Genomic DNA, 71,514 nt, shown 5'->3' with positions numbered 1-71,514 from the left:
GCCTATGAATGTTCAGTGAAGGAAGGACGAAATACAGCAGAAGTTCACCAAATCACTGACTACTACATGCACTGCGTGCCACATACGTTATAGTGTCTTACCCTGAGCTGTAGGGGCAGACTGACTACAATTTCCCTCCTCCATTAATATAAAAACCAAATTCAAACAAGAGAGACAGACCAAAACAGGAAAGAAAGGGGGAAGAAATAGAAAAACAAAAGACAAAAATAAAGAACTGGGAAGAGAGGTAAAAGAGAAAGGAGGCGGCGCTGTGACTCAAGTGTGACTCATGCTGATGACTCATTCAGGCAGTGCTTTGCTGTTCTATTGTCACGTTCCGCTAATCTGGGTCCAAGTTTTTTTTTTTGCTTTTACGAGAACGGAGAGCAAACAAATGCTTAGCCAATCGGCTCCCAGACACATACCACAAGACTAATCTGATTCTAGATCTGCCTCGAAACACAGAAGAAAGAATGAAATGTTGTCTGGTTTGTCAATGCCTGCCAGGAAGGTGTTCCTGCCCATTTCTGTTCAGCTACAAAATGGAAGATCAAGGGCAGAACTTTATTACTGTTATTGCTCCTTATGACCTTAGTGTTCCTTGTGACTCAGTCACAAGAGGTACACAGAACACATGCAACACTACACAGGCAGCAACATGGCTTACACCCAACTCAGCCAAACTGCCATTCCTGACTGTCATAATTAGAGCAGCATGGGTGGTCGAGTTTATGGGTTTTGATTACAGTGGTGACATGAAGGGTGAGTCATGTCACCCCCCGTTGAACATCTTACCACTGAGGACATCTGGGCTAATGTAGGCTGGGCTGCCTCTCTGGTCTTTCAGAAAATCCTCTTCACTCACCAAATGCTTGCCCAGGCAGAAATTGGTGATAGTGATCCGATGAGTCCTGCAACACACACACACACACACACACACACACACACACTATTAGCCATATTACTAAACAATTCACTGGCTGAAACTGGCTATAAAAAAAGTTAAAAAAAAAAAAAAAAAAAAGCAAAAAAAAAAAAAGCAAAAGCCCAAAAACCACACTATTCACTGGCCAAACAGCACAATGGGCAGACAAAAGGGGAAGAAACAGTCCATGCACCCCCTGCCATGCTGAAATTTTACCCATTGCTGTTAGGTAACCTGTGTTTGCATCTGTACGAACATGTCTGATATTTTAGTATGTGTAATCACAACTAAACTGTCGTAGGTGGCAGTGATCCATGGAGTGCAGCCGCACTGCCTTCAGAGGTAACAGAACTAAACATGACAGCACACACAGGCCACACTTCGACAAACAAGTGAGTCAACCTGTGGCTTAGCACCAGAGCTCCGATGACTAACTCATCAGAGTGAAGAGGAGTGACGGGAGCTATTTTCACTTCAAGCCATGCACGCACACAAACACCGAGTGCTGCCGAAAGCAGAATGCATGAACTCAGTGCGCTGCTCCACAGGACAAGACGTGCACTGTGGAACAAAAGCCTCGGTAGGGCTGGTTGCCTCCAGTTGGCCTGCTTTCCCTTAGACACATCTTCTCGATCATGTTCTCTTTGCTATGGCTTCTTCCACTCCTTCTTGTTGTCACACCCGGACTGCGAGGCTAGGCACAGGGCCGGGATCAGGGTGGCTCCCCGAGACAAGTGCATGTTCCTGTTGGCAGGTCACGTAGTGCTGTTCTGGTTTGGCTGGGCCCGAATGCAGTCGGGTTTGCTCAGCCTTCTGCAGCAGAGTGGAGGGCCGCTTCCGGTTGCCTTCATGGCACACTGAGGATGCTCAGGCCATACCAGCTACACTAGCATGGAACTCACAAGCGACCAGTTATGGCCACCTCGTCCAACACTCACTCAGCAGCCCCACTTCCTGCTGACGGGAGGAAGCGGGAAGCATCCTCACCTATCCCTGAGGCTAAAAACAGCCCCACTGATGGGAAGAGCAGAGGATTTAAAGTCAAGGGGAAGTGCTGAGGCTGAAATCCTGACACAGCTGTCTCTATTCGAAAGTCAACATGGGACTTTCACATGGTATTTCAGTAAAGGAGTTCCTCATCTTAGGCAACAGGGGCTGAAACAGGAACCAGATTTAGAGCAATACAGAGCATGCAAGAGCTTCACTGGGATGAAATGAGGATGTGTGCTTAGCTGTTGCAAAATTTTACCCCCAAAACAAACAAAAACAAAAACCCCTGAAGTCTGACAAATCGATGAAGCAGAGAGACACATGCACTTTTGCACTACTGTATACAGCAGTGCATGGACAGGTTTCATCATGGGAAGCCACGGCTGTTACATTGCCAAAAACTAGCTTGCCATTTGCAGCAACTACCGATTAGAGATTTACAGGGCTCAAACACCTTGATCTCTTTGTTGCAGCAGCTCTAAACCCCCCAACGTGACAGGGAAAGTGTGTGTGCCTGGCAGGACATGAGTGAGGTGTGAAGGGGAGGCGGCAGCTGTCCTAGAGGTGAGAGCACATCTCCAGCACAGCAGGGAGCTGGCCCTCACACAGGGCAGCTACTGACCCCAAACACCACTTGTTAACCTCTTACTTAATGCTGAGCTGATGGGTAGGTTAGTCCCATTATTACATGGACACTGTAAAAGCTGCATTTGACACCAAATAAGCTTGTTTAATGAAGTGACCCTAAAACATGGCATCATTTCTGTTATGAACGGGATAGATTTTGCAGAGGGTGAATGTAAGCATAACCGTAATCCACTCAATTCAACATACTTAAACGATTGTAATTGATTTCAGGTAAAACTGCCATGTTCTCTATGATGAACTCTAAAATTTCCAATCTGGATGTGAAAACCTACAAAAATCCCATCCAGAGCAAGGGTTTGGTTCCAGTCAGAGCAAGCAATTTACAATCAGCAGAAAGCACAAGCTGAAAAGACACGAGAGTGGGAGAGGTATGTGGAAAAACTGCAGAGGGACAGCCCTGCCAGGGTGACGTCTGTGTATGTGTGTGACTCATCTCTCAGCTATGGATCCTTTGGCAACACTCTGTATTGTCTCCAGCTGGGACAGAGTGTTCTGCTCTCCTGCTCAACTGAGCTCGTCTCACCAGAGCTCTCATTTATCACCACCAGGGACAATATGTGAATGTCTGGATACGAGTGAGTGAGTGAAGGAAGGAGAGAGTCAGTGTCTCCTCACTTTTTTCTTCTCATACTAGAAGTGCTGCTTCTGATTGGCATCTTCCATTTACTCCTGCTAAAAGGACAACTATTCATAACTAGCATTAAAGAACAACTGATGCCTAAGCAAAAAACTACTAAGCAGAAACTGTGCTGCACTATGTCTGAAGTTGGCTTACTCCACACTTTACACATACTTGCATTGTGCAGTCAAAGACAGAGCAGGTTTGGCCACACGCCATACTAACAAGGTCTCCTAAACACGTTATACACGTGTCGTTCAATGGCCCATGCCGTTCAGCTCTAAAGGACTGGCAAGCTGTGTTGGGTTGGAGTTGCTGGGAGACCCACTTGGAGCTCACTCTGCTGCACCATGTGAGAATGCTGTCAAACTCACATGGTGCAGCCGTGTGAGGTCCAGGATTAGACTAATGGAGGACAAACTGCCCAAGAGCAACATGTAGGGAGCTTCAGATTTCAATTATTCAGTATACACCATTATTTATAGCTCTGTCCAACTTGCATGGTGTTAAGATAAAATAGCTAAATGAACTTTCTACATTTTATTTGATCAGACGCACTTATCCAGAGCGACTTACTAAAGTGCTTTGTCATCTACTCATAGAATGCATCCTAGCCAGTACAGTAGGTTAGAGTTCAAGATACCATTGAACTAGAATACTGCTGAAATACAGGAATCAATGCTGATACCTAGAAGTAGTGCAAAATAAGCATAAACTTGATCAGACAATGATAATTGCAATAACAAGCAATACTAAACAATAAGTGCTAGAGTTTCAATTACTCAGCAGTAGTTTCATGAGTGCCAAATGCATCTTTCTTACTTACTTTCTACTCATGGTGCCATTTGCGTCTTACTTAGTAGAGCAGATAAAAAAAACCTACAACAAAAAACACAAACGGCTGTCTCACATGCATACACACACCACACAGAGGGTCTATAGACAGCTTTTAAGTCACGGAGTCTGAAATTCCACAGGGCTGATCCGATTCACTGCACTCGCTGACCTGAAACGGCCCATCCCCCCCCAACCGCCTCCACGTGTGGTTTCCCCCTGTGCTCTCCCTTTTCCAGAAAACAAAGCAGGGCACGTTCCACGCCAAATTATTTTCACTGGAAGCGGCTCCCTCCCGGCTGGCGAGGGCCGACCACAGGGCTGAATCACACACTAACCTGCAGGGCCTGGGCTGAGCCGCGCTGTGTGAGCACGCACCTGCCCTCTCTCTGACTGCAGGGCCAGCATGCACAGCAAGTAGACGGCCAAAGGTAAACAGCAGCGTGAGCCCCTACCTTTTGTTCAGCACCATGTTTCCAAGCTTCAAGTCTCGGTGCACGATGTTCTTCTGCAGAGGGAAACACAGCTGTTGAGGAGCTAGCATGGTGATGCCCTTTGACCTGGTCACATTCTATTGCATTTTTGGGCATAGGTAAGTAAGTAACATTACTTGCTTCTGTAATACCATACCCCATACAAGACCTATGAAAGACTGTGGGAAAGTAGAAGGGGTAAGAAAAAAATTCCTAAACTGTGAGATGGGTGTCCATAAGTCATTGCTCACCTTATGCAGAGCCTCCACCACTCGCACCACATCGTAGAAGATGACGATGGCCTCACGCTCACTGAGTCTCTTCTCCTTGATGACGTAGTGTTGCAGGTTGATGAGGTCCGCTGTCTTGTCGCTGAAGTCGTGAGCGCACAGGCAGTCTAGAACCAGGCAGATCCGCTTCTTCAGCTTGCGCACCTTGTTGGCCTCCGTGTCCTCCACAATCTCATAAGAGCGGTCCTGGCAAACAGAGACGTGATGTATTAAAGACTGCAGAGAAAGGGAATAGTGGTGGCGGTCTAATACTGCTTTCACAGAAAGCCATGCAAAACACAGCAACTCCTCTATCAAAATTTAAAGAGTAACCTTTACAAAGCACCTTTGCCACAATCTAATCACTAAAGTCTTAAGGCTCAGCAAACCAATTACACACCACATCTTGCAGACAACAAACAAGGCATGGATAGACACAAACAATTCAAACAATCAGAGAGCAGAAATGGATTTACATAAATCTTCTGAGACTACGAAACATTTATGGCAGTATCAATGAGAAATACTCTCCAGTCATTAGAAGTGTTCGTGTGCCTGGCCTTTCATCATTAGTTTGGTCAGCATTTGCAAGGGCTGGCTGAGCACACTGTTCACTCTGTGGCTTTACACAGCTGATCCATAGTGACAGGCCCACTGGATTATTAGAGACCTTTCCACAATCAATGGTGCATGCTTGAGCAAATGGCACCCGCAGTAGTGGCGCATTGGTGAGGCTCCGCTGAGAGAAGAGGCGGAACAGAGGCGGCAGCGTCTGTGGCCGTGGGACATGAGTGTGGGAGAAGAACGCCTGGTTCAAACTGAAACTAAACGAACTCGTGAGTCATGTACAGCTTTGCATAGTGAAATGTTCCTGCAGAAGTAATGTTTATAGAAAAAATAAAATTCACACAGGAGGAGCCGAATAACTGAACAACCAACAAGTCGAATCCTGCAGTTGCTACAAAAATTAATGACTATGAGCGACATTACAAGACAAACTTCATGGCACATTAGTATGAGAGATTGGCTTGGAGCATGATCTTTCTAGCAAAACCAGTCACACTGATATTTACATCTTCATGCTAGCTGTGCATCTACTGCTCCTACCTGAAAGAGGCCATGGTGATGCACCACTCCGTCCTGGTTGTGAAGCAGAGACAGCAGTGAGTACTCTGTGTGCAGCAGCATCTTGCCTTGCCTCTCTTCCTGAGTCTCTGTGCCTGTGTCCATGCGCTCCTCTAGGGTCAAGATCTAAAACACAGGCCAAAGCTCAGAGGGCATGACCCCGAGAGATAGGATTTTATAGCATCCTGAGCTATTCAGCATCCTTATCTTCCGATTGGTGACAAAGTAAACTAATGCCTGATCCTTAGACAACACAGTTGACCTGATGAAAGCTTCATTTACTGTGAATAAAACATCCCTCAGCCTTCATACAGAGTGATATTAGAACCTCTGCAGAAGAAAAGGGTTGAAAGTAAGATTCTAGATGCTGAAGCAAGAATTCAGATTCTTTATGTAATAGCACCCCATAAATTAGTGGAATTGCCCGTAGTTGTCAGCTCTAATCTGGATCAGGTGAAGCTTTTGTACAAGGTCATAAATGAACAATATGGACAAGGTCTGTAAAGGAAGGTCAAAGGTTCACTCTGAGTTTAAGAAACACTAGGTCTTTTGCTGTTGTCTGGCCTGGATAATATGCTAGAACACATTTTAATAAAAGAAAAGAGGGAGGAGGGAAAGAGAAAGTTGACTCACTTTCAGCTGGTAGAAATCATCTGTCCCATCTTTTCTGGCCAGACACTGGACTATGCTCGGCACAGGAGAGTTCCCCAGTCGGGGCCCTGGTAAACAGAGAGGTGGTAGGGGTGAACAGCTGTTAATAGGACCAAAAGGTTTGGTTTGTGCAGTAGGTTGCACTTTCCCTCAGACATTTTCCAAAGCAGTCCTTTAACACCTTGCTCTGCTTTTTCCTGTAGCTCCAGGTGCAACCTAAAGGTGCAAAACAGTCCTTGTGCAAAGAAACACCTTGCTAGTGTCAAATCTGAATCACCTAACTGAGAAATACCATATAAAAATTGGGACATTTCAGCTCAGTAACAGAGCACACATTACCTACACTAGCACATATGGATGAAAACAGTCACATCACAATTTGCAGGCAATGCTCTTAGGTCCCTTACCTAAAACAAAAGGACCCGCTCTCTTAGCATTGTTGCCAGATATCCCAGGACAAAGGAGTTTGCTGGCCCTGCCCGAAGACTCCCCTGCCCCTCTCTCTGAAACACGGCGCTTAGACATTCTAGAAATCTGTAAAAATAAGAGAGCCAGGTTAGAATATATTAATAAACAAACCAATTTTGTGAGTATTTGTGGTGACTAGCAGACCTACTCTGCAAATAAAAACACACAACTGAAGGATAAAACAAACAAAAAACAAAACAAAAACAGACACACCAAACACCTCAACAGAACCCTGACAGAGGGAAACTGGCTCACTACATTCCAAATCTGAAAGAAAACATTCAGTCCAGTGCTACTTCCAGTAGACTGGCAGTGAAGGGTGAGTCACAGGGAAGGGAAAAAAAGACATTTATGTGGGGGGATGGGGGCTGGTTTCAGTAAGAGATAGCCTAACCCCTCCCCACCACTTTACGACAAATCAGATGATCTGCCAACAGCACTGGTCCTGAATGAATGGCAGGCCATCATAGATCCATTTGCATCACCAGAGGATTGCTGCTGGTGTCAGTTCTCCTGAGGTGACCTCAGCAACATGATGGGAACACTCGCATAAGTTACAAGGTGGACATCAGCACGTTCTAAAATCAGCAAATGTTGGTACAGCACAGTGTCTAGGCAGAACAGATGGGCCATCATACAAACATGCAAATGCACACACTCAAGGAAGACCGTGTCTACAAAAATTGACCATAGCTTAATACTGAACTCTGCAGTTTCAATTCAACCCTTCCCTCAATTCTTAAACTTCCTAATCTACAAATTTGTGGTACAATTTACATGATTCACAATTTATCTTGTTCTCTTAAAAACAAAGTCCAACAAATTACTCAAGCACTTAAGGTCAAATACATAAGTTTATTTCCAGATATGAGCATCTTAGGATTGAGGTGTCCTTGATTAATGTGTAAATATTTACAGACATCCATAGACAAGTGAATGAAACAATGCCTTTTTGTTATATCAGGAAATTGATTCTCATAATTTGATGAAACTCTCTCTCTGACTCCTGTCAGAAGGAAATAAATGTCCAACACTAAACAATGTGAATCACAGAGGAGTCCCAGGATTCTCACTTGGCTTTGATTAGTCAGAAACAATAAATACTTTTGATAGCAGTACAACCATCATACAGATATATCAAAAATCCTGCCACAATGTGGGAAGTGAGAGAACATTTACGCGAATTTTCAGAGCTTTGGCCAACACTAAATAACAAATTGATTCCAGATTACCCAGGGCAAGTAAAACAAAGCCAAATTTGGTATGTTAAATGTGACTAGCTTCTGATGTAATTTCTAATTAAATAACATGAGGATGAAGGCAGAAAATAGACTTACAGCCATTCCACATTACAAATTTAGATTAGTTTAACATTCACATATAGCATATTCATGTAACTGGGGCATTCAGCATATTGGGCATAGTTGGGATTCATGTTTTGTAGCTACCTCTGAATGACTAGAATAAGCATGAAAAGACTCTTTGATGCCATTCTGAACTGAACGCACAGCTTGTTTAGAGGGAGTAGGAGTTCAGTTGGCTGCTACTGTACATAAATTCTCACTTTCAATGGGGATTCTTTTTCTCCTCTAGCTCCAGACTGTTGACAATGCGACAGACTGGAGTGACAGACATGATCACATGGTCATCACCCTTTGAGATGTATTAACAGATTTTTACTTGACAGCTTTGCAAAGTGACACCATGTTCATGCTTTATCTAGCAAGGTTTGGACACTTTTGTAGATCTCTTCTAAATGGGACCTATAGTTTATATCAAGCACAAACAAGAATAAAATATACAACTAATTAAATCAGGAGACAGACTGTGTTGGTGCATCATTAACTGCAGTCTATGCTTCACGTTAATGTGGCAGAAAAAAGTGCACTTTTTAGTCCACTTGGAGACTGCATTATACAGATTCATCAGATGCTTGGGCAGGATGTTTGTCTTGCTGAGTAAAGGGAGTACCTACTTATTTAATTCGGAAAAATATATGAAACTCCCCATCGCTGTAATCAATAACATTTACACAACATTTTCACGTAAAATGTGAATGTTAAAATTTGCTCCGATACACAAGCTTTCTAATTGAGTTAAATGAGTCAAACGACACTACGAATGCATTTGTAGTTGGACATTGAAATTCATCTAAAATATATTATTTTCATTCATCATTTAAACTTTGAATTTTATCGACAGCAACTCGTGTTTTGTCTGAGGAATTTCTTTTCCAACGCTATCACACAAGGTGAAATGTAATTTATCTGTGTGCAATGGGGTTGTGCAAACATAAGCCCATATTGTCAAGAAAGCTAAATTGAAAGGAAGCAAGTTTCAGCAATACGTATAGTTACTTGGAAATAAGTTACAAGTTAATGTAGACTGATACGTATATTTTAAATGTTAATCAGTTTCCTAGACAAGCATGTAGTTAACACAATGGCATTTTATGTAGGACCTCGGCATAGTACAACTGCACTACCTGCAAACAGATAAAAGCCGGAGCTATTAAAAGGAAAATCGTCCATCTGCACCAAGCCTTTACGCTGGCTAACAGGTCGTTCGTAGTTTCTAATATAACCATCTAACCTAGCTATTGATAGTATAGTTACCTTTGACTATTTTTACACTACATGATAGACGATAATGTCATTCTTACAGCAGGGGAATCGAGACTGTAACCTAAGCATATCAGTCAAGGGGAGCAAGGAACCATCGCTTAAGCTTAAATTGTTAGCTTGCTTGCTTGCTTAGTTGCTCACATTATGGATAGGGTTCGGTTATAAGATTAGGCAGACAAACAGCTATTATTTTAATAATAAATGTAAACTGTTACAATTTGGTGAGAAATGCGCTTTCCCCCCAAACACAGTCTTGGCGTGCTTGGACAACTAAACTAGCCAGCTAATTAACTAGCTACCATTTTAAACTGATACTTTTTAGCTAGCTAGCTTAACTGCAATGATCAATGATGAAGCTAATAACAGTGATGACTCGTTACGTTTGACTCTGGCTGGCTAACATCACTTGAAAAAGGAATGACGTTATCCTTGCAAAGTGAAATAGCATAGCAAGCGACCTGCTTACCGGATATAGTAGACTAGCCAACTCTCTAGCTAGCTAGTCAGCTAGGTTGGCTAGCCTGGTTCTTTAACGGAGGTTCGCAACCTTGGTCTACTGACTGACGTGCCATTTAATAACTTACCTCGAGCTAAAACCGCCGGGGGAATCCTCTGTTGTCTACAAAACTGCCGACATTGTTGTCCAGTTATCTGCTCAGGAGTGATGCATAGAGTGTTACTCCTGACCATAAACCACTCTACCTTTCAAAATGCAAGTTATTTCACAATTACCGAAACGAGCAATCAGGAAAAGCCTTCTTGGGACTACTGATCACATCTTTCCATAGCAGCACCACCTGACAACGGAAATGACGCACGTAAGATGAATGACAGTTTGTCCCAGCCAATAAAACACAAATGTATTTTCAGGCTTTTGTCTCTTGTTAAGAGAAAAGCAATAATGCCCCACCTTATCTCAGATATAGTTTAAATTTGTAGTTACTCCAACATTATTTTAAAAATTGTTTGTAAATAAATTCACCAGCTAAATAACGTATTGTTTTATATTGAAAATTCCTATATTAGGAATAATTGGTTACATTTTCAAAACTGTACATTCGTATAACCGAAATAAATACACAAGCTGATGGCAGGAAATAATAAGTGGTGAGTTATTAAACCGAAGTGCAAAATACAGAGTAAATAATATCATTTCAACTGCTGCACAGCTATTTGGTAGGCCTACTACAGACGCCTATAATTAGAGAGCTACTGTACTGAGCGAAGCATTGTCACCATCGTTTCTCTCTTATGCACAAAACCCTTGAGATCTCCTATATTAGTGTACCACCTCTAAACTCCACCCACACCAGCAACTTCCACTTCACACAAGTGGGCAGGTGAGGAACAGCTTGTCAAACAGAACTCTTCTTTTAAAGGGACACAACTGATTTTCCTGCCTTGACTCAGCACAGCTTTTACCTTCAGCCACATGAGATACTTTATCAGCCTGTGTCTTAACATTGACCAACCCACAGTTTAGTTTTCTGTGTGGAAACTAACTGAATCATACTTTGAGAGTAGGCTACTCAAAGGTGATGTCAGCAAAGAGAAAATGGTAAAAGAATGTATGACAGAAAAACCTTTAGAGTATTTCATAGTGTTATTCAAACTGACTGTGTATCATTTATTTATTTTACTTTTTAGAAACAATTAGCTTAAATAAAATGTTCCACTTTAAAAATGATAAAATAAGTTACATAAAACATGACAAATGGAATCACAATTTAAAGACCATTATTTATTATGGAACTACACAGAAAACATCACCCTACAGTAGCACAGAAAAGAGAAGTACTGAAGTATCTAGCTACATTACCTATTGCCTCAGCATGTTTTGACAGCTTTTTTCCCATGGCTATTATGAGAGTGCGTGACTGGAAGCTGTGCTGTGGGGGTCTGAAACGTGCCCAGACTATTCTTATTTCTCTTTGATGCAGTTGCAGGCTGCCCCCCATGTCACCTAGTTACAGTCACCATGGTGATTTGAATTGCTGGTCTGTACTACCATTGAAAGTGGACACAGAAGAACTGAATGGAAATACTGCAACACTGAGGTTAACAGAAACAGAAATGCTGAGACAGACATTCATGTCATGAAAGTCAAGGATTGCGAGGACTCAGGAACACTAGTTACACATTCCTGGAACATAACTGGTTCTTGGAATATAATTTTTAAGAATAAATGCCATTAGTTGACAGTGATGCTGTGATAAACAGGCAATGACAAGGTAAAGTGTGATCACACTGGGAATGAATGTGACAGCAATTCATTCATTTATGTGTGGGAGCAGGATACCTCTCCCACGACTATACAATTGAATAGAGGGGTTTTCAGAATTGCTTATAAGAATAAGACATCAAAAGACCAACTGTCTGAGCACTGAACAGCGTAGGTGAATGAGAGACTGAGTGGGCAGTAGGACAAGATGACTAGCCTTAGTGGTTAGCCAATGATTTGTGTGCAATGCTACACAAATCAACACAATCAGCAGATTGTGCTGTCTGTTGCTCAAGATGGGAGATGGGAAGAAATGAAAGCAAGCAAAACACATTTCTGTGCTGTAATTCAATTGTTAAATGAAGCTGCTTATCACTGTAACAAGAGTTTATAGATACTAATGCTGAAATGATCACAAATATTCTCTGTAAATTTGCTTACCATATATTAAAATAATATACTATTAACTAGCTGAATGTATGGTTGGTTAAATTAACATATTTCAAATGAATAAGATTTAAGAGGCTGTGTTAGAAATTAAGTTAAAAAAAACCCCAAAACTCTCCAAAAGTGTTTCTAATCCAAATACACTTACAAAAGACAGGTAATTATTATACTGGATTACTATGACTTAAAACCAGGTGCAACAGTATGGTGACATACTAAAAATCTTGAACTCAAAGATACAGACTGAACATCAATAGGAAGTCTGCACATACAGCAGTGAGCAGTCATTAATTAGCCATACAAGATAGTCATCAAATCCTAGCAGGAGCATGTCTTTCATAATAAGATATAATATCTTCATTTCATTTTGCCCTTGGCCAGAAGCTGACCCAACTGTAAATTCTAAAATCAAATTTAGAGCATCAATGAAGTTACTGTCATATATATATATAAGTGTAGTGCAATCAGTGTAGCTGTGACACTATCTTTTAAATACCAATATATAAAGAGAGCCAGGCAAAATACAAAACTTGCTCACAAGTTATGCCAAATCATGGTGAGTAGTTATGAAGTCATTAAAGTTTATTCTATTATGTACACCCAGAACCTATCTGCATGTGGTCCAGTCAAACAATGTAACTCAGTAGTTTATCGAAATATCTGGGGTGATATATATATATATATATATGTTAAAAAAAATCAAACAAACAAAAAAAAACTTGGCTCTGAGAGTATAGCAATAGGGGGGCTTTCTGTTATCAACATTCATCATCAGCCTAATTCATTTGTTTTATGACAGTCTCAGTGTTGGTGTTTGTCTGAAAGTGAAACTATATATTATAAAGGATCATTGTACACTGAGCGTAGCTTTTACTATCCGAGCTATATTAATTAGCTCTTAAAGTGAAATTGCATATAAACTCTCACAAACATTACTATTCCAGGGAAGGGACAGTTCTTCTCCAGTAATTATCCAGTGCCATTGCTCTCTCTAGCCTTCTCTTACATACAACATGCAGTCAAGAATATAATAAAGTTGTGGTAGTTTATTAGAATTAATGTTCTATTTTAATGCTGCACACAAAATACTATAATTCAGTAGCGCCATCTAGTATTAACCAGATGTATTAACAATAAGATCAACAATCTTTATTTCCTACAAAGCACATACTTTAGTTCTAAAGTTTTTATTGGCAAATGAAAATTTCATTTCATATCTAAATACACACTGATATTCAACAAAACAACACAAATGAACCTCTTTTGAAACATTTCCCCTTTCATTAAATAATAAAATATAAGATTTGTTAATGGATTTTTTAGTAAATGCAGTTTTGTCATGTAATAATACCATGCTTTACTCTGTAACACCACAGAACAAAATAGACAAAATAAAAAATCTTTAATATGGCTGGTCTTTTAAATCCTGACAAAACAAACACAAATGCTATAAAATGTAGTGAATTACATAAATCTCAAATATTCTGTTGATTAAATGATTTGCGCTAAACAATCTGGACAAGTGCACTTAGGAATCTGCCATGTGCTTAAATAATTTTTCAAAAATCTTCTCTAAATATGTTTCAGTTGTCATAATGTCATATCCTTTACTAGTGGATCTATTGCAGTTCAGTGAATACCACTTTCATGGGTTTTTCTCTGAGACATCTAAGACACATCAGAAATCACATATCATTGTCTTCAGATCTAATTGTAACTTGTGGCATCTCAAAATCTAATGCAGTCTCAAAATCTAATGCAGACTGCAGGTAGAGAGAACTTGGAAAATTAATTTTAACATTCATTTTTAAATCCCTTGTCTGTACATGTGGAGTTTGATCAATTGGATTCTAATATGAACTGTATTTATAATCTTTCAGCTAGGCATTGCCAGCTAGTTTATCAACAGAAAGCACAGAAATCCAACCAAAATAAAAACAAAATCATCATGATCCATTTTATGCAAGTGCAAATATGTGACAAATTTACTTTACCCTCTTGACTCGTTCTCTGATTTTATAACAGAAACACATCCCATGAAACTCTTGTCTAAAAGGTTACACAACTTTTAGAATTTCTCGGGTGGCATTTTTATGCATTTGCAAGTCTTATACAACATTGTTTTGTTTTTGATATGCACTGATAATTAATCACTAAATGTGATGCACATATTCTACAATGGATTTGATATACATGAGCATCACATCTTGTATGGCACAGCAGATGATATTACAGAAGTGTGAAAAGCCTCAAAATCAAAAGGACATTTTAGACAATTCCCCCTTAATTTTCCTTTAATGTTCACTACAGTCAAACATGCCTAATAAATGCACTGCACATGACCATTAGCACACAGATAAGTCCAAGTTGTGTGGAAAAACATAATGGCAAAACCAATCTCCAAAAATATGATCATCAACAAAATTGAAAGCAGCATTCAGTTGTTTGTGGACAGGTAAGGGGTAGTAGTGTTATCATCTTGATGTTGTGAAATAATGTCCATTTTAACCAAAGACTTCATTCCTATTTTAATAATTCACTAAACCTCACCAGTACTTTAGGTATATTTTGAGGGAAACCATGGCCATTAAGACATTAAAAGGCATTTGTGGATGGAAAAACTGTGAGCTTTGCAAACTTTCTACTCTTGACAAGATTTATAAATTTCCACAGCTACACAACAGGGCTACAGTGCATTCTTGCTCAGAAAAAGAATGTCAAACATTGGGAGGATCCAAACAAGATGGACAATATCTGACTTTGACAGACTCTACCAACATAAACACGTTAGCTTCCATTTTTTTTGCTATTGTGTGAGATGGTAGGTCTCTTGTCACTTTGAGTGAGACACTGCACTCTGAGTGCGAACAGCTTTCAGTATGCTGACCACTTAACAGCAGCCAAATTCACTCCATGTCACAGGCCATCCATCATGGACAACAGGTCATCACCTTTGCTACTGGAGCTTGGGGCAGGCTCTTCCAGCTCACTAAACTCACCCATGATCTTTGCCAACTTTGCATTGGCCTTTTTATCCTAAAACAGAGTGAATGACCAGTGTGATCAATGACATAGTGAGGAAAGTTCATAGCCATCTTGTTCCCTTAGATGCCCTACTGTAAATGTGGCACTTTTAATCCTTAACAGACGGATTCACAGGATGATTCTGAGAAGCTCATTTGAGGGTCATATCGATTCGGGGATTATTTTACTTTGAGCAATTAACAATTAGCTGAAATAGAACACTACAGAAAAATGTGACATTATGTTGACTGTAGACAGTCTAACCTTACCTTGGTTGCTTGTATATTAATAACTTCATAAGAGAGCTCCTCTGGTCTTGATATCAAAGCTTCCCTGTGGGTGAAAATGACCTCTTTAGTAATCCAAAGAACCACTGTGGTTTCAGCATGACTACATATAAATAAGATTTTGCACTTGTGGCTCTATTCTGTTTTACAGCACTAAAGAGCTCATTTAAAAAAAAAACAAAAAAAACACACTCTTCCTCCTCATCAGTAGTGAAAAGGTTAACACGGAATCCAGAGTCAGGGTTGCTTGGATTTTGGACCTCCAGTCCTCCCATCAGTTTAGCAAGAAGATTGAGCTCCTCCTTGGCCAAGGGGTTTGGTATTGTGTTGACCTAAATAAAGATGTGTTCAAAGCAGGATTGCTTAATATTGGGGGTGAAAATAGAAAGAAAAGGCAGGTGCAAAATAATTTTGCTTTATAATAATAAGTTTTAAATATTAGGTCTATATTTTATTCATAGCTTTAACTACCTTACCTTGGTATGCTGTAAAGAATTTTTGGAGGTTCCAGACATGTGTGTCTCCAAAGGACGGCTCACACTATACCTGTTGAAGCAATTCCAGATTTCACATTCCATTGAAATAGTATCTGTCTTGCATAAAACAGAAATTACTTACAGATCAATTATAGATGCTCTCTTGCACCTGGCAAAACTTTACATGACACAAAATTAAAATATTAGTTATCATGCAAGATAATCCTACAAAGCGTAAACTATGAAAAAAAGCTTTGTGGAGAAACTGCATTAAATCATACAGGCAGATTTACACTTGAGTTATGCTCACATGTTTGTTCCAAGTTTAATAACTCTGTCACCAAACAAATCGAAAGATCCCTCACGAAGAGCCGCACTGTAGTTTCCATCATCACGAAACTGTATCCTCTTCACCTCATCACCATTACAACTGAACATCCTGGGAACCACAAACAAGAAAAAAATGAAACCCTCTAAAACAACTTCAAGAAGAAAAAGGACAATAACATCAGCACTCCATAGGCATCAGATAGAATGCCTAGGGAGGCCTTCACTATATTGCTCTTTTTTTAAAGTAATGTAATGTAAGGTGATAGTTTTAGCCATTTCCGTAAAATAATTGACCTCTACTCAATCTTTTAGACAGTTAAAGGGTGGCTAAATTAGTTTATTTCTTCATTGTATTTACACTAACAATCAGAGCAGTACTTGATCCTTCACCAAATTAGGACACGCTTTAAGTTGACCAATTAAATTTAAAAATAATTAGGCTATATATCTGGCAGTAATTACTAATTACAGTATTTACAAAACATTTTATCTAATGTAAGTTCAACAAGAGGATGACTAACAGCAGAGACAGCAATCACAAATGGCAATGAAAATCATCTTCTCACTATGACAATTTACAACCAGCAGCGTTTTTATATATACATTCCTTCCTGTCATTCATTTGTATTATATTCCAGATAGCTACTGCTCAAGTAAGGTGTACAGAGGTAACTAAAAGTCATGACAACAGAACAGAATCTAAAGGTACCGGATAAGTCCTGGAGTGTGAGTCCCATATGGAACGGGTCCTGATGTGGGGAGTACAAAGCGTCCATTGGAGTTTTGCACTTTGTCTTTCAGAAATATGGACACCTATGAAATGTTGTCAATTCAAATGTTTGTTTCATTTAAAATAAGGTTTTTATTTTCTTCATACTTCCTCTATTCCCAGGACTGATCATAACATACTCATATATGAATATTGCAACTAAAAACTAATAATGATAATGTAAATGCAACTTACTCTTATGTGCATATCTTGAAAGAAAATGAGCAGTGTTTGTCTAATTAGTTGAAATTCACCACCAGACATAGGAGTATATATCTGAAAGACACATGTGAATTTTGTATATTATACCACTGATTGTGACTTTTTGATTAATTTGTCTTGAATGGCCTTGTAGCTAAAAACAAACAAGTTAGATCATCTGAACTATAATACCAAAGATTTAGTGATGGAATTGAGTTGCTCTACCTCTATGAGCTGCTTGTATGTCTCCTCCACTTGGCTGAGAATAGTGGGGGTGTCTCTTACAAAGTCCTTGATTGCATCCATGTGGTTGAAGGTCACAAGAAGAATATCTTTTGGTCGAGGGCATAAAAGAACTTGATACTTGAATGCCATGGTCATTAAGTCATAAAGCTGGACAGCAGATAAATACAACGCAAACACATTAACATGAGCACTACCCTTTTCAAGGAAACTTGCACTTCAAAAACATGACCATACAGCAGAGGGTACTATTAAGCACATAATTTGTAGCCAAATTTTCGCAATAAATTAAAGAATAAGCTCAGCAAATGTGAATACAGCAAAAAAGTGTAAAAATATTTGTATTTTAAAACATTTAAGAATATTTCAAACTTATAATAATGTAAAATAATGAGTTTAATACTGTTTCTGAACTTTAGTTATTGGTTATGTGCTACAATAAATATAGTTTCATTAATTTGGAATCACTAATATTTCAAGTCTCTTAAATTAAAATCATTTAAGCACCATTGTTATTTTTGTGTCTAATAAACAAAAGTCTGTTCTTGCCCTTTCTCCAATAAGAACACCCTACAAAGAGAGAAGCAACAACAACAACAACAATAATAATGATAATAATGATATTATTATTATTATTATTATTGAGTAGTAGTAGTAGTAACTGTCGTTAACATCATGATATAAACCAGCAAGCTGTACCTAATATGTTTAGGCTATCTTCAAAAAAAGCTAGCTAGGACAGTAGCTAAGATTAGAGAAAACCATGGTTCGAGTGGGTCAATGTTGGTGTGTGATAAAAAATGTAACTTTTAGGCCAGTCCACATAAGTGTAGACAGAAGTCAGATATTTACGGTGAAAATATCATAGCAAAGCTACAATGAAATAGCAAGATAGAGAAATCGTTCCATTAAAAGAATAAAAAAGGAGTTAATATCAAATTCCTTTACATCTTCCATAACTCCATAACACAAGTTTCATGTTTTTGTTTGATTTGACTAAAGGGTGATTTTGTGGAACTGAGTTGGAATATGTGAAAAGTTGTTACTGCTGTTACCTTGTCCATACTAGCTTGGTTAAGCCTCATAATAGAGGCATGGGCAAGTCGATCAAAGACTGTCCTCAAAGCCTTCTTGGAGTACAGTTCTTGTGGTTTGAACAACTCTTCCAGGAATTTATTGTTGAACATAGTAGTAATGATGTCATTCATGACTGCCACAACAGAAAACATACATACACTGAGAGTCCATAACAACTTGTTATTTATAAAGGTTGGCACCTAAGCAAGCATAACAGAATCTAAAAACTACATAGCTACAACTCTGCTGTGTATTGTCTCAAAGAGATTCTGAGAGCATCATTCTCAAATTCCAGCTTTAACTATCAAACTGAGATAAACTGCTGACTTGGCTCTTCGGTGACCTTGTTCCACACAAACTTTAAAAAGCTCCTAATGCTGAGTTGTACTGAACAATTCCTCATCTCATATTTGTATTCTATCATGATACAAATTAATTAGGCATACCAAAAAGAGATCTTTTGTGATCCATAGCCAGCAGTCGTGCAGACACCCATACTAATGCTACTTTGCCTCATCGTCACCAACAAAGCAAGCAATGTAACAATACCTCTTCTTCTGTCCTCCTCTATCCAGTCTGTTACAATGGCTACAAAGATTGCAAAAGGACAAATTTAAAATGAACTAACTAGCTGTCAACTACGAAAAGCAATTGCATATCTAGCCACACACTGCCGACTGTGGTACGATTCCTATTTCATTGTGCCATTATATATTGTTTGCATTTTTATACCGGCTAGTTTAGAATTCTAAATCATCACAGGTAGTAGTTAAAGAGATTCCAGCTTGTTCAATATATTTCAAAGCATGTGGCTAGCTAAATGTAGTATTTGAAATTGCAGATCAATATCCCAACGTAGGTTTACCCACTGGAAACTGCTAGTAACTTAGCTAGTTATCTGGCGTTAGCTAAGGTCTACGTTTACAGCAAGTGACAAAACGTAGCAAGTTTAAATGGACTGCACAACTAAATGACTATAGGAATTCAATCATAGATGTATTTTGATAATTTCGATTGACAAGTATACCAATGCTAGCTGGCAACGTTTACATAAATCTTGTCGGCTAGTTTGTATGCTAGAATAGCTTGTTAGCTAACTACCTTTCTTAGCTTTGTCTGTTGGAATATTCTGAGCACGCAGTCGTTGATCGAGGATGTAGAGCATTTCTCCACCGAGATTGATGAAAAGAAGAGGTAGAGTTCTCGTCGACATCTTCGCTTTACTTCAATGCACGTATACCTATCTTAAATATTACTCTTTAACAGTGTATTTTAGTAATTACAGCCACCTAACTGGCGTTATCTTAGCTAATAGGATAAGCTTAGAAATGGAACAAGCGTATGTAAACGCTCAGTTGGTTGTCAGGTCACGACGAACAAGCACCAATCAGAAACTCACTGTTCCATGATGAGCACAAATCATCATGTTTTTTTTTTTGTTTTTTTTTAAACTTTATTCATAATTTTTCATGTTTAGTAATATGTTTAGTCATTATCAGAGTACAGGATAAGAATTGATTAATCACATGAAATATGATATATAGATATAAAAAGATAGGGCGCAATGTTTACATTAGACTATCACAGTTTCTTTAGTTTGGATGGGTCATCTTGCTGAGGCTAGGCACATTCCAGCCTCTGCTAAAACTCAGAACCTCTTCCCTATACAGCGCAACCTGCATGATTAAAAAAAAAAAAAAAATTGGACTAGTTATAAAACAAAAAGTACCTTATTGACCTTAATTATGCCTTAATTGTTTATTACTTGCTTTACTGTATATATTTTTCTGTTAGGAAATGCACATTGAATTTATATGAATTAAAAAAAATTCTCACATACAAAAATCAGAAAGTATATTGCTTCAAGTGATCTGGGTATTTGCTACAGTCTTACAGTAGTAACACACAATTAGGCTTCTCCATTCCTAATACGAATTTCTCTGGCCATTCGACATGTCTCAAATATTCCACAGCAACAGGTCATCAGGGCATCATTGCATATTGTACCCTATAGGAAAGATGAATGATTCAGTGAAACCTATATAACAATGAAAATCTATCACAAATCAGTTGGCAAAATACATTTTTATTTATCACTAATTTATTACATTAACATCAGTCACCAGACATGATAGAATCTAATGATATAAGGCCACTCACTTGGATGCCATAGGTTAGTCTCATGTGTGTCCTCATAGCAGCCATGCCTCCAGGAACACATGCAAGGCATGCATTCTCTCCATACTTGTTAGCTGTGTAGCAGCTCAATGCAATAGGACAGATAAATCCAAGGCCACCTAGGACAATCACAATCTCATGAATGAATGAATGAACGAACATGAATATTGGGAAAGTGTAAAGTTGAAATTTTATAATGTATGTATAAATACAGAATAGCATAATAAAATTTCAAGGACCAATTTTATGCAAAAGAAAAGATAATACACGTTTAATTAACTACAGCAAATCAAAAGCCATGATCACCTAATGAGATGGATGTGAAATTTAAAAGGTAGTATTCAAGTTTGGAGATTTCTTAGTACTCACATACTAGCAGGTCACTGCAGCAGGAGCACAGGCCAGTGCTCCACTCTCCTGTTTGCACGTTGGTTCCATAAGAGGCTGCTCCTGGCTGAGTAATCACTGGGTTTGACATATTAACTGCAGGGGTCTACCAAGGGCCAACACATCCCCATTTTAGAGAAACCAAGTAAAATAACAGGAAATGTCAGTTTATAGAGTAATAGCAGTAGAAGCCCTCAAAAATATTAGTTAAAGTAAAAATAACCTGATTTAATATTACTCTGGTCAATACACGAGACGCAGTAGTTGCTTAAATACACTTAAGTATCAAGAGTGCAGTTTTCTAAAATGCGAATTTATGTGAAACAAATGCAGACAAGATGCAAAAAATCATATTATTCTTATATTGTGGTTTAAATATAAAACAAAATATGAAATATAAAATACTGAAAACATTAAACTTACCTTGTCTACTTTGTGATCCTCTCGAGCTGGATCTTTAAGCTCAAAAGGAAGTTGTGACACATTACCACACAGTGCAACCCGCCTGCAACGTTTCCGATGCGCCCCAGTCTTGAGCACAAGCAAGGGACAGGCCAGAATTGCACATTGTACTAGAGCATGTGACTGAACTTGTAATACGTCAATAAAGTTTATTAAAAAAACCCCCCCCAAAAAAAAAAAAAAAAAAAACCCAAACCACACAAAAGGTTGACTGGGTTACAGAACTAAAACTTTGGATCTGTATCACAATGTATTCTGATAGAACTAAGCCAAACTATGTTTACATTTACATGTAAATGTACATATATGTCTTCTAACCACAACCACAAATGCATCACACTGCATCTGTCTCTTTGCTTCAAGTGTTCACGAAGCTTTGTATCTGATAAAATGATGCATAAAACCTGATTGCAATAAATGAAAAAGTATTTGATGCAATAAAGTACATTATGAGAGAAAGATCAATCAAACTTTATTTAATAACTGTAAGAGATGAACAATGTTAGCTTCTTACTTTGACAAATGTATGAACATATCTGCCAAAATAAATATCACACCAGTACATGTAAAATCCTCTGTTGTCAGTGTTTGGAAGCTATGTTTTATTTTAAGTTGTTTAGCTGAAGTTATTTTGCATGATTGGTTTGTTGTGCTGTATTATACTGCAGTCTCTTGGGCATTTGTTGGGGTAGTGCTAGAAGCCTCAGCCTTCTCCTGAGCTTGCTTCATTTTATTTCTCTGCTCTGCTTTCTGCTTCTGGACCTCTTTGAAGACCTAAGATGGATACAGAAAAACACAAGGATATAGAAAGACAAAGAAAAACTACAACCATCTGGCATTACTATATACTCACCGCCCACCTTCTTTTTTTAGAAGCATTTATGCATTTGAAACACTTTGAAGGTACACAGAGACTATAGCCTTTGCATCTGTTACCATGCAGTTTTAATAACCTTCTACCAACTCTTCATTTTATGATGGTTAGAAACTAACCACTGATGATGCCGGTAGAATATTTTTTGGGAGGTGGTTTACTCTCAACCCAGCAATGACATTAATGCACATACAAGTTCCAGAAACACTGTTCTAATGTTCTTGATACAGTCATACAGAGCAACACTACCATGCTGCCAATATGTCAAAGCTGTCTTATCTGCCTGCCAAATAATATTCAGTTGGTTAGAGTCCCTTAGACAGGAACTGACCAATAATGAAGAGGGCAGAGCATGGCTAACTAATTGTACTCTGCAAAAGATGGGATACAAATTGTAATTGTATACCTATAAAAAGATCATACAAGTTGTAGCTAATAAATAAGTGTGTGTAGGTTGGTGTTCTAATCAAGTGACTAGTAAGTATAGAGTATTAAAACTTGATGCACTGTGGGTTTTCAATGCCTATGAAGAATTACAGGGATACTGTAACTTTGTACTACTTTGCAGCAGTATAAAGAAGTGGGCCCCCAGTTGTAATGCAAAGGAAAAGTCATTTTTGTGCAATACCTTGATACATAGCGCTTTCTTAGCCAACCAGCGCCGCGTGGCTCGTCTACAATACTCTGGAGGGAAAGTGTATGTGATGTCCAGCTCATGGCAGACTTTCTCAAATGCATCATAGTGGGTCCTTCTCAGGAATTTTAGCAGTTTCTTCCTCTGGTCAGTGCTCATCAGCATCCATCTCTTGTTAGCTTTGTCCTGAAACAATAAGCAACATTAGATAAATGAGTGATGGCTATGAAAAGAATGTGAAAATGATTCCTTCCACCTTTCGCTTTCTGTTACATGCACGTGCACACAGTATTACAAGAGATGCAATCAGCTTTACATTGGGGAATCCAAGAGAAGGCTTGCTGATTGTTTTGATAAAGACCTTCAGAAAATGAAGGATTTGTTGTTTCTATTGGCAAGGCATTTTAATACTAATGGACTCTGCATTAATAACATATCTGTGTGCATTGACAGTTGTTGCTATGGCAGCAATGAAGTTAGTAAACTCAAAGAAAAAGAACTGATCTACACTCTCTGAACCCCATTGAATGAATGTTATGATTTAAACCTCTATTAATATAAACTTTTTCTTTCTTCTATAAATTCATGTTGCACTTTGCTTGCACAGCTGTAGGACCTCTGTCTGAAATGTCCTGTTTCTCTGGAAGCCTTGTGTACTACAATTTTAAAATCTCTCTATCTATATATGTATATCCACACATACACACGCGCACACACACACACACTCACATACATACTCTCTGAGAAGTTGGTGCACAGGATATCCTGCGAGGGTGTTAAGAGGATGGTCTGTGCAATGACACCTTTAATAAATGTGTAATAGAGAGAAAAGATCATGTGTGTTCTCTGTTACATACCTTAGGGTGCTTCTGCAAGTGCTCCTGGAAGTTACGAATTCGTGCTGTCAATACAGCGACTATAATGCCAACCAAAAAAAGTCAACAAAGTCAGACTGAGATTGCAGAGGTTAAGCTTAGGTTAACTCAAGGAGAAAAAAAGAGGAACATACCCTTAACTTCTGTTGAGCTGCGGTCATTTTCATCTCGCTGGACCTTTGCAATCAGCTGTTCCTCTTTCAGACGCAGTTTATCTCTCTGGATATAATGAAAATAACATAATTTAATGACGCATGGAAAACTGGATAAAAATAATCAATGAAAAGGACAGCGTATAAATACTAGGGCAGCTACAACACAATAAGATTAACAAAAGGGAAATGCACCAAAAAACATCAAAATATGTTAAAAGCAAAAGGTCATACGTGGCTTCCAAGTTCCAGTGAGAGAAGTCTTTTGACCACATCATCAACTCTGAAAACACATAAAATTGGCTATGTGTATGACACAGAAGGGAAGCACTGTGGATTCAGTCACATAAATGAAGCATACAGTTCTTTTAGTTCAGAGCCAGGTATTTCTGCAAATGACAGAATAAGACATTACAAATTTATTTGTCTAACATTTTTCTTCACAGAATCCCATCAGAAAATGTACAATAATTTACAATTAATGTAAATGCATAGTATATGTTGTAATCATATACAGCACTCAATTTTAAAAAGCATCTACTGACTTTGTATATTGTGATGAGGCAGTACTTGCCCATTCTTTTTGCTCACGCTGTGTTTCCACAAGTCCTAAGAAAATGACCTCTCCTTGCTACTGAAAACATTCCCATTTGAGGATAAAACAAGCTCTACACTTTATGCAAAGGACAGTGCAGCCTAGCTGGTGTGTAGCGTTTGTTTTGTACAGAGAAGTATACTAATCCAGATTAATTTATAGATGTGCAATACATTACTAAATTGCACCTTTGGAGGTGACAAGTCATCCTATATCAGAAACTTTTAATGTATAAATACAAACATGACTTTAAAAATAAATGATTTCTGATTTTCAATGTACAGTCGTGGGCAAATGTTTTGAGACTAACAAATTTTGATTTTCACAAGTTTACTGCCTCAGTTTTTTGTTTATATGGTATAGTGAAGTACAATTATAAGCATTTCATAAGTTTTTAAAAACGTTTTATTGATAAATATATCCAATTTAAGCAAAGACTTAACATTTGGAGTGTTGACCCTTCTTTTTTAAGACTTCTGCATTTCACCTTAGCATACTGGATATCAGCTTCTGGGTAAAATCTTGACTTATGGCAACCCATTCTTACTTAATCAGTGTTTGGAGTTGATCACAGTTTCTGTGTTTTTGTTAGTCCACCCTCTTTCTGAGGACTGACCACAGGTTCTCAATGGGATTCAGATCTGGGGAGTTTCCTGACCATGGACTCAAAATTTCAATGTTTTGTTCTCTGAGCCACTTGGTTATCGCTTTTGCCTTGTGACATGGTGCTCCATCATGCTGGAAAACGTATTGTTCATTGTTGCTGTTGAATTGTTGGGAGAAGTTGCTCTTGGAGGATGTTTTGATACAATTCCTTATTCATGGCAGTGTTCTTAGGTAGAAGTCTTAAAAAAGAAGGGTCAACACTATAAACATTAAGCCTTTGCTTAAACTGGATGCATTTGCCAATAATAAGTGGGGAAAAAAAAACAACAACTTATGAAATGCTTATAATTGCACTTTGCTATACCATATAAACAACTGACAAAATGATCTAAAAAAAAAAAAAAAAAAAAAAAAGGCAGTAAACTTTGTAAAAACCAAAATTTGTCAATCTCCAAAAACTTTGGCCACAGCTGTGGGAAGTTGCAGATTTTCCTTTATCACATGACATCACAGGTTTTGTAAATCACCATTTAAAAAGAAAGTGAGCAGGGAAAGCACTGAAGTACTGAGGCATAGTCTACAGTTCGACAACCCAGATTAATTAAAACCTTAACCATATAGAGTACACAGCAAGATAAATACCTAAAATACAGTACTAAATTGGAGGTATATGAAGAGAAAACATACGTGTGAGCAAGTGGAACAGTAGCAAATTCAAGTTTCAGCATAGATGGGGGAAGGTCTTGTAGTTGACTCTGAAATTCTGTTTTTAAGGGAAAATAAGACAGTTAATGCACCCCACATTGCATTCAAAACACTTACAAAAGGGTTACATGATGTATTCAATTGCCAGTTTACATGGTACACTGGTGCAAGAGGGGGTGGTACCTTCAGAACATCAAATTAATCTAGGTATAAATGTTGTACCATGTGGAAATTACTGCATTGCAGTTGCTGCAAACAGGAGGGCTCAACAGTCTTATTGCATTTTACATCTTGCGTCAAACATGTTTGCCAATATCTGGCAACTCTACAGGCCACTGAAGAGATGTAAAATAGGATTACCATGTTCCTGATAACCCTTCCATCAGGATGATTCAAAAACACAGCTGGATTCATCTGCCCAGGCAACCTCTTTTCACTGCTCACCAGTCAAGCTTTTATGCTCCTTCAGCTCCCCTCCAATCCCCAAACTCTAGTCACTGGTAGTAATATTAATTCTTGATAAACCCTTAAAATGGTTGTGTTTGAAAAGCCCAAGATGACAGGTGTTTGGGAGATACCATAACCTTACTGCATAGTGCCAACAACCATACCACATTTAAAGTTAATCAAGTCACTCATTTTGACCAGTTCAACACCAAACTAAACAATACCTGATGGTAGAAACACTGGTCTGCTAAATTTACACCACATTTTGTCACATGTACAATGTGTGAAAGATCGGTGTGGGGGTGGGGTGGGTTATCAAATAAAGAAGCAATACAATGCAGACTTGATTAATTTCATGGTCTTTACCTTGCTTTTTTTGTACTGCACGTGCATAATGTCTCACTGGCTGAATGGTGAGGGCTTCATTATCTAAAAAAGAATAACCAAAGAGCTTTAATGAAATGCATCAGCATTCACAAGTAGACAAAACTTGTTGATTCCTTTAATCTTATTTATATTATTACAAACGTCATGCTGATGCAAGGTGCAATTAGCATAAAATCCTAAATCAACCTAGCATCCACTACAAAATCTAAACTGAACGTAAAAACATGACTTTTGAAATTTAGGCTGACACAGTCATCTCAGAAACAACACTTAAGAAAAACAGGTCATCGAGGTAGGGGGTTGGTGGAAATAACTTGATAGCCACATCCTTTCCAAACACAACAGTGAAGCTTGCAAATGAACCCTGTGTAATGAAGAGTGTATCTCTATATAGGTAAACACACACTGCTTTAAATAACTACATAATTAATGCATACACACAGATATTATGTAGGATCTTTTTAAATTATAATTCACAAACATCCTGAAATAAAAATTAAACACATCTGTTAATTTTTTAGATAGCAGAACAGTTTGCAGTTACCAAACTAATACATTCACCAGTCAGCTTATTAGAAAGGCTTTTCTTAAACTTACTGGCCACTTCAGCAGGTTGGTTACACCCATCCTAAAAAGTGTAGTTAGAGACTACAGCTCATCTGTTGTACTGCAGACACGCTCAGCCACACTACCATACTTACCCTTATTTGGTTTCTGACCATGCTGCCTGCAACAGATATAAATAATGTTGGTCTGTTTGAGATCTATTAGTCTATTCGCCAGGGTTCTAGGACGGATCAGTGCCACTACTGGACTGAGTGGTTTTCTACCTAAAAATATCCAGCCAACAGACCATTCAGGTGCCACTACCAGACAGAGTGATTTTCTACCCCAAAATATCCATCCAACAGACCATTAATGAAGCACTAGAGAATGCATCATGAACAGAGGACACATTATGCATGGCCAAACTAGGCTGTAGTCTAGAAATATAAGCCTACGAAATGTAGCGACCTATGAGGTTCTAATAAAAATAATTTTTAATGACGAGACCTGCGACTGTACATTTCTATATGTCGAACATTATGTGGTCTTGTCTCGTGCCGAACGTCTCTAGCATCCAATACGTAAGCAGAGCCCCCTAATGGCATACAGCTTCATTTTATACAAAATTACAATTTAACTAGCCAATTAGCTAACCTAGCTAATTTAGTCGTTTAAAATGTGGCGTCATATACTAAAACAAAAAACATAGCTAGCTTAGCTAACTAGCTAATGCTACCTATCTAGCGTTAGCTAATTTAGCTAACTACATTTGTCTCGCACTTTACTAGAAACAAACACGATCTTATCTGCATATAAAACTACCTAGACCACAAATCTAAAGATAAAAAGACTAGATTATATGGTGTCCTGTTTAAAGTTGCGTAACGTTATACAGACAAGGCAGATAGCCGGATATCGCTACTTTAACAGTTAAACACACATCAGGAAGTGTAGATAGCTAATGCTATCTAACCTAGGTTAGTAGCAAAAACCCCGACTAATTAAATAAGTAATTTAATAAACGATACAAATTTAAGGCATAAAGATTAACACAGTGATTGCTTCAATGTAACGTAATAGTGTCAACATACTTCTAATTGCATGAGTGACCATCCAGCTAAGGTTAGCATTGAATACTCCGCCCCAGCTGCCATGACCATGCCTCATTGGCATGACATTGCCGAGTTTCACGCCTGAAAATAGATTCCATGTTCGTAAAATCACCGCTGTTAATTTCATTGTTTTTTTCAAAAACATTGTCTTCACAGACGTCAGCCTCCTTTATACGTTTTCTCACACTTGAAGGAGATAATTGCATTCAAAAACGTTTGCCCCTCAATGTACAGAGAACGCCAGCTCGTCAAACATTCTTCTTCAGTCTTTCGAGGAGGCAAACCAACGATACATGAATTACTGCCGCCACCACCTGTCCGATAAATCCAAGGTAAAATAATATCCAAGTCTCTTAAGGTATGGAGGTTTTTAAATGTAATTCATTTACTTTCAAAATTATATTTATCTATATGTTATTTCATTTATTTTTTATAACAATGTCGCAATAAATACCTGGAAAAATGATTACATACTTGACATTTAAATATCAAATTATCAGATTATATTCGTCCTTCTTAGTACAGGTACACCGGTCAATAATAAAGATAAATAAAATTAAAATTGTATGGTTTAATACACATTCGTATTCAAGCTAAAACTACTGATTGCACATAGTAAAGCAATTCACTTGTTTTTCCTTCGGACAGTAGTTGGGACAACATCTGCAACAGAAAGGTTACGTAGCTGGCTAACAAGCGCTATCTATCTAAACTCTAGTTAAAGAAAGCAACTATAACTAACAGCTAGCTAACCTAGCTATCTTTTGGGTTTTTTATAAAAATAAAAAAAATAAAAAAAACCCCGCTGCTAAACTAATTACATGGCAGTGGTGTTTATTTCAGGTAGATAAGTACGTTGTAGATAAGTACGGGATTTAATGAGTGATATATTGTGTAAAATAACTGCATTTTTATAAACGTTTTTTTTCTAAACATTATTGGGAATGACAAGATGGCGGCGCTGTAGCTTCATTACGTCATTATAAAGCCAATAATTTATTATAGATGAGTGAACAGATATCTTGTATTCCATTATAATGTGTTAGCTTCATCTTTTAGAATAACCCCACCACTTCTCTTTCAAATCACATTACTCCTGTGATTTCTGGAATATTGCTTATATAATATTATTATTATTATCTTCAATTATATAATTCATATAATTCTTGTAAATTGTATTACTTTTATTAGTTGTATCAACCAATTTATGTTTCATTGCACAGTAGAAACAATTTGTCCAAATAGCTAATTGGCTTCCCAACCAACATTGCCTGGAATTCAAATTAATTTCTGTAATCTCTATGGTCTGGAGTTGTGTCTGTAACAATTTTGGATTACATTTACTGTGCAATAAGTGAGTGGAACTATTATAGACAAGTTAGGTTTAAAACAATGTTCTTAGGAATTGTCCAGTTTTCTAAGCCTGAACTGTTCTTACATATGGACTGATCAGTTCTGTAACATTTTAAATTAAATACTAACATGCTATAAATCATAAGTAAGCAACTACAATTTATTTTTATAAAATGTTCACTTGGGCCAAATATATGATCAGCTTCATTTTTAAGAATTTCTTTATGGCAAACATCAATATAAGCCAAATTAGTAAGTAAGTAAATAAGTACAATTTCTTTATATTTAAAACCAAAGTTCTTTACAATCAATGAACTGGTTTGTACCACTATCAGTTCTGTACCCACCATCCAAATTCAGAAGAAGCACTAATGTTACTACACACAGTCCTCAATCAGCATAACACATCAACAGTTACTGAAAGCCATTTGCTAAAAATACATGTTAAGCTTGTAATTAAAAACAATTACTCAAAATGCTTGCTTACACCAGCTGGTAGACAGTAGTTTTGGTGCAACAACAAAGGCACGACCCTTTATCTTAAGGTGAGACCATCGGACAATCAGAAGTGTGAAGCTGACCTTAGAGATATTGCTGGATCATATAGGCAAAGCATGTCCATAATATATGTAGGGGACAGTCCATTTAATGCTATAAAAACAATCAAAGCCACATTGTATTGGATTCTGAAATAAACTGAAAGCCAATGTAGGCACACTGAGTGTAGAGAAATTTGATCTCTTTTCTTTATATCTGTTAAAATAGTATGGCAGTAGTTTGTTCTAGTTTATAATGAACAAGATACATTTAATTAACACCAAGATCCAGCATTACAGTAATCCAATAAGGATGCAACAAAGGTATCAATTACTTTTCTTATATTAGATGTTGTACAGAATGACCTAAGGTTCTCCTTAGCAAGAAAAAGCAAAAGCTGTTCCTAACTAACATTGATTTATTTATCCAATTTTAACTCAGTCAAAATAATCTTACGAAGAATCGTTTACCAAGAACTGTGTTTTAACAAAGCGTGGTACAGAGACTAGATTTCCGAGAAAGCTCACACAGGCTGTAAGAGAATCATATATAAAAGAACCCCTTCATTTTAGTAATTCTAGCTGTAAAAAGCTGTTGGCCCTCCCTTACATTTTTTTTTTTTTTCAGAGAAAAAATGAGCACATTAAGCCCTTTTTCCCCCCACATTACAGATTGGCAGGATTTAGGGAAGATATAAATGCACATCATATGCAAAAAATAACAATAAAATAAAATGTCATCTTTATACATGATGTTATTTTTGTTTTACACACACACACACACACACACACACACACACACACACACACACACACACACACACACACACATATGTGTGTGTGTGTGTGTGTGTGTGTGTGTGTGTGTATGTATATATATATATATATATATATATATATATATATATATATATATATATATATATATATATATATATATATATATATATAGTTTGTGTGTGTGTGTGTGTGTGTGAGTGAGAGAGAGAGAAAGAGTCAAAATTGTAGTGACAAGAAACAGGACATTTTGGACAGAGGATGTTGATCAGTTGTGCAGTTGTACTTTGCTTTGCATAACTGATGAATGACCTCTGTCCAAAACAGATGGCTAAATGTACAATAAAATAATATATAATACAATATACAATTCAAACACAGAAAAAAATTATTACAGTCTGATACAGATTGGAAATGTAGGCATACATGTGCACAGTGGCATGCACGGCTGATGTTAACACTGGCTGGGATAAATTTTGGCTACAGTGCACAGCATATCACAGACTTGCTTGCCTCAAAACAAAATTATGGTGGGATGATTAAATAAATCAAATTGTACAGGTCACTGAATGGTCTGATGGTGTAACAGGACAATCATGTGGCATGTTCCAAATGCTATGCTATGAACATTAATGGTAACCACAGAGGTTTCTACCAGTATCTGGGAAGTTGCAGTCTTTTTTGCAGATGCATTTCTATTGTAAATGTTGAGATGCTTGTGACCAAAGACTGACCAAAGACAATCTCAGTCAACAAAGGCATTTAATTTTAACTTATTTGCCCTTGCTAGCATACACAGTGTGCTATTAATATCTAAATAACAGCTTGTGCTGAGGGTAGTGACTGTGAACACTGCAACTAAAGGTCATGTATTGTTGCAACATCCACTTTCCAAAACAAACTACTGAAACTTTATATACACAGCCTACTGTTTGAATAATATGGTGAATGTGATGTCCTGCAGGTTGCCTTAAATCATCAGCAATGAGCCACATTTCATAGATTGTTGCTGCTAAATTTGATACACCCATAAAGAAAATGAAGGTGTTTCTATTTCACAATAAAGTGTACATATTGTATAAGGTTCCAAAGTCCTAAATGACTTAAATTTCAACAACTAATATTTCCTAACTACACTTTTACATATGACAGTAAAATCAGTGAAGACTTTTGAATTTAGGCTTAATTCTGAGTCTCTAAGGATCTGAGCATAGGAAAATCTTCCAAAAGTGAACCCTTTATTTGTACAGTTTTTAAATTCTCCTCACAAGTAGAAAAGTGATCAACTTCAGAGACATTCACTTTGGGGCACATCTTGAATGGAAGAGGACTAGAAGGTTCCTCTTCCCCCAGGAGAGGTTGTGTTGAGTCAGAACGCAAGTAGGCTGGTGGAGGGACAGGCTGGCTCCGATATGGACCAGCAAAGACAACAGTAGCATAAGGTACAGACTCATTCATTTGCCCTGAGTTATAGGTTCTTGAATCATGTGACGAGTCAGTGTGGCCTTCATCAGCTTTGCACCTATCATATGTCCATTTGCTACTCTTGAGTTTCTTATCTACTTTCCAAAGCTCACTTTCAGATGAGCTCAGAAGACTAAAATGGGAAAGATATACCAGCACAGGTTCCTTGACCTCTTTAAAGGTGGGTATATCCTTTGGAGGAAAAATATGGCACATATAAATGACCTATATTATGGCTACATTATGAATATTATTGCCTTGAATTATGCTATAAAGAAAAATGGTTAGAAATATACATTTTTGAAAAATTCTAGTTACGTTCAGTTTACAGAAGCGTTAAGACAAGTTAGAAAAATTAGGCAAAAGCAAAATTAAATGACTAACGTCTTACCATCGTGCACTTGTGTTTGTGAAATATATTTTAGGCACTTGGATTTTGTAGTGATTTGCTAATTGCAGTTATGACAATTTTAAAAACAACAGAAAAATTGAAGTGACAACGTGATATAGTTCTGGAGCAAAAATGGACATACCAGCAGTGAATCAGTTGTGGTCCATTTTTTAATACTGCTGTTGGCTGGATCAGGTATCATTGGCCACAGGAATTTCTTCAAGCTGTGAGAGAAACAGTGTTGTACTCTCAAATGGCTCTCAGAATCACAGAGCATAAAGGATCTATTGATATACACTTTAGAGACTCACCATTCATTTTTACTGAAACAGGCAAATACACCAATGAAAAGAAGTATCAACCCAACACATGCTGGGACCAGAAACAAAACTATTTCAAAGGAATCTGAAAAACATGTTTATAATTCCATGAGTCACTGAATATCAAAAGGTAATAATCTTTAAAAAAGGTAATTAATTAAAACAAATTAATTAATATAAGGTAATTGATCTATAAAAAGCATAATAAAGTCAGGTATCATCAGGTACCAATAACTGGGGCTTGCATTGTGACAATGGATCCATTTAGACTTCCTCCATTTGTGCTAGTCATAAGGAGGAATTCATACATGGAGAAAGGATGGAGATCTTTCAGAACCACACTTGTCTGTGTGCCCTCAATATCTATAACTGAGTGATAAAGACATACCACAGTCAGTGGAAGAACTGTTTTATAGGAAATAACAAGCAACAAGATTTTAAAATACCTCTGGTGTTGTTCTTTTCATCCCAGTAGAAAACCTTATAGCCAGTAATGAATCCATTCTTTTCTTGCAATGGGATTTCATCCCAGGAAAGCTCAATATATGGTCTAAACTCTCTAAACTTCAGCTTTGGAGATACAGAAGGGGCTAAGATAATAGAAAACTGCATTAGGCTACTAAAATAGCTTTTTTATTTTGTAATAATAAAAACTGAAACACACTTCCAATGAATTCATAGCAAAACTAGGTCCACTAGAGGGAAGTATTGTATCATTATCTAGTTTATTGTTCTGCACACTTTACATGATCAGTTTGTTATGCTGCGGTCACAATTTTAGGTGAGACTAACCTTTCTCTTTTGTGTATGCCATGACAGTGGAGGACTGACCAATACCTTCTTTATACTTAGCATATACAGAAAATTCATAGGGTTTGTAAGGCTCAAGTCCTAAAATGTAATATCAAAACTATGTTTAATATGCATATGTATAGTTGGTGAACAAAAATGAACTGTCTTAAAAATAATTTGAATTTGTACTTTACCCGATACTACCAAACTGGTCTGATTTTTGTCCAGAATTTCGAACGAGATGGAATCAGAGATTGCCTCCCATGATGCTTTCCACTCTAGCACATAGCCAGTAATGAGTGGAGAAGGGCTTACCCATTCTATAAGCACTGACTCTTCAGATTCTGGTAAAACATGTAAATAACGGACAGGGTCCAATTCTGGAAAAGAGACAGACTGATGAATCAAAATCCCAACAAACCTATATTCAGTTACTCATATTTGCTCTGGAAATATACATTTTAGTTATAGAGAATGGACAACATTAGTCTAACACAAATATAAGATAGGCAAAAGGCAATGTGTCTAAGTGCACTAGCTACCTTTTCGCCTGTACACAGCCACCTCTGTTGAGCTAGATTTTCCTGCTGTGTTCATGGCTGAGAGGGAGACCTTACTGACACCTACAGGGAGCTGGAAGGAGCAGTGCTGCAACTCTGTGACACACACACTCTCCTTCTTTTTGGGTGTCCTCATGTATGACACGATGTAAGACAGATTCATACTGTTGGCACGGAACTGCAACGATGGCTGACATAGACAGAGTGTTACATGCCACCTGCACATCTTACAAAGCATTGCCATATAATGACTGATCATTTAATTTTTGAAGTTGTTTAGATTATACATGATATTCCATGGAAATAGACACTTTGGAAAATAAAATGCATAACACATCTTAATGCATTTGGTCTATCACAACCACACTGGTTCAGTTATTAAATTCACTGGGGGTTGCTAATAATCTAAAATATAAAAATTGATGGGTTCATATAAGACATCTTTGCTCCATTAGCCAGTGCAACTCTTTAGAAACAGCTCTGTGAGGTGTTTTATTTGTTCGGTTCTCACCTTCCAAAGCAACTGTGCCATGTAATGTTTGTTTACTGGGGGCCCGAGTAGCTTTAGCCATGTGACTAGTCGGCCAGTAGGAGCTGAAAAGAGATCGGTCGTTTCAACACACACAACTGTACATCAAGGTTTTTGGCAATTTTCAAGCAGTGCTGGTGTTTAAGTGGGGTTTTTAGAGACACTATAGCATGGACTGATCTCAAAACCTCTTAAAGTAAATATTTTTATTTAGAGAGAGATTTGTATTTAATAAGACAGTCATATGAGCAGTCTAAGAAAGATGTGACCAACATTCATTGATCTAGTTTGATTGCGATATGCCTATTGGTATATTCCAGCTTTACAGAAAGTAGCTGCTAAGCAAATTCACAGTATAAAATTTTATACTCAATATTTTATACTCAAATGAAAAGGATGCTTAAATTCACATCCACCAACTTGTCCCTTCAGTTTCTTGCAGGGATTTCTTAATCTTTCCTTGAGATTTCTGAGGTAGATTCTATTGGCTAGTCCATATGTCAAGCACTGGTACTGCTATGTCACATTGATAAGAGGGTTTTGACTTTAACAACTGCCAAAGGGAGGTGACTGACCAAGCATAAAAGCAGCCCTTGCTACACAAAAGGTACTTCAACAGAAGCTGACAGAAGGTTTTTCAGGCTTTATGTTACAGTAAAATATCTAGTTATAGCAAGACTAACTGCAAACGTTGTCATTGCTTTCTACAAAAACTTCAGACCAACACTTCATAACCACCCATCTCTCCCCCAAGAGATATAACAGGCAAAAAAGAATCTTAAGTACCCTTCATAGGTGTAGTAGCCTTTGTGGGATGACTCCACTCGCTCCATGGGCCAGTGTCATACCTCACCCTCATGCTGGACTGGTAGATCATCCCATGAAGCAAACCGCACACCTCTATTGTGCTAGTAGGTCTGGCTTTCCTAGAGCTTACCTACAGAAAATAATCAGAACAGCAGAACTCAACATATACATCTGGCGTCTTACAGTCATATTTCTAATATCTACAGTTATTTTAAAGTTCTTAATCAATACATTATTGCACCTTTAGTGGCAATACAGATTCTTTTTTTTTAAATTGCCATTGGGAGTTTTATTAAGGTAAATAATTTATCTTACTTTGTGTGTTTCTGTGATGAGGCATTACAGAATGTTTGAATCATGGATGAATTCTTAAGCACTCCTACAGACTCAAATCTGAATAAACTTTAAACTGAATAAACATATTATATATGTGCTACTAATTTTATTAAGAGTACTATACTTATGTAATATATATAAATAGTGTCACACTCCAGTATACACCCACCAACCATGCTTCTCAATCACTTCCCCATGCCAAATCACTCACTTATTTATTGATTGCTTGCACCTGTTTCCTGTCACACCACTGGATCTTACCACCAGTATTCTGCATTAGCCTCCATAGAGACATATGCTTTGCTCTTGTCCATGCTTCTACTGAGGTCTTTGTGTTGTTTTAATACTTTTTCTTTGTTTGTGTAATAAATCTGCTTCCAACCTGCCCTCATACCTTGCTCCTCTCTTGCAGTCATATCACATATAGGTGACATTCAGAAAGAACTGATAATTGCAACACATACAATCTAAAGATAAAAATGGCAACAACCATGATTCCAAATAATCCTGGAGGGAAGTGCCCTTGTGGAACAAAGGTTTTTCCAGAAGAGACAGAGAATGGGCCTAACCAGTATTCAGCATTTTCAAAATTGTTTCTACAAAATAATATTAATATCAATGTGTTGACAGGGATATTAAACCATACTGTATGTGTGAAAATAACTGAAATATGTGTTAACAAAGATAAATGACCTGCTCTCTGTCCAAAACTTTGCCGTCCATAGGTTTAAGTCTTATCTCCACAAGTAGGGACCTAGTAATCCAGCCCTGGGTCTGTGAGAGTCTCCAACAGTGCTCTAGGCATCCAAACTTTCCTGTTCCAACTCTTTGAATTTGTGGAGCATCCAGCTTAGCTATAAAAGAAACACATGACATGACAGGAGTTGCTGAATATGATCACATCCAAAATTAGGAGTAACTTGAAAAGGTGTCACTTTATAGGCCAGAATGCCTTTTCGCTTTATTTGTGCACATAAGTGCCAGTTGAACCTGTTTTCATGGGCCACAGTTCCTGGGTTTCAGATGTGGAATTGCCGTAGGCATTGACTGCCATCACATAAACATGCATTGTATTAAAGAATGTGATGCCAGCACGTGGAACCCTGTAGAAGTGTTTGCCAGGTGCCGGAACATAGATAAACCTCTCAGAACCACTAAAAGAAAAGATATAATTATGTAAACAGTTTATCATTATCATTATTATTTCTCATTATTTAAACAAATGAGTAACTTTTGGTGAATGATAATTATAAATAACAGTAAAACATTAAAAACTTTTTTGTATTTTATAACTGAATACTAAGGTAAGATACAGTAGCCCAATATAGGTACCTGAATTCTATGTGTAGAGTGTAATTTGTTGGAATATCCAGCATTTTCTGACCTGGGTCCCACTTACATAACAGTGTGATTGGTTTAGTAAGATTTAATATGCAGGTCAAGTTCTGAGGGACAGGCGGGGGATCTAGAAAGAGAAATAGGATTGCAAACTGAGATGATGGCCATCTTCATAAAATTCCAATGCACAACACAACAGCACATTACGAGAAATAACTATAACTGCTTTATCATAGTCTGACAATTCACCTTTGCAGCTAGTATGACACAACAGAACTGTAAAGTGTATTACTGCATACTTATATTGCATTATGGGCAAAGAATAGAAAGTCAAGCAATTTTCCACAACAGCAATTTCCCAGTCTTACACTGAACTTCACTGACAATGGGAAATCTCCATGTAGTCCAGAATCAAAATAAAAGGTGAATGGAATGCTGGCTAGTTTACATCAGAGGAAGGTGATTCCATTTTCCCGAACTAAGGAGTATTCTTCTAATATGCACTTCATTAGATTAAATCTTTGCTCACCAGTGTGTTGGATACGGAAGCGCTGAAGGGTAACGTAAAAAAAAGAAAATAAATATTCTGCCTATTCTAGTTGCTTCAAGTTGTGTCGGAAATATCGTATTTATGAGATGAGCGTACATGATGGCCACCTCAACGTTGTATTAACTAGTGGGAAACTGATTTTTCGATAAGGCCCGACTTTCCGATTTGGGGGCGTGCCAGCAAACGTTACGGCAGATGCCGGTACAGATGCTGCTCCTACAGTAGACTGTAATTAAAAAAAATAATAATGTAAAAGCATATTAGCTCTAGTTGTGTACGTCATCTGTAGAGTTACAGTTCAAGGTTGTATACGTTTGTGCACAAATTGTGCTTATGTTGATGAGGAATAGCAACAAAGCTAAAAATGATAACCCTAAAGCGAATCCTACTTGGTCTCATTTCTTTCAATAATGCAAAATAAACTTCCTGTTTTTGATTATACAAAACAAAAGTAAAAACAAAAGGAGTTTTATCATTTTTAGATTTGTGGCATTTAGCCAACAATTTAATCCAAAGCGATTTACAATTATAACTGAGTACAACTTGAGCAATTGAGGGTTAAAGGCCTTACCACTGCCTATCATGGCGTCCATTTACCCCCGACCGAAAACCACTTGAACGCAATACGTCACTACGACGTCCCAACTAGTAAGGTGGAATTTACTAGGCAGGACTTGAAGGTAGCATAAGGTAAAGAAAGAAAATCTTGGCTAACACTTAGCATGCTAAATGCTAGTCATTAGCTTCTCTGTTTTCCCCTTATTAAAAGGAATTACAATGGGTGATGCTATGGATTAAGTAGTAATCTTATTAGGGTCAGATACATAGAAAGATCTTAGTTGCTCCTGACGGGCATTAACGATAGGAGATCATGTATAGTAGCTAACAAAAGCAATCCTTAACAAAATCCTCTGTAGTTCAAATGCACCTGCGAGTCATGAGCACTAGTAGTGTTCCAGCATAAATTGATATGAACGACTTACAAAGTAACAACACAGCTGTAGTGAAGCTACTTATTTACTGCCCGATGTATTCAGTTTTTATAGCTGAACATGACTTGAAAGATGGCTTGTACTAGACAAACGTTTTCAAAGAGTGATTCCATTTAAAGGTTACCGTTTTGCTTAGGAATTATCAACTGTGATACATCTGATAAACTGACATTATTTTATACCCGAAGACAAGAAATTTGTGGACAGCCACTGCTCGCTTAATGTACCAGATTTACTAACGCGTTCTCAGGTTTGAATGAACTTTATCTGGGATAGATAAATGTACGTGTTGTTTCTGTATTCATTTAAAACGTATGTGTGTGTGTGTGTGTGTGTGTGTATACACACACAATATGGATATGTATACTATACTTTTAAAAACATTGGGTGACGTCTGTAAATATGTCTGCAGACTTTATTGTCTATTAATTGTACTGTATAAAGTAAAAAAAAAGAAAAAAAAGAGGGAGAACCTTGACTCCAGAACACTTTTTTTCATTGCTGTTCAGGCCAGCTAGAATAGGGAGAAAACTCAAGAGCACAGTTTTACCCTTCAAGGCTTCCGTAGTTATGAGTCAGTGAATTCACATTCCAGTTTAGCTACTAAGTAAACAAATCTGAAAATATCCTTACATGATGCTTTGATCTCGAGGGCATCTACTACTTTGCAGTAATCAGATAAGCAGACATGACACTCCAGCACTGCTCTCGTGTCTGTGAAGTTGGTTATGAGGATTTCATATATCCTTGTATCCTGACTGGTCTTATTGCTATGGATTAAAATATTGTTGTAATACAGCTTCACATGAAAATCTTGGTCTTTTGTCAGTGAACATTCTTCTTTGATGTAACAGGAAGCTGCAACTTGTGAGCCAAAAGGAACCACTACAGATGGAGTGTGTAGCTCAGCACATGATGATGCTCTGACATCTTTAAGGAATAACAGATAAACATAAAGTGCAAAACTTTCATATAGACAAATAATGTTTAGGATTAAGATTTGAAATATCCATATAAAATAATATAGATATATGAAAATACATTCCATATTACAACAGCCGAGTTAACCATTACCCTTTCCCCTTCAAGTCTTGTGAAACAAAGCATTACAATAGATTTTCTCGAGAACTTGGCTATTTCAAAATATGTGGTAAAAGATATAATAGTTTTAACCTAAATGTACTTTAGCCTTATCAGCTGGATAACTGAAAATATTAATTCACAAATATTTGGTTTAACTTACAGTGAGCTGTTAAGTCAAAAGCACACAACATGTTTTTTGATTTAGTGTGTTCTCTCCATTAAACCATATAAAATGGGTAGTTTTTGGTGGTTCTTATTACATTTGTTTATGTTACAAAATGTATGAACTAATGTTACTTTGGTCACGTCCATGCCACATACAGTACAAGATCAAACACTAAATTGTTAATCACTGCAGTTATGAGGAAAAGGTATCAAGAAAGAAAAACAGAAATTCTGTTACCTGCTGTGAATAAACATGCAGTTGTCCAGAGCACAGCATGTACTAAGTTCCAACACAATGCCATTATAGCAGTATCTGTAAGCCAGTCAAAATGGATTTGGTTATTACATACTCTAGACTTTTTTATTTACTGTTTCTAAGATGTAAAAACTCCTCAAAATGGAACCACATGTATGAAAGTTAAAATGGCACATTAAAGAGGAAAGGTAGTTAGGAGCAAACCCAACAAAATCCGAAAGTTATCTTTCCGTTTAGTGGGACACTGATACTAAAATACATAAATAACAGCCAGAAAAAGGACTAAAGAGACAAATGAACAAAAATGAAAAATTCTGAGTGTAAAAAGCATACCAAGTGTAAAAAGCACTAGTCCTCTCTGGGCAGGAACAATACATGTGTAGGCTTCCTATGCTTCCATGCGGGTTGAGCAGTGTGATCTTCCTGAAAAGAGAGGGATGAGACCTTGTAAACTTGAGTCTTACTAGCTACTTCTAGGAGAGAACATTCCTCCTGTTTCTCTCTTTCTGTTAGCTATGTTGTGGTGTACCGTTAGCCCCATCCTAATACCCAGAGGCCAAACGGAGCAGGAAATGTCAGGCTGTTGTGAAACCTACTGCAAGCCACTAATCTCATCCTCACAGCTCTCTTTACTCCCCCCAGCAACAGTCCAGAAGGAGTTAATTAGTTCAATAATTTCACTGTCCATTATATCTTTAATATTTTATGGTTTATGTCATGTTTACGAGCAGCACAGATTAACAAAGGCAGGGGATGTGCTGGGAGTAGATGGGAATATCAGATGACAAGCACCAAGTTAGTACTGTGTCTCAGTGTACAAGAAAGTAATCAGTTTTAAAGGCAAAACATCTGTTGGAATACCCTAGTTAAGTTGCAGTTGAACACAATCAACCCTTGTTGTAGGCAGAGAACCCTTCCTTGCCTGAGAATATGTAAGGGTGCGTGTCTGCATATACTGTGTGTGAGTGTGCATGTGTGTGAATAGTAGAAAAATGACAGTACAGAAGTTATATTCCATTATTTCTTATCAGTAGCTCACATAAAGGCCTTCACTTCCCAGCATTTGCTTTTCAGCATTTCACCCTATTGCAGAGGCTAATTGCCTGGAGCTCCTAAATGAGCTTTGCACCCTGCTAGAGAGAGTGGAGTTATTATATTTGTAGTGATTTCTTTTTGTGAGAGCTTGGCATGTTGTTCCAGTACCATGATTTAATGTGCTTGTGAACACAAACGAGACAGGCAATTTCTCATTTTCCATTAACGAACCTCAGTATTGCTTTTGTTTTTCCTCTTGATTTGCCACCGTGCATTTATTAACTGAAAAGTTATCATATTAATGCAAATATGGCAGAGCATAACAAATGCCACATACAGAAGTAGTATTTCTGTATCTCTTCTGCCATAAATTGCTTTGCTTGTTTCCATAAAATAAATTCATAAAAATAACAAGTAATACAGAGTATGAAAATGGATGTTCTTTTGTAAATGGTTAGTGCCTAATTTTCTCTCTGTTCTCACATTTCTTAACGCATTTATTTCTCTCGGAAGTTATATGTAACTCGTATGTTCTCTTTGAAGGTATATGTAACCCTTTGTTTCTGGCCCCTGGAATGGTCTTAGGGCACACTCTACTTCAATTAAGAAATTAGGTTACAGGAAACAAGCTTTCTCTCTTCCTTTCTCGCTTCTCTCTCTTTCCCTCTCTTGTTCTCTCTCTCCCACACTCTCTATGTTGCCTATGTTTTTGAATCCCACCCCAAAATAAATCATCCAAAATATTTACTAGGCCACACTGTTCTATTTTAGAATCTAGGTCTAGTAAAATGTGATTATACAATAACTGAAGAAGAACTAAAAAATAATAATTCACAATAATTTCACATCCTCTTTTCTGATAGAGCATGTTAAATTTTACATTTAAGAATAATAATTAAAAAAAACTTAGTTTTTACTTTTATTTTATTTTAGAACTATAGCCACCATCACAAGAGCTTCTAAAAATTATCCTAAACTCTATCATTGTTATAGTAATATTTTAATGTGTTAAATTAAATTATCAGTTTTTGGTTCAAATATGGAAATTTAGAAAGTCAGCCAATCACCCATACAGCCAAAAACGGTATGATCCATGTTAACATATCATGTCATGTCATATTATATCATGGCATAACATAAATCTATCAGTTCTCACCTTTTTTGAATGAATTTGGAAGACATAGAATTCTGAAAACAGCTTTCTGTAAACATTGACAGATGTAAATGTAATCATAGATCACACTCACCACATAAAGCACCAAGGCCTGAGAGTGCTTTCATTGTCTCTAAGGGCAAGCAGACACAATCCAACTGTCTGACTCTGCTTCTGTAACCCCCCCTTTTACATTGTACCAATATAACTTAAATTGTGCATTGCCTGGAGAGAACACATGACTGTAAACTCCAGGAAAAAAAGAAGAAGAGGAAGCAAGTCTAAGACTGGCTTAACGTACATCAGAAAGAATGAAGACAATTTTTAAATGATTGCTTGATAATGAAACATATATTAAAGGAAATCTATAATCTAGAGTGTAGAGTGTCTAAAATAGCAGAGAAGCAACATTTTATATTATAATGCCTACTTTTATATATTTTTGTTCCACTGTTTGCTCAGCCAGTTTTAAAGTCTTTTAACTATTTAACTAATAAGAACTATTGATTGTTAAATAATGCCACATTAAACCTTTATTGTTGTATGGCTTTATCTGTTTAGATGTATTTTTCTGTTGTAACATCAATTTGTTTTTACAAAAAATATTTCTCACATATAATTAATCTTTAAAAAAATCTTTATATTCACTGAAATGTAAAATTCACTCACATTTCAGTAAACATAATCTATTGTTACTATACACACACATTACTTTATTAGACTATATTAACACCACTTTGTGAAACAGAGCTAACTATCTCCATGTATCTTTTTCTCTGCTGAGTTGTACAACTGCCTCTTTTGTCTCTTCTTATGTAGGTGCAAGCTCAACCATGAAAGTGAGTTCCTGCTTGTCGGTCCTCCAGATCAGCCTGACCACCATGGACCCTATAGTTATAACTGTTTATTTCATTGGCATGTTCTACCAATTCTTCTGATCCTCTCAAAAATTGTTCCTGTCAGGAGACTTTACTGACAAGCCCATCACTACTGATGTCATTCTAGGCTGTTTTCAGTTGCTTACTGTGAAGATTTGGAATAGAAGTACAAATTGGTTCTCACTGAATAATCTTCATACCTCTGACATATTTGTTAGCAATTTCATATGGCTTATACACTACTCATAAGTTTTATAGCAAATTAAAGTTAAACACAAAAGCAGCTTTATTCAATATGTGTTATTAGTTTGCTATCCAGTGTTAACCAGAGCATTCTGAGCATTGGTTCCTCTTAAGGTTTCTTCCTCTTGCTCTCAGGGAGTTTTTCCTTACCATTGTCTCCTTGGCTGCATGCAGAGAATCTTGGACTCAGATTCTCTGTACATATTAATGCTATAAAGCTGCTTTGTGAAAAGTGCTATTGAAGTAAATCTGAGTTTAATTTGTTAGTTGAATTTGTTTTGTAAATATACATTCAGCCCTTGTCATTTACAATTTGTACTAGTTATTTGAGCATCATTCCTTGAACAAGAAGTGTTTTACAAGAAGTGTCAAATCTGAAAAGAAGAACTGAGCAAAGCTAGTTAACAAAAACAGGAAATGTTGTAAGTTCTGGGATGTTACATTGGTAAAGCAGACATGGGGTGTGAGTATAAATCTTTGGTGTGAAAATAAATATTAAATCTGAGTAAATGGTACATTTACTCTCTAGGCTATGACAACTTGCTCATTAAATTATTAGCTCATTAAATTATAAAATTATTTTGTCAAGGTCTCTTATTTAAACAAATGAACTCACGCACTAAACTGCTTATCTGTTTTATTTTCCTCTCCACACCATCTAATCCAAAATCCAAAGCAAAAGAAAACAGGACAGATTTGCTGTATACTATTAAAATGATTTGTGATTAAGTTTAGATGACATCTTTTCCTCCATCTGTGTGCTGGATAGAATGCTTTACATTCTACATTACTTTGTGAACTTGAGTTCTACAGCTAATATCATATTCAGCTCTATGTAAAAAGTGACACATTATTCTTCACTAAGCATTCATATAGTTTCCAAAATATTGTATTTTTTTCACAGCTGTTTTCTCTGGCAGGTTTACAAGAGAGGGTTTTCCAAAGATAAGATTATACTTTGCCTTGTGTTAGAAGCCTTTGTTTTACTAAAGTCAGACTCAACAATCTTCTGCTATAAATCAACTTCATCTATCTATCTATCTATATATATATATTCCTGCAACATCAGATCCCATCCAGAGTACAAACCAGGGCCTTCAACATGTTTATATTAGAACGGTTAAAAGAAGAGCTGCTGGGAAGCAAGATCTATAATGCATTTGTGGATAAAAGCTGTAATAGGACACTGGCTCAGTTGACTTCACAGCTGTTTCAATGAGAGCAGAGCAGTGTGGGAGGAATGTGTGTACCTGTATGTGTGTGTGGTGCCAGACATGCTCACACTCCTGCTCCTTACAAGCATCCGACGCACTCCTATCTAGTAGCTGTCACAGACAGGCTGCAAAATAGAATTGACTATTGATTTCCCTCTTAGCACAGGTCAGCGGCACTGGCAGGCCTGTATAGTGGAAGCTGCGTGTGAGTGAGTGAGAGAGGTGGTGGTGGGGAGACAAAAGCAAAACTGCTCTTATTAACCACACTAGTCCTCCAGCACTTTCAGAAGGAATTCTAGGAAGAGATGTGAACAAGCAATGGTGTTTTTTGAAAGAACATTGTGGACAAGGTGGATATTTACTCACAGTACAGTGACACAGTTCTGTTAATTAAAGACCTACTTATATTTTAATGTTATTTCAGATATTGGTCATAAATAGGCCTTGAGGCTTATGTTAACTTATTCCATACTAGAATATATCTCAATAGAATATGTCAACATACCAAAGTAGTTGTTTTCGGACATTGTACGAGTAAAATTTAGAATGTATGTATGAAACTATTGAAGGTCATGTATAAATCTGGATATTCAAATGGAAGGTCTGAGAAACAGATATTTTCTTAGGAAATCAATATTGAATGGCTTTTGTCTGATATCTAACATATGCTTGGTTCACTCAGGCCCTGATCATACAGTCTGACTCACTGCACTACTGCTATAATATATTTTAAGCCACTGTAGGCCTATTGAACACATCCTTATGTAATGCGTTTTGGAGCCATGTTTTAATCATTATCCATCTAGTAATATCTAATGAAATTATACTGAATATTCTGTAATCCTGTTTTACACTTTATAATAATCTATAGGGAAATGTTTAAAATGACTATGTCTAAACTGTGATAGTTTGTGTATGTGATTCAATATAGGAAAAATTCATTATAGTTTTTACAGACAACACATTGTACTTGCTTCTTGAATGCAATGATATAAAACCAAATTGATCTTTTAACTGAAAATTAACCAGAATTATTCAGAATCATTGGGGCTTCACAACTAGTGAAGCAATTGAGGTGAAAAAAGTTACATGTGAAAATGGAGTGAATTCAGCATCTACAGAGCAAGGGTCTCTTGCAGAACATGAGTAGTAAACTGAACATTTGTAATGTTTTATATCAAATGAATGAATCTTTAAGACCACGTGTCAGCCAAATGCTGAAACAAATGAATTGTTTTTTTTTCATTCTCCTTTGATGTGGCCATATGTCATCTATTTAGAATGGATGGATTAGGTTAACCTTTTTACAAGTGCAATATTCATATACTACAAAGACAACAATGCTTATAACTGCAAAAATGATGATTAAGGGCCTTTACAAGAGGTGATAATTAAACAGAAAAACAAAACTACACTGAATAATTGCATAACATATACTAAATTGTTTTACTTAATTAGCTCAGCAAGACACAACTATATGGTCCCCCTTTGGTTAACCATACCAATGAATCACCTCACAAAAAAAGCAATTTAGCTCTTAGCTGATGCTTTCAGCTGCAGGTGTGCTTCCCTGCTGTAATCTGCTTGTTGATATTTCATCCATCCCCCTATTGCACTCTCCCACACAGCACTTATTTGACAGATGATGAATGGTCAGGCCTTTCCATATTCCTTCTTTTTAAGAAAACACAGTTAATTGCCTCACTTTGTTCTGTCACATACTCTTATTGAAAGGTGTTTAAAGTCTGCTCCCTTTTCAGTTGGATTGATTTATGAACCACTCAGTGTAACCATTTTTCATCCCCTAGATTTAGCTCTGGAAGTTCTTTTCAGGTGGAGATGAAAGGCAGAAGTGACATGAGGATCATACACAGAGAAGAAAGGAAAGACCTGCTTTAATTAATCAAACCCATGGTGAACTCTATTGTGCTCTACACATTCACCATTTTATCCATGGATAACTAGGTGTTTGCACTGGGTGTTTAACTCAGCAGTTGGGGATACCCACCCATCCCGTTTATCACATAACGTATCTTAATATTTGATTGCAGTCCATAAATAATTATGTTTAATCATTAATTGGAATGACCATTTAGAGCCTACTGCCACACAGTGTCCCAAATATGTTCCTGCCAATAGAAGCAAGTCCCACATCTTAGAACTCCATAAATTTAGCAAGCTGGGAGACCAGTTAAGCTTTAAACAGTGGGTTACATTGGTCTACACTGCCTATACCAATCTTGTACTGTATGTGCTAAGCAATATTGCTGCATTTGAGTCACAAAAATATACAAATACACAAAAACCATATTTCAAATACGGAGTAATATTTGTACTGCATCTGATACAAAACAAGATGGCTGCTCAATAACATTTAATATTCAATACATCAAGATTAGAAGTACATAAAGAGCTTTAGTTTCCACATGTTAAGACAGAGATCCACATTTTATAGCTGATTTAATTACAATGAATAATTTATCAATACTTACTTCTTGCCCGTTGTAAAGACATCCAATACAGACAAGTTTATCTAGTCTAGGTACACTTGCCTGTGTGTGTTGCAGACATTTCTACAGAGTTCATAACATTTTCCCCAGCATATATTTCTCCAATTAGCCCCATTTGAGGACAAATCTGCCGATGCAGAAGGAACTTCATCTACTGAGGACATTGGCACATAGTTAGAAATTTTTAGGGGATCTAAATGTTGACCAGGTGTAAAAGGCTTAGAAACAAACCCTGAACTAGAAACTGAAAACAGCTGATGCAATGGCTCACTGCCTCCATGAATAAATTTGACTACTCTGAGAAAGAATACTAGGCTTTGCCAGGTGGATATAAGGGCTAGGGAGCCACTGAGACTGAGGAGCAACATTTTGAATTGGGAAAACCACAGCCATCTCACGGTTATAATTCTTCACTCTAGTTTCTTCTTATACTGACTGAAACCTGCTCCTGCTGGTAGAAGGCTGAATGATACCAGATGCTTTGTATGGAAAACTGTTTGATGGAATATATTTGATGGTGTCAAAATCTTCTGTAGAATCAGAGGCATGTTGAATCTTTTTCCTCTGAAGGTAAGGAGAGACATTACCAATATCTGTAGCAGGGATGCTCTTTAACTGAACTGGGTGTTTCTGGTTTGGAATACCATCAGTCCATGCTTGGATGCTTCAAAGAGCCACCATTAAAAGCCATTGTAGAGAATTCTGGTTCCACTTGAGCATAATGTATCCAAGAACTTCTGTAGGACTGAGGTTCATAATGGTGTTTCCTTCCAACAGGTACATCAAGTTTCCAATGGTTTAATGGGATCCTTGGTGGAAGTAAACCTCTAGCAGCATCAGAGGCTGAAATGGATGACTGGTGATTCATTATAGAAAGTGAATAACTAAATTCAGAGCAAATTATTTTTAAAAAAGGACCAAATAATTAACAGACTACCTCTTGCTTTTTGTGCACAATATGCAACTCCACCAAATATTAAGGGAAGATGAATTACCCTTGAATAAATGAGAAGAAAAAAACTGTCAGAGGATCATATGCCTATAGGAGAGAGAAAATCAAAACACTGAACTCAAATCATTTAAAAAAAACTCAAATTACCACACATAAAGTCCAAAAATCAAATGCATAATTTTGACCAAGGTAACAGGCAGAACATGTATTTCTGAACCTTGAGAAAACTCTCTCACACTGTTTTGTTTTTTTTTTCATACTTGTGGCTTAATTAGGTAATTAGAGGAAGGTGGTTCATCATTCAAGTTCTTAGAAAGTTGGATTTTCTACTTACCAAATGTGAAGTGAAGACAGTTCATCCAAAATTATATACACTGTTTTTTTCCCCAAAATCAAATAGAGCTTCTCCCTTATGAGGAATGTGATTGAATGTGTTTTTTTTTAAAGTGACATAAAATGCTTTAACTTTGTAGACCAGAGCTATTCAACTGAGGGCCTAGTCCTTGTCAAAGTCCTTATAGGTAAGTCTGTCCATACATCAGCCATCTTTGCAACCCCACTGGGTAACTCCATCCAGTCACACAAGGCCAGGCTTTGACCTGGTTGAAGGAGGAAGCTTCTATTTGTTTATATGGTAGTGCTAACAACTGAGCTGGTCATTAACTTAGCATTTTAGCTAGAGGAAAAATGCACTTTCTTATGATTTGTGAATGATTGTAACTATATGATGCCCACTATGTCATGTATGTTATTGACTCACAGAACTCAGCAAACAGCAGGGACTGTCTACTAGAGTATACTTAACCCAGAGGCAGTACTAAATGTATTACTGAAAGGAAGGGGTAGGGGACTAAAAAATGAAAGCTCTTCTGAAGACTCTTGCAACTCTAGCAATGAACACAGGCCTAATGGAAGCTGGTAGGACATATTCAAAATTTGCTGGTCACTGTATGAGGTAAGGGATCAATGCTATCTCTCAATTATTTTGAAGCATTCCCAATGTGCTGGAGGCAATTTCTGTCCTTTTAAAAATGACTAAAAACAACTGATATATGAAAAGGATATTACCCTCTCTGTAAATGCTTAGTAGAATCTACAAAATATATCCTTTCTATTCCAAATTAATTTAAAATACTACCTATTGACATTTTCTAATTGTCAGTTGTCCCCAAACCTCAGTCTATTATCAAATATTGTGCTTAGATACTTAAAGTATTCATATTCATATTTGAAAGGTGTCGGTTATTGTTATTTAGATTCATCATGAATCATATCCTTCAAAGGGCATTTCAGTAGCATGGAAACCATAACCATTTATAGTGTCATTTTTACATTGGGTGTTCATAGATTATTGAACAGTGTATACTTTGACAAACATAATACATGATATGATCATAATACATAAGACATCTCTCAGACACTGCTCTAGTGTTTACAGGTTTTTCCTCTAACCCTGCAAAGCTCCACCTCTTTCTCTGAGAACCATGCGTCTTTAACCATAAAAGGATCCAAATGAGAGATGATTTAATGCAGGGTGGGCCCATTAAGGCCTCAACTCAATAGCCCTGGTTTTCTATTTGTGGTCATCCTGGTAATTATACAGCAATTTTGCATAAATGGATTTTATTTTTACGAGATGGAATGTAGAGGTTAATGATAGTAATTCTGACATGACTTGAATGTAGCATAAGGTGCCAAGATGGAGATCTTTTATAATCATCTGAGATTTGCTTTATCAGACAAGCAAGGGTATAGACTGGACAGTGATTCCATATCTGTTATAGTTTTGTAAACATGGGCTAATCACATTCAGTGTTTGCCTCTTTCTTTACTGTTTCATGGTGTATATCTCCTCACCCAGCAATGCTTATCTAAGAATATGTGATGATATAACATGATTATTCTGCTTTAGAATCCAAACAAGATGTTTCAGACATCATGGGCTGGAAGCATGTCCAAAACCTGCTGAAATTCAGCTGATGGTTTTCCTTGATTAAGAAAACAAGACCAGTTCTCTTGCTGAAAATTGGACATTTCACTGTATTGCTGTGGACTTCTTTAATAATCCAATAAAATTATTTCTGTCAGCACTGATGAACTAAACGACAATATATATATATATATATATATATATATATATATATTAAAAATAAATAAATAAATAAATATAAAGTGGCACAGCAACTAATGGAATTCATACTGAACGTGATGTGAAGCTGTGGCTGTGTAGATCAGCAAACCTGAGCTACTCACCTTTTAATGGGCTTAGAGTTCTGGAGAAGAGGGCTGATGTATAAAAGAGCCAGCTTCACCCTGTCTTTAAAGAGAGCATGAAAATGATGCAACATTTTTTTTTTTTACTTCATACAACCACAGCATACTTATTGTACAGCACAAGGTAAAGGTTGGCAAGTGATTGCCTTGAGGCTCATTAAGTAGCTGCTAGTTTGTAACAAGGCTGATGGAACTATGGGGGCCAGCAGGCATTTAACCCATCTCTTTTCAGACTATACTGGCACAACACCCCATCACGTTTAGATTATGCCAAAGCTGGATTTATTTGGAAAAGGAAAAAAGTGCTACTCTCCTTAATTGTTTGCAGCACTGACCTATAGGCACAAACCTCTGATAGTTGGACTAAGTATCAATCAAAATCTTTCAGCTGGGAGTGGGACACCTGTGTATGCCCCCCCCCCCCCCCCCCCCCCCCCAAACTGCTGAATTTCTATTAAATAAAAAATATTATCGGAGAGAAAAAAAAATATTTCTAGCAGAAATTGAGTGGGATGGTTATCAGCTATACACTCTTCTCAGTCTCCCTGTTGACAGGACTCCTCTTATTCTTCTTGGTGACTTCAACCTACCATCAGACAAGCTGCAGTCATCTTGCCTTCTTCCACTCTTCTTTATTATCTCAAACTGTGTAACAATATTAATACTTTAAGTTGTCAATTGATTAGCAGGGAAAATAATTAAACTTAAAAGACTTAATCAATGATTATGTAATGTTTGGTGAACAGAGACAGAGTTGTAGTCAAAAACAGGCAGTAGTATATAAACAAAGTTAATCCAGTAAGGCAAACAAATCCGAAGAGGAACAAGCAAAAAGTGTAATCCAACAATACATTCAAGGATGAGAGTAAATGGAGAAAACATGAGAGAGTCCAAAATGCTCAAAAACATTAGACAGGCAAATCAGACTTCACAAAGACTGAATGAACATAGAGGGTCTATATACAGAGACACAATAGGATAATGAGATATAGGTGAGACAAATAATCTGGTGACTGGGAACGAACAGGGGGTTTGTGGGTCATGTAGTCTTTGTAAATCGGTGTCCTTGTGGTGGACCTGACCAGATTATTTATTCACTCTCGATTTATGACTCAATTCATAGGTTCGACAACATGATTATTTCTTGTATACCAAAAATTAGAACACTACTCCTAAGCATTATAAATAAGGATATTTTTACTGAATCAACAAACATATGAGAACATGCATTAGACCATTTATTACGATGCTTAAAATGACCAGAGGTGTTGATTTCACTAAAATCAATAGAGTAAAACAAATGTAACCAAAACAAAATTAACCCACAATTAACTGATCCAATTTTGATATATAAACTTTTAAAATGAACTGTTGATGCCGACTAGTAATATAAAAGGAAATGCCTGCTCTTATGAATCGTTGAACTTGACTATGTCAAATTGTCTGTATGGCACTGAGTGAGTCCATTTTTCATAGTGCTGCTGGCTTGGCTCTGTGTAAGTGATGCAGGCAAATAGCAACGAAGCATTCAGGCTTTCTTGATCTGTGAGACTGGATTTCCAGAGGCGGGCAGGCGGGCATGCGTGTATGTGTGTGTTCCATTCCAAATCCAGTTCCATATTGCATTACAGTTTCATGTTTGCAGGGGACAAGGCTCCGCCCACTCTAAGGAGTAATAAAAGGAGGAAGAAAAAGGCAGTAATATTTGTGTGAGATGTTTGTTAATAGTATTTGATATTTGATTGGTGTATGACCTTGCTTCCCATTTTGACTTTGCCCTAAAAGGTTGTTTTTGCTGTTGTGTATTTGTGTGTATATATGTTCCACTTTGTTCCTTTTGTTGTGTTCACTGGTAAGTAGGCAGTGACTGCGAATTTGTTTAGGGTGTGGGTTTGCTCTGTGCTTTCCACCTAGGGAGTAAGTGTAGTTGTGTGCGTATTTTCTTTTGTTTCTATATGTTTAGTGAGTGTCTCTTTTTGTTTCTAGTGTGTATTTGTTTATTTTGGCTTGGGTCACTCCTGACGTTATAGTCCAGTGTCACAATATGTCTTGTATATATCACACTGTCTGTTGTACAATACACTGTATATCATTGGGCTACTTTGGTCTGAGTTCATCTCCACTACACACTTCCTCTTACGGCCTGGGTATTAGATGAGGTTGTAACAGAATTGGGCGCTTGTCCTGTTTCTCCTCTGGTTATGTTTGGCTGTTCCTTTTTGTTTTTTGTCTTCCCCCTCTCTTGTGTTGTTGTTTATTTGGTTCTGGGTGGTGTATTTTATTTATATATATATATATATATATATATATATATATATATATATATATATATATATATATATATATATATATATATATTTTTTTTTTTTTTTTTTTTTTTTTGGGGGGGGGGGGGTGTGCACAGGGCGTGTTTGTGCTGTTTGTTCTGGCTATTGTGTGCTATGGCTGCCACATTTGATTTGTCTGCTTTTTCTATTTGTCTGTCGATTGAGCAGTTAGACTGTTGTCAAAAAGCAAATCTTTTGTTGGTGGCTGATTTGTATAACATGGTTTTACCTCACTCTGCTAATAAGAGGGAGATTAATGGGCTAGTGGAGTCTTACCGTGTTGCAGCTGGAGTTCTGGCAGAACAGAGTTGTCTCTGGGTGTTGCTATTGGCCCAGATCAGGGTGTGGACATGGTAGAGGCTGCCTTTGCTACCTTTCTGGGTAGACCTCTCAGAAGCAAGAGTCTTGATATCAGTGGTTATGTGGTCCATTCTGGCTTTTGATTTTAGAATGATTCATAGCGGGCTGCATGATAAAATTTTAAGACTGAAATTTTTATCATGTGGCCCCCAATTAATCATTCTAGCCTCAGCCTCAGGTCTGTTTGATCACATGAATAAGCTGTGATGAGCACATTCTGAGAAATGCAAACTAAAGATAAATTAAACAAAACAAATAAAATAACATGGAACTCAAGTCTGTTTAAATCACTTAGCAAGAGGCTATTGACTTAGTTTCAAAAGGAGAGGTTTAATTTAATAATTCCTGTTGCCAAAGGTTGCTAGTAACTTGCATACTAGGGGTCTCCCCTGCATGTAGCATATGCTCTCATCTCCATTCTGCACTGACGGCGGAGAGGGGGGGGAGTGTCAATGTTTATCAGGTATATGCCTGGTACAATGTTCGCTACACCTGTTTTCTCCAATGCACAGAGCAGGCAATATCCTTCACGCCCACCCTTTCACTTCTCAGATCACCACTCTTCAGTCAATGTCCACACCACAACTACACGTTTCCTCCACTCGTTGCAACCTTCTCTCCTTTTCTCCCTCCTTCAGCTGTTATACACCATGACTACTTTTCTTTGCTCTCCTTGTTATCTGTTACAGGTGCGTTCATCTCCTTACTTGATTAACCTTCTATGTCCTCTCTCCTCCAGGCCATCCAGATTTTACCCACCTATTCCATGGCTGACTGGTGTCTTGTGCAGCAACTAGTGGAAACTAAGAAAGGCAAAGAGAAAGTGGAAGAAATCACAACCAGATTCTGACCTTGGCTCTTTCCAGTCTCTCCTTTCTAAGGTCTCAGTCTAATTTACAGCTGAAAAGACTGTATTCTACAAAGAAAAACTGCAAGCATCAGCATCTAATCCACGTGAACTCTGCAACATCTTTTTTTTTTCCCCTTTTCAGTCTTCCTCTTATGAAGTGAGCCTGAGCTTCACAGAGAGTGTAGAGCTGACATGGATGGTTCCTTGAACTCATAGGTGTCAAAGCAAGAGCGTATCCTAAATGTAGTTGGTAGAAATCTAAGGTTGGCTAATTGGTACTAATTACTATTGGCCAAACAGGAATAATTCTAACTTTACCAATGATGCAAAACAAAAATTCGACTATGTTGATGGAATAGTGGAAAACAAATTAAACAGTTTAAGGCTAACAGACTAGATATAAGACGAACATAAATTAAGACACTATGCTAAGTACCTAATTCTTCTTGCAAGAGGTTCTAAAGTCTTTTTTTCTGGATCCAACTTTTCTCATGTTTTGCCACTTAAAAACTCCCCTTTTCAACTCTTTGTTCCTGAGCGTTGACATTTATAACCCTGATTCAGGGAGGGAGAGAGATCATTCTCAGGTTCACACATGCATATTCATACTTCTTTGTCTTGTCTCTGGCTTGGATGGGTAAAAATTAATTTAAAAAGGATTTTATGAAAAAAGAAGAGAAATTAGGTGATGAGACGTATGTCTTTTATACTACAACAGGTGGGGTCAGTAACCTTAATTCACCTGAGCCATTTGGTCCACATATTTAGATATAGAGTGCAGATCTTCCTCTATTGTTATACTTGAAATTAGGAGGTAGTCACTAAGTAATACATGTATAAAGGTTAATATGCAAACACTAGAATAATAGGGTTAAGGCATGGATATAATACTTTTATGACTGACTGAAATAACCAGAGTTAAGTTAACATAAATGAAGAGAGAGCGAGCAGATTTCATAACATTTCAATGACGATGGCTTAGTTAGACCCCAAATTGTATAGGCTGTTATAACAATGTATATAATGCATTATTGGCCATACATGGTTAACAAATCCAGACGGGAAGTCTGTTATAGCAACCAAGGAGCAGAATGGATCTAATTGTCCATACAATATATCAGAAATACAAAACCTAGATAAAAAGGAAAATGAAACAAAAAAAGTGATATAATTATATTCTCTACATGGTCATAGTGTCATTGTGATGCTCGTGAGAAGAATTTCACAAGGGAAACATCAAATTCCAGTATTCCTTCTTTGGTCTTTATGTTTTTCTTGATCCAAGTATTCCAATTTGTGAAGTCATCCCTACATTCCACATGAGATGCTTTTTGACTTGGTTGTCCCCCAGTGCAGGTCTGGGGTCATAAAATTAAGTTAATAAACCTTCCTTACAGAGGGGTTTGGAGACCTGATAAGGGAAGGGAGTACACTTTTAGGCAAGCTACATGCAATCTGGAATTTGTAAAACAAGGCCTCTCAGAGTGGGTGTTATGAGTTGGCCCAACGGTGAAGGTCTGTTTGCTCTATAGGGTAGTGACTGGTATTCCAGAGCATCTCATGAGGAGACTTTCTGTGAGGTATGTTGGGATTACCTTAGGTTTAATTGCAGGAGCAAGCTGCAGCTTCCACTATAAACCATGCTGAAGAAACCCTCACTAGACAGCTCTGACAACTGCTGAACAATATCTCCTATATTTTCTCTTTAAGATACTTTAGTATGCTATCTATAACTAGTTCTCTCTTCATCCAGAATCAGCACCAGGACCCAATAATTCTGACTTCCAACTGGTGCATTTTACAGAAACTGACTTGCTTGCAGTGACAGAGAAGCCCAATGTGGCTAGATCAGCCAAACAGTTCTGATTCTTTTAGACCCATCTGCCTTTGACATGGTGAACCACAAGATTCTCCCATCTGTCCACTCTGACATAGGAATCACCAACTCAGCATGGAAATGGCCACAGCTCACCTCACAGGTTTAACAGTCATTCATGAAAAAGCTAGGAGTTAATGTTAGCCTGAACTCAGTTTATCACCCTCAGTGTAAGCCCTTTTGATGCAATACAGTGGTGACTGCACATGTTTCCTTGGAGGTAACAATGGTTAACAAAAGAAAACTTCGAGCACCACCACCCTTTTTAAAGCAACCAGTCTGCTCTTCTAATCAGCATGACAAGAGTGATATCAGCTGCCTTGACCTAATTAACACTTTCTTCTGTGCTAATGAGAAGATCAATGAAATGATGTTAGCAGGCCATTTTGTGGCAGGGCTCAAATGCAGTGGTTGGAATGCACTAGTTTTTATAATTAAGTTAATTTTCTTGGCAAGGAAATTAATTGCAATTCATCTGATCACTCTTCAGAATACAATACAAAGTTAATACAAATTGCCACCATAAAACTGAAGCAGCAACTATGTGAAAACCAATGTTTGTGCTAGTCTCAACTTTTGGCCATGACTGTAGATGTTGAGGGCTATCCAGCCTATGCTATTTGTGAGATCCTGTATTCCAGATGGAGGATAAACAAGCTCCTGGATCTAATTGACTTGGAGGGGTATGGCCCTAAGGAGTGAAGCTGGGTCCCACAGAGGGATGTCCTTGAACCTTTCCTCCTTTAGGATTTCCACAGGGCCCATGCTGATAGACCTATTCCTCTGCATATGGGTCATCCCTGTGGCCACTCAGCTTTACATGTGATGTTGTACTCCTCGGAGGGGATACAGTAACACCTTTCACCTCAGACTGGCCTCCTGTGAAATACATTCCCCATAATCCTCCTGTTCATTCCCTATCCCCTAATTATTAGTTGCACCTGTGCTATCCTCCTTGTCTCTTCCAATATATGTTGTTCTCTAGTTGCTTGTTATTTGTTAAGTCTTGTTTTGTCTAGTCTTATGTTTCTGAACTATTCCCTTTGTATCTTTATCTGTTTTTTGCTTCATGTATTACTTATGTCTACCTTCATGGTTTTTACCTTCCTGCCTGACCTTTTTCTGGTTTGTCTGCCAGGATTTACTCCTGGATTTGAATATTAACTTTAGAATTACACATGCGAGTGAGGGTGACTCCATCTCTGTCTTTCAAGCCTGACATTCTAATCTTTTTGTGCTAACTAAGGATACTTTTGAGTAGACAACTAAAAAGGAAGAGGTTTTGTGCAATCACTAGAAATTTACAATTCTGTATCAGTTGTGTAACTGTTTCAAGCTATTGCCATTAGGACATGATGCCAAATTTCAATAACACAAATTTCACACAACCACACCTAGAGGTGTGGTGCCACCACTGGTTTGTAACACTTTTTGTACAGGGGAAATGTTTGCATTGCACATAAAATCAGTCTGGAGCTGGAAACAAGAAAGACAAGATTAGACTTAAGGGAAACTTGGTACTAGGTGAACAAGACTTAGATCTTTATTTGCTGATCAGCGGCATACAGTACAAACATCTTCTGTGTATGAGAGAAATAATTAATTACTGAAAAACAGGTTTTATGAGCAATCATTTAATCTTAAATTAAACTGTAAATTCATTTAGTCTAGGACTAGGCTGCAGTAGCTGTGCAATAAAATTCATAATTGCTATTACGTATTCACAGTAATCATTTAATGGACTATATTGGATTATATTGAGATATGTAGATATATATGGGTAGCCATATCTTATTTCACACCTACATGTCTGACAAGACTTATGTCATAGCGTAAAGCTTGAATATCAGGTTGATGATTATGGCTACAGTCCACTACTCTCCAACATTTTTTCTACAATGCCGCATCCTCAGCCTGCAGAGGGTTTCTTTTGCATGAGGAGGTTTTCATGGGCTATTGCATTGTATGTCAAAATCCATCAGCTGCTTTCCCATATCCTGTATTAATCTCTATCTGAACAGAATAGATGAAAAGCTGTAGCACCCATTCAGAAAAAAATAATACAGTAGATATAGTTAGTGAATGCAGCATGTCATTGTTGACAGCACAAGTGTAGACAGCTCTGACATATGCAAAATGTCACTTTAACCTACCCATGCAAAAAAAAAAGTAGTTATATGATTTGAGCACTCTGAGGTGGGCATAATGATGGTTTCCAAAATGTATATACCTTAAAGTATCTAAGATAAAATCCTCTTTGGAACAGTGAAAATATTGCTCTGATGTAACCTGTTTACCACCACTGCAAGGGACCCATAGACCTATGCTTTCGTGTTGATTTAGTTTGCAATTTGGCTAGTTGGTAGAACATCAACTTGTTGGTTTGCGTCATAAAATATATTTGAAGTCAGGTTGAAAAAGCAAGTGAAAATAGATTTTAGTAAAACACTTTGGACATGACATTTGATTAGCAAATATTGTGGAGAATAACTCTTTGGAACAGTGTTGGCTCACTTTGTAAGGGTTGAATTAAAGAAATGGAATGTTTCCCTGCTCAAATTCCAAGGTATATGGTCAATTATAATCACTGGGAACAGACATTAATGCTCCAACATTTGCCCTGCCACCAAGGAATCACTTATCCCCATAATGATCTGGGATGTTGCATAACCCAGTCACCTCCTATTATAATAATTAAGAAGAAAGTTCTTTTTAGCACCTTACAAAAGTTTTCAAAGTGCTGTACAGATAGGATATATCCTAAAGTAGGATATACTGAAGATGTCAGGCTTACAGGCAAAAGCGGAGCTGAATGAAGGGGGAAAAAAACAAAAAAGAGCTGGGGCTATATCAAGATTCTAAAACAAGTAAAAATCCCTAATCAGGTAAAAATCCCTACTACTACCACCATCACATATAGATGACAAGCACTCCAAGCAGTCACATATTAATCTTCCAAATGCACATGTAAAAATGGTCTTCAAGGACATGAACAGAGCAAGGACAAAACTGAAAAAAATGACTCAATTTGTGTTTTTGAATGAACTGAATGAGCCATGTAATGAACTGAAACAGGTAGTTAGTGATAATGTGAGAAATTCATATTTGCTATGAAAAGAGATTCTGGCATAGCTAGAAGGGGTGACAATTAGTTTGGAAGCACAAAGACTTTGCATGCTTTTGACTACAAATGGATTTGAAAGTATGTAAAAATTATTATAGTGCATGAATGAAAATTTAGGCATGATTGGCATCCTAAAACAGCTGAAGTGCCCCCTTCCTTGATCAATGATGGTATAGTAAAATCAAAGGCAAGTGCTCAGATAAGAAAAGCTGGTTTTCAACAGTTTGTAAAGACAAATTTAAATACCTCTATTGTGAAAGTAAAGTTCCTTAAGCTTACATTAACCAATTGCTTATGATGTGAAACTGAAAAACTACATTGGAAATAGATTTGTTTTCAGAGTTGTTAGATTCTTGAATTAAATACTGAGAAAGGGCCCAGCTAACCAGTGTCACTTATTAACTCATATATTCCAAGAACCCCTAAAACAATTTTTGTTGCATACAGCAGTTTTGCATCTGAATATGTAAGAGATGTTTTGAAATAAAATTGCTAAACAATACATCAATAGTTCCATGCAAACTGTGGTGTTAAGTTAGATGTCAAAATGATGAAATTGGCACAGATCTCAAGCTTCAAATCCCAAGTATTCAATTAAGTACTGGCAAAGAGTTTACTTGGAATGATTGTTGTGGTTCCACTAGAAAATTAAATGCACTTTAAACTCTGGAGAAGGCAAGAAAATGTGTCTAGTACTAGACCTAAATATGTCGCAGTAAATGTACTTCAGGTAGAGATTAGAAATATCAAAAACAGAGAGCCAAATTCTATACTAAATAGTTTGCCAAAATGGTACTTCTGGGATAGTTAGTGTGTCTGAAAAAATGTATTCACAATTAGTAATCAAAATGTACTTGGAATATATACTATGTCAGGTGAAAATTTTAAGTGTGCAAACACTGGACACTACTAAATCCCCTGATTCCAACATTGTAGGAGGATTCTGCAGCCAAACCAAAACAATATAAAATAGTACATATTGACAAAGCTGTTTTCAATTGCAAGTATTATTAATACCCTAAGTGATTCATGTGCTGATTATTTTTCATTAATTCTGATATGTGCCAAAATCTAAGGAAAATGTGCTAAAATATTGATTCTGGTTATCCGATTATATGCTAATGTTGTTTAAATAGTTGTTAGCTAACTAGCTAATTGTTCTATGCTAACTAATATAACACCTAATAGAATATTATTAGCTGTCTTCTGTAATTTGTAGTCTTAACAATTTTAAATGAAAAACACTGGAAGACATTTTGGTCTTTGTGTAATTCTTTTTAAACCATTGCAATACTTTAAAAGCTTGCGGGTGCTTTGATTTATCTCAATGCATCCATTTTGACCATTTTTTTTTTTTTAATGAATTTTAAAGGTCATGGAGCATTCAGCTTTAATGGTAAGGTGTGTTCAAAATGTTCTACACACATTTTGGAAGTTGTACTAAGTACATTATGAGAATAGTATATACTACTTTAGTGTGTAGTACCCAAACTTGGACATAGCAAACATACCAGTCAAACACCCTTGTAGAGAAGCATCTGTGGTGCTTCTTAACACAAGAAGCTAATCTCATTCAAATAAATACAGCAGATAAAAATAAAAGACAAGCCATTCCAAAAAGCAAACTGAGCAAACCAGGATACTGTAAAGAATACTGGATGGAAGTTTAGTCTGCCAGATAACACTAGTTTTCAGTGCCAAAATACCTCTCGAAAGACAATTCATAGGATTTAATGTGATTGCAATTGGCTTAAAGTGATTCAGCAACAGTCTCCTCCTGATTACAGATATACTCAGCATCTTATGCATAACATAAGAAAGCAACAACTGCTTTCACAGTGCAGAATAATCCTAAATGTGACGGCTAGTTTGCCTAGCATCACAAACAGTGAAAAAAACTTTGATTTTGAGTGAATGGGAAGAACAGTTGAGCTTCAGTACTATAATTTGATAGAAATGTAAATAAATTCTAATATAATCTTGTTAAGAGAAATGTAATTATTCAGTATGATAAATTAGTTCCTGATGTCTTAATCTTTAAATAGCCCAAATTATGGACATTGTTCTTAATTTCTCCTGGTGTAACATTACATTACAAAAGTGTTGTCTGTGATAGATACTGTGAAGTACTGTTTTCCCAACCTTTGGACCCATGATTAAAGCCTCATTCCCAAGGCAGAGATACAATCACATTGGGAACAACCTCAGGGATGAGGAGCTGGGTGGTTAGGACATTCATAATGGAAATCATCCTTGGAAAAAAAGGTCTGAGACTTCCCCAGCAGAGACCCAGCATCTCCTGGGTCCCTCCCAGAAACTCTATAAATGCCCTCCAGACTTGATTTTAACCTCAGTTAAGATCATATGGCAGCCTGAAATGGCAAAAGATGTACTTTCCCAGAGCTTCCACCATCTAGAGCTTCCACCATCTAGTGGTGAAAGCTCTATAGCAGGCCTGTCAACAGTGACGAATGGTAGTGCTACTTTCTGAGACTGTGAGAAGTTTTAAAATCCACCAAAAGATGCAGCCAGGGGATTGCGGTACTGGGAGCAACTACAAACTGTCAGATGGGATCTGGCGTGGGGTTTAGACCTGAGCACACAGTGAGCAGGAGGCCATGTGACATTGTCTGCACTGAGGGCTGGCATGCAGTACCACTGGAACAATAGTTATTAGGTTAAAGCAACTTCTGTGATTTCAGGAAGTGTATGTGCAGATTATAAGCCTGCTCCAGAAGCTCACAAGTATCAACAATTTCTTTGTGGGTCTGTGACTTCATCTGGGGTCTCTGATTGCTGTATTCTACATCTTCATATAGATATCCCACTGATGGAAACACCCAAGCAGGTGGGCAGAAAATGTTAACCTGTCTGTGGGTTTGGGTTCATGAACACTGGACAGGGCATCTACTTAAATGTTTATTTAACCAGGTCTAGAGGAAATTAGTGTCTACCTGTCTTGCTGAGAAGTGAGGTGCTGGGCTTATCTGGTATACTTTAGATTCCAATGGTCAGTGTAGACAATGAAAGAATGAAAGGATTCTTTAAGTGGCTTCACTCCTCTAGTGCTAGGTTAATAGCTAGGAATTAGTAGTTGCCTACATCATAACCCTGCTCAGCAGGGATGAGCTTCTTATGGAAAAATCCAAGTGTGTTTAGCTTTTGCAGATCTCCTAATGTCTGTGACAGTACAGCCCCAAACCACATTGAAGACATCCACCTTGATTGGAACATTTGTGAAGCAATACTTCAGATCAGTGAATACCTCCTCTGTAACCAGACACCAGGAGAGTCTGTGTGTGGGGTCATTGAGTATCACAGGTAAAGTTGAAGCCAATGTGCTCAAGTCATGGATGGAAGAATGGATAGTAGGTCCTTCACAGTATAGGGTTGAGGCTTTCCACTACTATCTCTCCTCCATGTGTTCTCCACTTGGAGATATGACATAAAGAAAAAATGTGATGGATGAGAGATGAAAATGACATTTCTGAGCTTTGACATATAGCCAGTTTTACACCAATGAAATGTATGGTAATTCTGGAGAACATAACCCAGATATAATTTTTTTTGTTGTTGATAAACTAGTTGAATTAGATAAATACAATCCAACTAAGGATTTTAAAGATAGAAATCAATTGATGTTTAGACTTCAAGCAATAGATCTATGGACTGCATGAATATAAATCAGATGACTCCCATATTGGGAGTCTACCAAACACATCTATCAGTATCTCTGCAAATTAGCTGAAGGTGAAAGGAGCTATAAGGCCAGACAGAACAATGACAGAATGTCATAATTAATAGTGACAATGTGACAGCTCCTTTAAGTTCATGTCTAATTACTAGGAAAACCTTTTGTCAAACATTGCTCACAATATAAATACATTAATACACCCACCTGACCTGAATGGCAGGTTGTTTTGATGAAAGTGAGGATGCAGTTTCCTGTGAAGACTCATTTGAATGCTGAGAGTTGGTGCATCTGTGTGGCACCAAACCAACATCTCTTGAGTATCATCTGTGTCTGGGGACTAATTAATCAGGTTGCTTTTTCTTTATGAGCTCCAAACTCAAAGGAAAATGTAACTTCAACAGAAGAGGAGTCATAGCAGCAAGCTCAAAAGTGGCATGGAACACTGCAGCATTCCCAAATAAGCTCTCATTAAGGGTTTCAACATGCATGACAAAATCACAGGAGAAACAGACACCAGATATCATTAATGCGCTCTCCTGCAGTATGCAAGTCACAGTATATTGCTGACATTGCTGACACCTCTTAAACAATGTTTGGCCAATATCCTGCTATGTCAAAATGTAGATAACAAAAAAGTGAAAACTACCTGTATAAAAGTTGTTTTATTCTCGGATCCTTTTACTTGGATTAGATTATTGGATACTTCAGTTCCATTATAACTCGGCACTGAAATGAATGAATAGAATTTGTGGCAGATGGAATCTCAGTATTATTAACATGAAAGGCATTTTTGATTTTGATGATTTTGTACATCCATCATTTCACAACAGTAACTCCATAAACCTATTTCTGTACAGATACACTCTAGTGAAAACTATTTCTTGTAAGGTTAGAGCTCTTAAATAGACAGTAATGTAGAGCATGAGAGTACTCAGTTTCTGGGTAGTTGAGCTGTAATACTGATAGTTGAGCTGTAATCTGTGCAGTGCTGAAGGCTCAGTATGGTTCAGTAAGCTTGTCAAGTATGCAAATAACATTTCACCATTCCACAATTTTAGGGTGATAACATGTTAAAATCATGTTAAAAGAGGCAATAAACATCATTATATGCTACAAAGATGAAGAAGACAGTAAATGACAAGATGGAGAAATGTGAACATTTTATTCTGTTATTCTGCAGTCACTAACTGAGTGCAAGCATCTAGTTATGCCCTCAGTCTGCACTGGCATATTTAACTAGCTGTTGAACATCTTACTGTGTCTGCTAAAAGCTATTTTCTCTGAGAACAATTTAGTCTTTTTAACCACCCACATCTCTGTATCCTCACTGGCCTTAAAGGATCAAGTTCAGAGATGGTATGCAGAGGCTTTGACTTTCACTCTCTCCTCATTGTTTGTCACTACGTGATCAGGGGGAGTGTTTAATGGTGCCACAGAGAGTGGGCTTAGTCGTCCGCTAATGAGGTGTGGACAGCTGGTGCTGGGTGCACCATATCAAGATTATTGATCATCTGCACAAAGACGCATGCAGCACACCTAAGCTTTGACTGGGCTATGGCATACAGAGATGAACTGGATGGCTTCAGAGTTATAAAATGCATGCTGTCTTTTATTTGGCACATGACTTTATTCAGAACCAATGGGACAATTTTACAATGACACATAAACAAATGGTGAGGTCAGTAAAAAGGTCCCACATATGGGTCTGATATGCAGCTTCAATGTGAACATGCCAATCCTTGGGAAAAATGAAGCAGGTGAAGGAAAGGAGGTGGATGACAGTTGAACAGTGTCAGTGGGCGGGTCAATGGGATGTCAGTGTTTGAGATAGCACTGGTACCTGTTCGTATGAGGCATATGCCATATTGTGGGGAAGGATATGTAGTGAACAGTGAGAGATTGCATGCTTTAATACATATGTCATTTACAGTGAGAGCAGAGGGAGTTTAATCATTTCGGCAGCATTGGTTTTTCCTGTCTCTTTTCCCACATGGCCCCACCTGTTTGCCTTACACCTGCTTATTGGTTAAATTTAATATTATTAAAAATATAAGATCATGTTGAAGGGAGCTTGAACTGTCATAGTGTACTCCCCATTAACCTGGAAATAAAGTTGAGGATTTCTCAATCTCTAATTTGTAATTCCTTAAATGTAACAGAAACCAAAAATGTTGAAAGATTGCCACCGTGTTATTAATTCCACATGCATGCTATTTCAACTGAGCTATTTCAATTAAGCTCAGTGACCCATAAAAATTAAAGCTGCCATTATATTACAACCTCAGTACAGGTGCCTGATGTTAAATGAAAACAATTCCCAAGACAAAAGATGAGACGTAAACAAATATGTTTAGAATTGAACTTACTTTATTCATCATAGCCCTAATATTTCATACACATACTGTATTCAGGCTTCATAATAAGAATTATCTTTCACAATGACAGTTTATTAGGAAAAATCAGCCCCTGAAATTTTATTACCATTCTGATATTTGTCTTAAAAATATTATGGTAGGAAACAGTATTCGGCAGATGGCATATAGTTAACAGATGGTACGATATTAAAGACTTGTTAATTACAAGCCCACATTATATGAAAATGCAAAACAGGAGCTTTGCGTGTGCAAGCTTTGAAGTCACTGAACAGTACAAGCAGACTTTGATTGCAGAAAGAACCCCTCAGAAGTAGTTATTTTAGTGGACTCAATCATGGTAGCTACAATTTGCAGCCCACCATTATGAAACATCTACAATTACCACAGACTAAAGGGAGGATACGTTTTGATTTCTTTTGTCTTATGGCAGTAGCATAGCAAATTTACACTTTTTTCAGGTCTTTGATTTTATTCAACTAAATGAGAATCACAAAGCCTAGTTGTAAGGGATGTGTTCCAGGCTGAACAAATACTGTGATTTTCTCTTCAGCCATTTTTTTTTCTGCTATCTGCCTCCTGTTGAGCTGTGATATAGCTAAAACAATACTAAGCTGATGAAAGACATGCTTTGAATGCGTGTTCTGTCAAATAAAGAAAACAAATAAACTAAATATGCTGTGTTAGCACCTTCTATGAATTTGAGGGGTTTACAAGGGTAAAAGTTTTATGGCAATTTTGCTTGGCTTAGGCTAAAACTATTTACCTATGTTAAATGTATAATAATAATAATAATAATAATAATAATAATAATAATTATAATTATTATTATTATCACAACACCAATCACAATACACAACCACTTCCTTGTTCAAATACACGATTATTGATTATTGTATTCAACTGCTTCCCTCTCTTATTTAGCCCCCACAAGTTTCTTTCTCCAGAGCTTTGCATTTAGCCTGCTAAGCCTAAAAGGCTTGATATGCTTCTAAGTATTTAGACCAGGATTACAAAACAGTAAAGTTAAATTAATTGCTGCAATATGTAAAATGTAATTTAAGTAAGTATACCCGGTATGTAAAATGTAATTTACTTAAGCATACTCAGTCAATGTTTGCATTAATAGCTAGCAAGTAATTTGTTTAGCTCCTGAATATGACTGACCTTCCCAGGCCTTCCCACAGGCTCTAATTCAAATAGTTACACTACCTGCTTTAATTCTACGGTTTGAAAATAAAGAAAGTGATTTTCCTGCAAGTCTGTGTACTGCATCACTGTAGTCACAGTACCAGCTGAAATATTGCACAGACATGCTGAAGGACATATAACAATTTCACATAATTAGAGCAGTGAATTGAATATAATATAAAATATAATATAAAATGAATTAAATGCACAGCCAGACCATTTCTTCAAATTTCCCCAGAATGTCTTCAAAACCAATGACAAATGTCAAGCAAAATGTTTAGGTTCATTCTTTGACACAAAAAACAAAAAACAAAAATCAACGAGCCAGCAGAAAACAATTCCACTTTTCATAATGCTCATATGTAATGATGGTGCCCCCAAATGTTCCTGAGTTTGTTTTATCAAACCAGGGACTGTGGCTGACTTTAAACTTCCTCTATAACAGCATATTTATGTTTTAGTGCCTGTGTTCCCCACGGTTCCTAATGGAGCACAGTATTTCCCAGCTCATTCATCATTTAGAATGATTGGTCACATGGGGAGAATGTCGATGTGCTTATTTTGGGCTATGGGCTACTGAGTGGAATGAAGTCAAACATTTGCTTTTATCTTGGTTCAAGAGCAATGTTGTATTAATAATGAAACAATGAACATCTCAAAGCCTCAGGAAAAACCTGAGCATATTCATGGAATTTTCCACTGGACATAGAATTTAGAATGCATCTGACTATTGGTCAGCATATATGATCAGGCCTATGTCCTCACCCCCCGAAAGGCTTTCACAACACACAGTGTTTTTCCAAAAACTGCTTGCAGTTGAAAAATGACAGAGTTGGCATTTTTCAGCTTTTACTCTCACTTCCCTTCTTTCCAGAGGGCTGACAAAATAGTTTATAAGAAGTTTAGAATAATTCAAATGAGAAATACTGATGAAGAGTTGTGTTATCTGTGGCAACAACTACCATATGTCAGAGTACATTTCAATGATAATGTGATCTGGGCCTCTCTCACTGGATGCACAGTCACCAGTGAAATGACTGTGATGCTGACATGTTTTGTTTATTTGTGACCAAACTAGCAGTTTTCATATCACAAGCAGTTACAATTAACTATACAACACATTCCATTTATGTACCTTACCAGTTTAGTATGCACTCATCTGGGCTGCCATCTCTTGGTTTTCATATTCAACTGCAATTGATGTTTCACAATTCATGAAAGTAGCTAATTAATAAACATGTTGCATACATGAAGCCACTAAAGGGTATTTGCAGCATCTAAAACTGTACTAAAGTTTGTAAGTGATTCTGAACAGATTTCCAATTTTAAAGGTAAAACAAATCCTATCATACCAGGTCACATTAGTGGGTGTTCTTACATGAGTGATGCCACTACCACAGTATTCCTCCAACTGAACAGTGTGATAAGAACTTATGTCCATCCAGTGTCTTAGAACAATGAAAGAGGAAGGTTAACATTTCAATTAACATTTCATAGATATTTATGAAATGTTAATTGTTAATTAAGATCTTCATAGATATTTTATTTAATTTATTTTTTAGCAAGTACGAGTTTGGGAAAACAAAAACAAAACAAAAAACAAAAAAAACAAAACACAGTGGTAAGTACTGTTTAAAACATCCACCTATGCAACTGAAGTTAAGCTGTAAATATTTCAGTTATATTCTAAAATTGTAAATGGTTTTATTCCAATGTAAATGGTTTTATTCCAACAATAAAGTAACAAAATGTTGCTTGTGTTGATTGCACTGCAAACATTATTAAAGAGGGTTCATTCATAGGTATGTGTACAGTGAAAAAACATTAGAAAAAACTAATCTACTATATATTTGGAGCATGCCTACTCAGACTGCACTTAACATCCTCACATTAAAGCTATTGTCACCTGTCACACCTCCTAACTGAATATAAATCTGTGAGAAAGAGAAAACATGATTCTGTGTAGGGAAACTCCTACTTTATATATATACTGAATTACTCCAATTTCTATCCCTCATGAGGAAGAGCTTCTATTGTCACTGTGGGTGAACCTACATGATTCATGAACCATCTGCTGCATCTGATGTTCCTGTCTCCTCAGACAGGATGTGCCTAGTTGGCACACTGTGCCACACCGTGTGGGCACCACTTGGCCATGCTGAGGGCTTCTGTAATTAAATTAAAGAGCTCACAACTACCAGCAACTGACAAAGCTAACTATGGTATAGAATTCACATTACATAGTCTTCATATTCTTTCCAAAATGTGTTAATCTAAGGCCAATTACCTCTGGCAGCCCCTTGAAAAACTCAAACCACCACTTCAGTTTGCAGTTCTGCAGTTCCTGTAATTAAATGTCTTTGGAAAGGAAACAATACATTTTACATTTTAAATTTAAACTTGCCGAGAGCTTAATTCAGGCCAATGGTCAAATGTTTCAACTTAAAACTAATATTGAATAGCATGTTTGAAGATTACATTTTTAAACAAATTAATATTTGCCAATGCCGCATGCAAAATTATCAAGATTCATAAATAGCCCCCCCCCATAGCACAGTGTCTTAACATACCTTTAAAAAGTTTACATTTTCACTGTAGTAATATCTCCACCACTTTGAGGCAAGATCATTACTAACTTTGGTGTACATGCTTAACACTGTAAAATAATAAATAAACAAATAAATTAAAAAAACACAACATAATTTGGCCCCTGGGAAAACCAGGCTTGCAAAGTCAGAGAGGAACATCTGCATGCTTGTAGCACACCCCTCTTGATCATGGACTTCAGCATCTGGCAGGCATGTAAACAGGCTGAGGATTGATGGGCCCACCTGTGTATTGTCATAATAAGACTCCCAGGAACACTTCAGCTGCCTATACACACTTCACGATTGAAGTCACTGCACAAGGCAGTTAAGGATTTTGAACATTTTTAGTCTTAATGGGAACACACACATTTGCACACACACATACAAACACATATACACAGTCATGTTTGGATATTCTCTACTTGTACATCAAACTTGTCTGAGTATTATGAAGAGTTTTATTAAGTTTAATAATTATTCCATTTCCACATCTGTTACAGAGCAACATTAAAAGACATGTTTCCTGCTATATGATTTAAGATAAAGTTACCAAGCACTATATGTAGAGGTAATGAATTTAGGAAGGTGTACATCAGTAAAGATGTAAGCCTCCATATATGCGAGCACACACACACATTTGCACACACATGCAGAGACATACACACGTACATCAGTACATCAGTAAAGAAAGAAGAGTTGGACTGGAGAGGGGTGTTAGTCTATTTGGGATTAGCCTTCCCTGCCTCCTGTCACTCTGCTACATGTCTGGATGACATTCTATTGATCTGAGAAATACTTGACAGAGCACTGAGACCTTTGTTCTCTCCACCTGCAGTGCCGTCCAGGGTTGATATTGATGCTATATTTATGAGGGGTACATAGCAAAAGTGAGATGGAGTGATGTGTACAAGGTCTCTCTGCACCTGCAACTTGCTCTCGCCTCTAACTTTCCTCTTTTTTCAAGGTAAGCTTGGAGCTCTGCTGAGCCTCATGCTCATTTGCTCTGAGGCATCAAAATATTCATTTGACTGTGTAAAGATGAGCTGGATATTCTAGGCAAGAACACAGCTTCCCGGCATTTTATAAGGCTTTGTCTATGTGCATAACTGTATGTGAGTGTGGGAGTTTGGAAGGTTATTAGGGTCTACCCGATCCCCTCCATAGCTCCCGACAGATTGGCCTGTGCAGCAGTTCCATCAGCCACTCAGCCTTAATCGCTCTAACCATGCCTGCGGAGCAGAAGCACGCTCAGAGTTGGAGAGGTCTGTTCAAGGCCCACAGAGAAACTCCTGCTGGACCCAGACGTAAGAGATGACCTCAAGCCATCCCTTTTTTCCATTCATTATTCATCTCTGCTCACTCCACATGCCAGCACACAAGCAAGCCCTCAGTACGGTATCGACCCAGCTCTCAGCAAGCTCCCCAGCACCACTCCTAGCACAAGAAGCTTGGGGAAGCTGAGCTCTTGCCTGTCACCCTTTGCTTTCTCATCAAAGGCATTGACTGGGGGGCTGCCCATGCCACATGACAAATAGCAGGCCTAATTCAGGCAGAAGGCTGGTTAATGTTGTCTGACTGCTGCCCATGAACAAGGCAGAAGATCTCATTAGATTATATAGCTGAGAGAGAGGAAAACTCCACTTGTCCAGCACATTAGTGTCTTTTGTACACAGAAAGTCTTCTGACACTGGAGTAAAGAACTGGAGAGATGTGGACTTTATCTGTCTACTATACCACAGTGTAATATTACTGCCATCTCCACAGCATATGAATATGTAAAATTTGTGATTTCTAAAAGTCCACCTAAACATGTATAATCATCCTCTTAAAAATGACTGCATTATAATTATGTTGAAAACCAAATGCCTTCCTCTACTAATTTTGAATGTCTTATACAAGTCAACAGGTCAACTAAGTATGCATGTACTATTTTCAGATTCTAAGTTGCATGAATCCTAATATA

At 37.3% G+C, this 71,514-nt stretch overlaps 5 protein-coding genes across 10 annotated transcripts in view; all 5 read right to left on the bottom strand.

The window, feature by feature from the left end:
• The window catches only part of stk40 (serine/threonine kinase 40), a 15,297-nt gene extending 4,745 nt beyond the window's left edge, over positions 1-10,552 (bottom strand). Inside the window, exons 1-9 of one of the 3 annotated variants that reach the window (XM_027011049.2) lie at positions 10,537-10,552; positions 10,359-10,423; positions 10,211-10,277; positions 6,942-7,068; positions 6,517-6,602; positions 5,866-6,009; positions 4,741-4,965; positions 4,472-4,524; positions 796-911 (exon numbers count right to left, since the gene is read on the bottom strand). In XM_027011049.2, coding sequence (XP_026866850.1) covers positions 796-911; positions 4,472-4,524; positions 4,741-4,965; positions 5,866-6,009; positions 6,517-6,602; positions 6,942-7,059 — 742 coding nt within the window. In that variant the 5' untranslated portion in view covers positions 7,060-7,068; positions 10,211-10,277; positions 10,359-10,423; positions 10,537-10,552. Of the gene's footprint in view, positions 1-795; positions 912-4,471; positions 4,525-4,740; positions 4,966-5,865; positions 6,010-6,516; positions 6,603-6,941; positions 7,069-10,092; positions 10,179-10,210; positions 10,457-10,536 lie in introns of those variants that run through there. The other 2 variants (XM_027011048.2, XM_027011051.2) reach the window with 2 other exon arrangements.
• A 3,064-nt stretch (positions 10,553-13,616) lies between these two features.
• Positions 13,617-20,071, bottom strand: oscp1b (organic solute carrier partner 1b). Of its 2 annotated transcripts, none has more exons than XM_027011073.2 (10): positions 19,803-20,071; positions 18,680-18,834; positions 17,607-17,774; positions 17,376-17,456; positions 17,121-17,224; positions 16,392-16,520; positions 16,082-16,151; positions 15,798-15,937; positions 15,588-15,651; positions 13,617-15,330 (listed from the first exon to the last, which is right to left on the bottom strand). In XM_027011073.2, exons 1-10 carry the CDS (start codon positions 19,912-19,914, stop codon positions 15,211-15,213), a joined length of 1,143 nt encoding a protein of 380 aa, XP_026866874.1. In that variant the 5' UTR covers positions 19,915-20,071; the 3' UTR covers positions 13,617-15,210. The 2 variants fall into 2 exon arrangements, with proteins under 2 accessions (XP_026866874.1, XP_026866875.1); XM_027011074.2 differs by lacking the exon at positions 19,803-20,071 and adding an exon at positions 19,148-19,772.
• Positions 20,072-20,102: 31 nt separating this feature from the next.
• On the bottom strand, positions 20,103-21,814 carry LOC113578059 (cornifelin-like). 2 transcript variants are annotated; one of them, XM_027011054.2, is made up of 5 exons: positions 21,690-21,814; positions 21,249-21,372; positions 20,862-20,998; positions 20,596-20,709; positions 20,103-20,377 (listed from the first exon to the last, which is right to left on the bottom strand). In XM_027011054.2, exons 2-4 carry the CDS (start codon positions 21,355-21,357, stop codon positions 20,611-20,613), a joined length of 345 nt encoding a protein of 114 aa, XP_026866855.1. In that variant the 5' UTR covers positions 21,358-21,372; positions 21,690-21,814; the 3' UTR covers positions 20,103-20,377; positions 20,596-20,610. The 2 variants fall into 2 exon arrangements, with proteins under 2 accessions (XP_026866855.1, XP_026866856.1); XM_027011055.2 differs by having other exon boundaries at positions 20,609-20,709.
• A 361-nt stretch (positions 21,815-22,175) lies between these two features.
• On the bottom strand, positions 22,176-28,953 carry mrps15 (mitochondrial ribosomal protein S15). Of its 2 annotated transcripts, XM_027011077.2 has the most exons (10): positions 28,641-28,953; positions 27,705-27,730; positions 27,601-27,631; positions 26,983-27,045; positions 26,152-26,227; positions 24,498-24,546; positions 24,246-24,330; positions 24,094-24,152; positions 23,231-23,422; positions 22,176-22,502 (listed from the first exon to the last, which is right to left on the bottom strand). In XM_027011077.2, the coding sequence occupies exons 1-10, from the start codon at positions 28,804-28,806 to the stop codon at positions 22,386-22,388; spliced, it is 864 nt and encodes a 287-aa protein (XP_026866878.2). In that variant the 5' UTR covers positions 28,807-28,953; the 3' UTR covers positions 22,176-22,385. The 2 variants fall into 2 exon arrangements, with proteins under 2 accessions (XP_026866878.2, XP_026866879.2); XM_027011078.2 differs by lacking the exons at positions 27,601-27,631; positions 27,705-27,730 and having other exon boundaries at positions 28,641-28,952.
• Positions 28,954-31,512: 2,559 nt separating this feature from the next.
• Positions 31,513-43,300, bottom strand: csf3r (colony stimulating factor 3 receptor (granulocyte)). The gene is made up of 17 exons (XM_027011072.2): positions 43,193-43,300; positions 41,244-41,333; positions 40,893-40,967; positions 40,040-40,336; positions 37,859-37,991; positions 37,517-37,680; positions 37,220-37,380; positions 36,170-36,320; positions 35,366-35,448; positions 34,837-35,044; positions 34,489-34,674; positions 34,295-34,393; positions 33,949-34,092; positions 33,731-33,871; positions 33,494-33,587; positions 33,325-33,406; positions 31,513-32,983 (listed from the first exon to the last, which is right to left on the bottom strand). The coding sequence occupies exons 3-17, from the start codon at positions 40,954-40,956 to the stop codon at positions 32,510-32,512; spliced, it is 2,481 nt and encodes an 826-aa protein (XP_026866873.2). The 5' UTR covers positions 40,957-40,967; positions 41,244-41,333; positions 43,193-43,300; the 3' UTR covers positions 31,513-32,509.
• Positions 43,301-71,514: the final 28,214 nt, after the last annotated feature.

Source organism: Electrophorus electricus, chromosome 10, assembly GCF_013358815.1.
Source record: "Electrophorus electricus isolate fEleEle1 chromosome 10, fEleEle1.pri, whole genome shotgun sequence".
NCBI classification, from domain to species: Eukaryota; Metazoa; Chordata; class Actinopteri; order Gymnotiformes; family Gymnotidae; genus Electrophorus; species Electrophorus electricus.
This window is presented reverse-complemented; position numbering and strand designations above follow the sequence as displayed.

What these genes read in the sequence shown, in the direction of transcription:
- oscp1b (XM_027011073.2), bottom strand. Translation starts at nt 19,914, where the DNA reads ATGTCGACGAGAACTCTACCTCTTCTTTTCATCAATCTCGGTGGAGAA. An exon ending in ACCAAGCTAGTATGGACAAG is followed by an intron (nt 17,775 to 18,679) that starts GTAACAGCAGTA and finishes TCTGCTGTCCAG; the next exon opens with CTTTATGACTTAATGACCAT. An exon ending in TTAATATACAAGCAACCAAG is followed by an intron (nt 15,331 to 15,587) that starts GTAAGGTTAGAC and finishes ACTCTGTTTTAG; the next exon opens with GATAAAAAGGCCAATGCAAA.
- LOC113578059 (XM_027011054.2), bottom strand. Translation starts at nt 21,357, where the DNA reads ATGTCAAACCCAGTGATTACTCAGCCAGGAGCAGCCTCTTATGGAACC. An exon ending in CTGCAGTGACCTGCTAGTAT is followed by an intron (nt 20,999 to 21,248) that starts GTGAGTACTAAG and finishes TGATTGTCCTAG; the next exon opens with GTGGCCTTGGATTTATCTGT. An exon ending in GACTAACCTATGGCATCCAA is followed by an intron (nt 20,710 to 20,861) that starts GTGAGTGGCCTT and finishes TCTTTCCTATAG; the next exon opens with GGTACAATATGCAATGATGC.
- mrps15 (XM_027011077.2), bottom strand. Translation starts at nt 28,806, where the DNA reads ATGTTTTTGAAAAAAACAATGAAATTAACAGCGGTGATTTTACGAACA. An exon ending in GGTCACTCATGCAATTAGAA is followed by an intron (nt 27,731 to 28,640) that starts GTATGTTGACAC and finishes TATCTGTTGCAG; the next exon opens with GCAGCATGGTCAGAAACCAA. An exon ending in CAGCTCAACAGAAGTTAAGG is followed by an intron (nt 24,153 to 24,245) that starts GTATGTTCCTCT and finishes TTGGCATTATAG; the next exon opens with TCGCTGTATTGACAGCACGA.
- csf3r (XM_027011072.2), bottom strand. Translation starts at nt 40,956, where the DNA reads ATGGCATTGTGTTGGAACTTAGTACATGCTGTGCTCTGGACAACTGCA. An exon ending in GGCATACACAAAAGAGAAAG is followed by an intron (nt 34,093 to 34,294) that starts GTTAGTCTCACC and finishes CTATTATCTTAG; the next exon opens with CCCCTTCTGTATCTCCAAAG. An exon ending in TGAAAAGAACAACACCAGAG is followed by an intron (nt 33,872 to 33,948) that starts GTATTTTAAAAT and finishes TTTATCACTCAG; the next exon opens with TTATAGATATTGAGGGCACA.